Here is a 66,062-nt window from a genome sequence, read left to right on the forward strand (position 1 = left end):
AAGCCTCAAGGCCTATACCTAAGGCCCCACAAAGGCACCTATTTGGATTCATTCCGTTCTACGGTCTAGACTGTTTGAGTATAAGAACGAACTCTAATGGGAAGCCTCAAGGCCTACACCTAAGGCCCCACAAAGGCACCTATTTGGGTTCGCTCTACCTCTCGGACTCGGGTAATCAAAAGTATAATAGTTATAAGACGCCTGCAATCACGAGGCCAAATATGATGTGTTCGAGCACTAGTTTAGTTTGATAGGAAGCCTCAAGGCCTACACCTAAGGCCCCACAAAGGCACCTGTCACATCTAACACGGTTGCTCGAGTATATACATATTTACAACGGAAACACGACATCCATTCTACATCTGCCATACTAAAGATGGCAGTGGCACACCTGGGCACCTCAAAGTTAATCTTGATTGTGAGCCTCAAGGCCTACAACTAAGGCCCCACAAAGGCAACTTTCAAATTAACTCTGTCCTTCTCTTTCAGCCTTGCCCGACGAGCCTTGCCCGACGAGTATTGCCCGATAAAGACTTGCCCAACGAGACTTGCCCGACCAAGCCCGATAACGAAATAGAAGCCCGACAGCAGCCCTCAACCGGCGCCAACCTCCCGGGGAGCTGTGTGCTCGTCGACCAGGAACCATCCCCGACGGAAATTCCTAACGCGAACAATTACTATGTTTTATGGGTATTTAATCTAACATTTTGAACTGATTTTGCATTATTAGGATGGTAATTCGGATGATTACAGACATTTCATAGGTTGAACTGCTCTTCGTCGCACTGCAAATCCTAATGAAATTTCATGCTTAGTGACTTTCCTTTGCCTTCCTGCTGCTTCTTACATCAATGGACAAGTTGTTAGCGTTGATGGAGGATTTACAGTTAGCGGTTTCAAGTATACTCAATATTCGAGTTTTCATATCAATAATTCTTGTTTTTTGTTAGCCCCGTAGAAACTCAAGGTTCTGTAAGAATAAAGCTGACAGTAGAGAGAGAAGTTATTAAAGACTTTACTTTTATTACATTGAATGAATGTGTACATTTGTATTTATACATAAATACGTACACCAATGCTATGTCAGCATAACAATATAACTAACACTAACAAACCCTATCTTAACAGCTAAGCTAAGATTTAATCTAGTGCTATGTACTCATGATTAGTTGGTGGTCCTTCTTTATCCTTAATACACCCCCTCAAGCTAAAGTTAGGTGATCTAACTAAAAGCTTATGACTTAATATTGCAAATATATCAGTAGGCAAAGACTTTGAAAAAATATCTACAATCTAAAAAAGAGAAGCAACATAATGCACACTATCATGGCCACACAGAACCTTCTCTATGATGTAGTGATAATCTATCTCAACATGTTTAGTCCTTGCATGAAAAACAGGATTAAAGGCTAAGGCAATTGCACTTTTGTTATCACAAAAAATGGCAGGAGATTTCAACAAAGGAAAGGATATGCCTTGCAGAATCTTACACATCCAATTAATGTATGCAACTGTATTGGTAAGAGACCTATATTATGCCTTTGTAGAGGACCTTGCTACTGGTACTTTGCTTCTTTGCATTCCAGGAAATTAGATTAGGTCCAAGAAACACACAATATCCGTTAATGAATCTTCTATCAACATGACATCCTGCCCAATTTGCATCAGACCAAACAGTGAGATGTTGAGAACCTTTAGTAAACCATAAGCCTGAATCAAGAGCGCCCTTTTAAGTATCTTAGGACCCATATGACTACCTGCAAGTGAATGAATCTTAGAGAGTGCATGTATTGGCAGACTTGATTGACATCAAATGCCAAATCAATTCTAGTCCAGGTAAGATATTGAAGAGTCTCAATTGCTGATTTGTAGAAGGTACAATCAGTAAGTATGGTGCTTGTGTGGTCCAATTTGGCTAAACCAACTGGTGTAGCACATGGTTTAACACTAACCATATCAATCTTCTTGAGAAGATCAAAAGCATATTTGGATTGATTGAGAAATAAACCTTTGGCATATCTGTGAACTTCTATTCTTAGAAAATAATGAATGTCACCTAAATCCTTGACAGGAAATATAGTTTGTAGCTTAGAAACGATGGACTAACAAAATGAACTGAAACGGCTAGTGATGATGATATTTTCAACATAGACTAGGATGAAAGTTATTGAAGAATCTCTTTTGATAAAATCAGTGCTCTAAAAATCGGCCTAGGCACTACGCGATGGTCAGCCGCCCGGACTAAGTCAAGATCAAGAGGCAAATCAGGGAAGAAATTAGGCGGGCACCTATGGGGTCTAGGTGGGTGCTGGGAGGCCTAGGCGGTCTGGGCGTGGTTAAAAGTTGAAAAAAGTTGATTTTATGTTTGAATTTTATTTTTGTTTTGAATCTTCAGAAGAAGGAGTAGCCTCATTATTTATCTCTCATCCCCACGTGACAGAAGCAACTTTCTATCTTCTTTTGTACTTTGTTATCCAATGTGACCACCACCAAGCATCTATTTGTCTTCTTTTGTAATTGCCATCCAATGAGACTATTGCATCTTAAACGCCTAATTAATAAGGGGTTGTAGGAATTAGGAGGTGTGGTCCTTAACATGCCTTACATGTTTCTACCACTCAATTAATGCTTTGTACCTAAGTGTTTGACACCATTATTTCTTTTAAAATTCAATGTAAAACTTCTAAAAATATTTATAAAATGCTACAAACTTTTAATCACTTGAATTTTCATCTCATATCATCAAATTTACTAAGATACTAAAGTGAAAATTTTATTTTTTTGTGTGTTGTATGTTAAATAATAAATTTAATTAAAACAATAAACACAAATATTAGTATAGTTTTTTTTTAGTATTTTTTTATTTTTTTATTTTTTTTATTAAAGTATAAAGAAGCACTTCTTTATATGATTATACTATATTTACTTAATTCCACTCAGTCCGCCTAAGCCCCCACCTAGGCTTTGTCCGCCGTCCGACTAGCGCTTAACGTCTTTTACAACCTTGTGATAAAAAGACTAGTATCAGAGAAAAACTTAGATAAACCCAAAGAGAGAATAACACTCCCAAAAACTTCATACTAGGCCCTAGGTGCCTGTTTAAGTCCATAAAGTAATATTTTAAGCTTGTAAATGTGATGTGGCTTGGATGAATCAACAAAGCTAGGCGGCTGAATCATATAAACATCATCTTTCAATGTACCACACATAAATCCATTACTAACATCTTGTTGATGAACAAACCAGTCATATGTAACAACAATGGAAAAAAGGATTCTAATTGTAGTGGGCTTGGCAACAAGACTGAAAGCATCAGAGAAGTCAAGACCTTTTTGTTAATGAAACCTCTTAGCTACTAATCAAGCTTTATACCTTTCTATAAAACTATTAGGCTTATGCTTGATTTTGAATACCCACTTGCATCCTACCAAGTTGTAACTAGAATTGAAATGAACCAAATCCCATGTGCCATCCATTGGAGTTCTTTGAAGCTAGTAGGTATATAGTAGGTGTAGGTGGAATACTAGTGAGAGGATCAACAGTGGCAGGAAGTTGATGCTTTTTGGCTGTAAACACCTTTGGCTTATAAATGCCTACTTTAGCTCTTGTAATCATGGGATGAAAGTTTACAGGGCTACCGCAGGTTGTAAATATTGAGGAGGAGAGCTTGGCATAGATACTGTAATAGGTGAGAAAGACGGTGGAGTTTGTGGTGATTGAATTGTGGACGAGGAAAGAGAGGATGATTCTAAAGTTGAAGGCTGTGATGAAGGTAGTGGAATAGTAAGATCAAGGGGTGTAGTGTTGCTTGTGGTTGAAGTAAAAGATATGGAGCTATGAGGTGAAATAGAATCATGCTTGAAAGGAAAGAAATGCTTATCAAAAGTCACATGCCTAGAGATATATATTTTGTTGGTAACAGGACCAAGATATTTGTAGCAACTATGATTAAGACTATATCCCAAAAACATACAGAGTTTACTTTTGACATCCAACTTATTAATAGAATAGGGCTGTAACAAAAGGTAACAGCACAACCAAAGGTCTTCAAAGTATGATACTTGGGGGTGGCTTTGAAGAGTAATTCTAGTAGATGAAGACTAAGGCGCAATCAATTTATAAGGTACACTACAGTCTTAAAAGCCCTTACCCAAAATTTAGAAGGCAAACCACTCTAAGAAAGCAATGTCCTACCCATTTCAACAGCATGTCTATGCTTCATCTCTGCACATCCATTTTGCTCAGTGGTATGAGAACAACTCAATTGATGAGTAATGCCTTGATCATTAAGAAAACTCTGAAATGACTTACTATAAAAAGGGTGACTTTAGATGCGGTCCCTATTTATCAATGTTCTTTTATTGAAACCTTGTTAATTTTTAATTTTTGATTGGAGTCCCTGAAATTAATACAATAATGCAATTCTATGTAAGTTATTATAATTTTAAATTAAATTTGATATTTGTAGTTACTTATATTGTGACAGCCCGTTCCTGATTTTAAGAGTTTTAAAGTTTTAATAAAGGATTTTACAAAAATGCCCTTTAAGGCACGCACATTATTCGAGGTTAATCGTTATGTCATGCCATCTAAGATTTGTTTTCTTGACATATCCTCGTAGTACTCGTCGCTACGGACGCGTGGGCGCATACGGTGCGTGATTTGAAGTTATATCGAAGAATTTATTAACGTTTGAAATTTGGGCATTTTAGGAATTATAATTTAGTAAAATCTAGAATTTCTTTTATGAAAATGGACGGCCCAGATTTAATGAAGAATTAAATGGATGGTTAGGATGAGAGAAAGAAGGTTTGTGTGTGTGTGTGCGTAAGAAGAAGAAGAAGAAGAAGAAGAGATTGGGCAAATCTGCCCAACCAGAGGAAGAGAGAGCCGGAGCTCCGGGAGAGAAAGGAGAGAGTGCTGGCGAATGGGGAGAAGAGAAAGAGGAGACCGGCCAATCGGAACAGAGAAAGGAGGAAATGAGAGGGCAAGAAGCGGAGGAGAGAAGGAAGAAAAATGGGTCTTCACCCGCGACCCGTTTTGACCCGCGACACCCACACCCAAATTCCGACGATTTTCACTGGAATTCTAACAAATTGGATCAATGTACCACTTCCAATCAACACCTAGGCCTTCCCTCTTCATGTTTCACCCCAAAAATCATGAAATTTCGTGGTGATTTCGCGAAGAACACCCACACGGGTGCCGCGACTTTCTTGTTCAAAATTCTCCCAATTCCGAAGCAATTTCTTTCAATTGCCACCACCCATACACTTATCTTGAGGCCTAGAACAAAGCCCAAGTATTGGTTGGGACGGCAGAGTTGATTTGAAGACAAATTGGAACTCACCCAATTCTTGGGTTCCGCACGGATTTTGGTGAAATTGGAGCTCTTCCAGGCCAAATTGGCCTTGGCCTCAGGTATAAAGTTTACTCTACTCATTGAGATCTTCAATTATGGATTTTTTGAGAATTTTTGGAAATAGTTGGATTTTCCGACGAGCCGGGGCGGCCAACCGCCACCCGCGGCGGCCCGTGCGGCGGCGCGTGGCCAATGGCCCGCCAATGTCATTCTTAGCATGTGTTTAAGGTTCTAGGTTCAGTTTTGATAATTGATGGACGTAAATTGAGTAATTGAACCTAAGTTCGTTTCGATTCGTGGTTAGGCCAAAATGTGAATTGACGATCCGACCATTGGATCGTCACCAAACTTTGATACGTTGTAATACGTAATATTTGAGGATTATAGGAACTTACAGATCGGGAATCTGATTTACGGATCTTTCGAAATTGGAGTTGTAAGTTCATAAAATATAATGTTAACCGTCACTTGGTTTTGGAAATTGACGGAGATCCGACCGTTGGATGGTAATGAAATTTTAGGATGTTGTCCTAGAGGTATATTGTGGAGCTCTAGAAGTTATGGATTTGAAATCTTAATTGCAAATCTTCCGGATCGAACTACGTAGTGACGTGTTTTTTATAAGTTATATATTCTATCGATATGATTTCTGAGGTTGGATTTGATTATTGTTCTAGGTGCCGATCGTCATGACGCCTTGATGTGTTGTGCTAGGGAGTTGTTGGGCGAACTCCAGGTGAGTGGGCAGTATTTCTGTTTATACCTATATACTATTGATATTTTTCCCATAAATTGAGTTTAAATGAAAGTACGTTTTAAAATGCCATGCATGCATATTATGAGATATATGAATTGATATTTGATGCATATATATATATATATATATATATATATATGTGAATTGGTGCTGAGGACGCACATGTGAGTATCAGGTGAGTTTATGTTATTCATGTGAATTATTGATGATGTGAATTGTGTTGAGAGCTCATAACCTGCACCCCTGGTGTTAGTGCTTATAGTATTCACCACACCGCACGCTCACCTTGGATCCAAGTAGGTGCATGTCGCACAGACCATGAGAGGGTTCCGACATGCTAGTCGTACAGATCACTAGAGGTGGTTCCGACTAGTAGGTGACCTTAGATTATGTGCACAGATGATTGAAGAGAGAAGCACTAGAGCGTATTATTTTACCATTCTTGTCGTACAGACTACTTCAGGTAGTTCCGACTTATGTGCAGAGTAGCGTCGTACAGGTCACCATGGTGACTCCGGTTGGATTGGATATTGAGCTATAGAATTAACTGTACAGGACCAACTGCAGGGTCTTCGATTGATTCATTATGTCACCTGTTATATTGATGCATCCATATTCTATTTTTGACATTATAACATGGCATACTTTCTGGTTTTGATAAAGATTGATGATTTGAGATATTTGAAGGTATATACAAGTTTTACGGCGAGGGGTTAGAAATGTTTTAAATGAAATGTTTTCGAAAAACTTTGTTTTACTGACCCACTCAATTTTGTTTTGCGCCCCTCCAGGTTCTTGATAGCAGAGCTTTGGTGGCCACGAGGAATCCAACGGTGTTCTGACAGAATTCACAAAAGTATGACTCACCCTTGGGTGTTTCATCTTAGTAATTGTATTTTTTAAAGCTTCTGAACTATGTAAATGGTTACGTCACTCTCACGTGACGGCCAGCATGCCCTCCTTCGGGACGGGGTGTGTCATATATTAATGAGATTTTAAATAAAATCCATGATTTGATGGGTTGAAAATATTAAAAAATAAATTATACTTATATAAAAAAGTATAATTTATCTTAATGACATGATTTGTCTTTAAGATATATTATATTTAAATAAAACCCATTATTTGTCATTACTTATATTAATGAAATTTCACATAAAAAAAAATTGGTAATTTTTATACTATATAATTTACATACAAAAAGTTGATACATTTTATACAAAAAACGTGGTACGTTTTAGATGAAAAAATTGGTACATATTATATACAAAACAATGGGTACATTTTATATAATAAAACAATGGGTACATTTTAGAGTAAAAATATAAATACATCTTACATTAAAAAATGGGTACAGTTTACATAAAAAATGGTACTTACAAAAACAAAATTAATATATTTTACATATAACAAGGTGGAACATTTTTAAAGACAAATGGGTACATTATCAATAAATTATTGGTACGAAAAAAAAGGTTAAAAAATGTGTAAAAATAAAAGTTTGAAAAATATGGACACAAAAAGAAATTAACATATGTGTCACAGCCCGTCCCGAATAACGAATTTTTTGTTGATGTGAAATGACAATTTCGCCCTTGGACGTTAAAGTGCGTGGTGTGTGATTTGTTTTGAAATGGGATTAATTGAGTTTCCCTAAGTTTTTGGAACCACTTAGGAACTAAGAAACCTTGGTTATGACTGAATGTTGACTAGTTGTGAACCACACACATCACCTCTCCATTTTCTCTCTTCTTCTCGTGCTCTCTCTCTCATTTTTCGGACTCTCTCTCTCCTTCTTCTTGTACGGACAAACACTAAGGACCTCTCAAACCTCATTGATCGAGGAAGAAAATGGTACCATTGTGTTCGTGAAGCCCAGACGAGTCGATTGGTACCCATTTCAGGTAAGGATACCTTCGAAAACCCTAGTTTTTCATAACCCTCGATATGTGCACTGTTCATGCACACGTAATTATGGATGTTTTTGTGAATTTGAAGCTTGTAGGAAGCTTAGTGAGGTCCCAAGGAAGCTCGGAGTGCTTCATTTGAAGGTTTTGAACGTCGGGATCTTGTGGACGAAGTTTGGCCGGTTTTCTTGGAATTCTCCGGTGAGATTCCGTGACTTTTAGAGCTTTAAATTAGTATCATTGTGTTATACAAGTTAAGAGCTTCATTTTGGTATAAAATACGTGAAAAATGGTGCAAAAACGAGTGAGAAATGGGCAGTTGCAGGTCTGCCCAGAATCCGGTGCTGGTGACATAGTTCCGGCGTCTGGAGGTTGAAGGTGATGCGTGTGAGGCCATGCCCTCCCCGGCGCGTGAGCCATAAAAAAAATTTCTAAAAATATCACGATGTTCGTGAGGTTATGTAAATCACTGTGGTATATTCATATACCCAAATTGAGCAACGTATGAGAAGTTATTAGCTGGTTTTGCCTATGTGCTTTAAAATAACGTTTTTATAGTTAATTCGCATATAGGTGAAGCCTATCCCGAGGACGAGCGTATCCACGGGCGACTCGGGGGTTACGACCAGTCGACATATCAATGAGTGGGCTTTTGTTTTCAGTATATACTTAGATACATGATATATTTCCCAGAAATGCATTTTTTAAGGAAAGTATGCATTGAAATAATATGTCAAATGCTTTTATAATTTGATTATGCATTTCATGGTTGTATATATATATAGCATTTTTTAAGGAAAGTATGCGTTGAAATAATATGCCAAATGTTTTATAATTTGATTATGCATTTCATGGTTGTATATATATAAATGTGGTGTTGTGGAGGCACAGGTAAGTTCAGGTAAGTTATGTTTGATTATAGGAATCATCGATGATATGATATGTGATTGACTAATGTTGAGCTCATAAAACTGCACATAGGGTGTTTGTGATTTAGCAGAGATGTGAAGTACATGCCTGTTTATTTACGTCATCTCTCGCACTATATGCTCATATTGGATCCAACTTAAGTTCATAGTCTTGTCGTATAGACCTTCATTATGGTTCCGACTCGTAGGTGACTAGCGATTTATTGTCCGGCTATTATGAGAGAGTAAAATTGAGTATAACTATATTACACCCAATCTTGTCGTACATACCCCTTTTTAGTGGTTTCGACTTATGTGCAGTATATTGCCGTATAGGTCATTGTAGTGACTCCAGCTAGATTGACTTTTAAGCTATGAATTCAGCCGTACAGACCACCTCAGGGGTTCCGGCTAACATATCATATTTCCATGAAATCATTCTTACCTGGATTGTTTACTTTGTTATGATTTCATATATATATATATATATATATATATGCTTATATCTTAATTCTGGGAAAATCTTAGGGGTTAGTATGTTGATAAATGAAATGATTTTGTAAAACATTTGTTTTTGCCCACTCACGTTTTCTGTTTTGCGCCCCTCCAGGTTTTAAGTAAGCTTGTTGTTGGTGGCTTGAGGACGTCGGCAGTTTTGACTAATCCAAATAATAGTAGGACATTCCCGATACTGTATAATTAGTACTTGTCCTACTAGACTGCACCTAGACTTTTATGCTCTGATTAGGAGTGTTTACTGTTGTAAATAACTCTTATCACTTTCTGTTTAGTAGTGCACTCTAGTAATTTGGTTTTTAATTATTCGTATATTTCTTATCTTTATTGCTTTCGCACTATGCACATGGCTACATCACTCTCACGTGACGGCCAGCATGCCTTGATCTCAGTCGTGGTGTGTCAATATGGGTACAAACTAAAACTGAAAAGAAATTGGTACAATTTAAAAAAAGGGCTGCAAATTAAAATGGGTACAAACTAAATATAAAAATATATGATACAAAATTTAGCCATAAGTATATATATATACACACACACAATATCAAATGTAATGTTTCTAACACTAAATGAATATATTTAGAAATAAAATTTAATTATTTTGCATGTAAAATATTTAATTATGGAAATAATTAATGATGTTTATTAAAACCAATGGACCTTGATCAAAAATTGAAAATGAATAAGGTTTTAATCAATGGAGTTGAAAAAAGAGGGATGTGAACCTAATTTACCCCTGCATCAAATCTTAAGCACTGAATCTTACATTCAAAGAGAGTTTGAACCTTGGCAACAAAAGTCTTGAATACTGAATAGACATGACACTCCCCTACCCGAATACCTAGATGGAACCTTACATCGGGTCGTGATGGCCGACACTTCTAAGGTAACGTAAGCCAAAACATACGTAAAGGATGTGAAACTATAAGTTCAAGGTAAGGCCTACTAAACATTTTGCATAGTCTGCCTTGAAAAGTGATTAAAACCAACATGCATAAGGCGTAGTTCACAATTGTTTAACAACAGCACATCCCCGTACGGTCACAACTAATGGGTCCCAAATCCTCCATTACAAGCATGTTCATAGTTCAAAACATAAGTAATAATGTGCATGCGGAAACTAAGGTATTCAATAGAAAATTTAAATGTTTTATCCTTGCGCAGATGGATTTACAACAAAGGTCGTACAATAAGGATTTGTCACTCTACATTTTCGGGAGTATATCAGAGCGACCTAGTAATCCTCGACGTCAGCTCGATCACCGTCGGGTCGTTCAACCGATAATGACCTGGCTAATCAGCCTCCCAAGGAACATTTATATGTGTCAGAATTCCAATTGGGCGAGGGAGTGCATCCCATGCCCGTTACGTCATCATTTTACGGTCAAAATTGACCAAAAATTCAAAGGTCTCACATTACAAAAAATTTGTAAGTTGATGTATGACATTGTAATGTTGAAAAGGTAAATATGAGTTTGTTATGTGACCCAAAGTTAAGGTAGTAAATATAATTTACCCTTATCGTTTAGTTTTTTCTTGTCTTCGATCCTCTTATAACAAAAAAACAAAGATAAAAATGGTACACCGTACACAGTAACAAGAAATAAAACATGGGACACAAATCTATATAAAAGTAACTAGATAGTGTGGTGATTCAATGATAGAAAAACCACATTATTGTGTCACATTGTAACTCACCTTTCTAGGAGGTAATATTTTATTTTAAGGGGAAGGGCATATGGTACAAACGCATAGGAAAAGCTACATAGGGACATGAAGGGCGAGTGTCCTTGCCTTTCGCCTGAAATGAAGTCCAAGAGCGACGGTCCGCCCCTCTGCTTTCTGTTTGAATCCTTACTGATGTGCCTCTGAATTTTTTGTTATGAATTCTTTGATGGGTTGTTGAAGGGGGATTGGAATTTGTTAATTTATTTGAGAGACCGTTTGAGGGAAATTGAAAAGAATGTAAATATGAGTCAATGAGAACCTTACAGGTGGACTTGGAGTTAGACTTGGCAATTTCTTACACGACTCGTTAACACGACGCATAAACGACACGAAAAAAAAAAGGAATTCGGATCAACACGATAACTAATCGGGTTATTATTGGGTCACACGATAATAACTCATTAATAACGAGTTCTTAACAGGTTTACACGAGAATGACACGTCAGTAACCTATTTCGACACGATAAGAAAAAAGTTATTTTGATGATTTTAGGTCGGGTCATATTACCCATTTACTTTATTGGGTATTACACGACACGACCTGTTAAACTATCGGGTATAACACAAAAACAACATGAACACGAAAAACACGACACGAATGCCAGGTCTACTTGGAGTGTTCCAGAATTTTGGAGGGAACGGTTGGGTCAGGAAAGTGGGATTGAATTACATAGAATTTACATGGGTGCCATCGTTTTTGTTTGGTGAAATTGGCAAGTGAGTGGGTGGCATTTTGGAATGAGTAATGGTAGGGAAACTAAATTTATAAAGTAAATGAAATGTCACCAATAAAAAATAAATACGTTTATCAACGATTAAGTAATATTCCAATCACCAACTTCCTTGTTATTTAGTTTCACTAACATTACTCTTTTAGGAATTTGAGAATGTTTTGGGCGTGACAATGGAATGACGTGGGCAAAACTAAAGGGTGGTTTAGTGATGCGGTGGCCGGTTCGCTGATTACTTTTGAGGCATTGCTTTTTGCCAGATATATCGTCTGAGCTTTTGGGTTTGTTATATTGGGCTGGTCAGACATTGTGGGGTTGTAAGCATGGGCTAATGCTTCTTCATTAAGCCCCAAACAAATTTGAATTGGAAAGATGCAACTAATGTTGAATTAGGTTAAAGAATAAAATAAGAGTTTAATTATTTTTAATTCTATTAGTTGTTCTTATATTTTGATTTATATATGCGATTGAAATAGATATTATATAAAATTTCATGAACAAAAATATTGAGTTGGGTGGTTTGGCCACTGTTTTAAAGTCAACGCATAGCGATGTTTAGTCCCGCCTAAGTATTAGGCGCCAAATCACAGTCCTGACTAAAAATCGTTCTATGATGTTCTTGGTCAATAGTACCCCTTTTTGTCAAACAATTTTTAACTTCGCTACTGTACTTACGCTACGTACGTACATACCGGTTCACATGCCGAGGGGTCAGCTTCACAAAGCCAATTTATCGTATTTCAATTTTTCTGTTAATCAAGGTTAAAAAAAAACAAGAACTATAGTACTTTATTACAGAATCTAATCAAGAAATATGACCTTTTTGCAACAACAGTTATTACGGTTCAATGGCTCGTCCTTTGTAATAATAAGACAATCTTATTAGTTTGTAATCAACGTCCTCCCTACAGAGAAATTTTTAGTTGTAACGGAAATATAAATGGTATACCACATGTTTTAATAAGAATGGTAAGAAATTTTATTTTTTAAGTTATTAACTTTTTAACACATATATTCCACAATTTGTTTAATGACATGTAATATATTATCCCATATGCCGATCACATTGAAAAATTTCTTGTACCTACATGTTGAATATATCAAAGTCAAGAACAAATAGTTGACGTTCGATACGCTTCCGTGTTCCAATTACTTTGCATTAAATTTAACAATCCTTAATAACAAAAAGTTTGACTCAGCCAATTTTCCAAAAAAAAAAAAAAAAATTGACTCAGCCAATGGATGGCGACTACCACTGTTTTGGCCTTTCTTCTTATTAGTTTAATATTTTGGTTTCCAGCAAGAACGCAATATATATATCCACAGCCAGCTTTCACAGAATATCATCAGCACATCCACATTTAGCTATTTCATTCAATCTTCTTCAACCTTCAGTATTATACGTAGCTTTCTTATTACCTGTTAACCGATTACCACTTCAAGTGAACAGACATCTTTAGTTACAGATCAAGCAAAAATACATGGCAGGTTTCGACAGTCAAAGATGGTCTCTAAAGGGCACGACTGCTCTCGTCACCGGCGGAACCAAAGGCATCGGGTAATTAAAATTAGCTATTTCTTCTCTTATTTGTTTCTGCATCTGATAACTCAGATCAGTTTATTTCATGGGTGTATTATTCTAATTTTTCAAATGCAATTTTTTTCAGATATGCCATTGTGGAAGAGCTGGCAGGACTTGGAGCAACCGTGCATACCTGTGCCCGTAACGAAGTGCAGATTCTTGAGAGGCTTCAAGAATGGGAAAGTAAGGGATTCAAAGTAACTGGCTCGGTTTGTGACTTAACCTCTAAAGCACAAAGGGAGAACCTCGTCAAAACCGTCTCCTCTATTTTTGATGGCAAACTTAACATTCTTGTAAGTTCATTTACGACTAAATAAATAATAGTTTAAACCTTAATTAGCAGCTTAATTAATATGAAGAAGGTTTTGACATGGCTACATATGGTGCAACATGTAGGTAAATAGTGCTGCGACTTGCACACTTAGAGGAACTACAGATTACACTTTGGAAGATTTCTCAAGTATGATGGAAACCAATGTTGAATCTCCCTACCATCTTTCTCAACTTGCAAATCCTCTTTTGAAGGCCTCAGGAAATGCAAGTATTGTCTTTGTTGCCTCCATTGCCGGTGTAGTAGCTCTACCGAAACTCTCTGCCTATGCAGCAACAAAAAGTGAGCAACTAATTAATTTTACAAAATATAGAAGTTTATTTAACTGCAAGACCTCCAAACGTTAATTTCATTTCTATTTTATAGGTGCAGTCATCCAAATTTCAAAGAACTTGGCATGTGAATGGGCAAAAGACGGCATTCGTACTAATGCTGTGGCGCCATGGGCTGTCAACACCGGAGTTAAAGTTGAATCTGTAAATACATTCCCCTCTGCCTATATATATTCTTGAGTCTTTGTGCCTTACCAAATTTTATCTTTAATAATAATTTGGGCAACTAATCTAACAATTAAACTTGGTTTTGCATTCTCAGGATGGTCATGCTGATGATTTCCGACGCCTAATAGGTCGAACTCCCATCCGCCGTCTTGCACAGCCTAATGAAATTTCATCTCTCGTCACCTTCCTTTGCCTGCCAGCTGCTTCTTACATCAATGGACAAGTTATTAGTGTTGATGGAGGATTTACAGTTAGCGGTTTCTAGCGAACTCATCTCATAAATGCATAGGCTGCAAAATAAGCATCCTGTATATGTATCTGATCACACATTAGCCAACAGTCCCAACAGTTCCTTTATTATTTCCTCTGGATAATAATCAGTCTATCCAATTTATCGATTGTAATTCCACATTCATTTGTTAATAATAAGCTTCATGCAAATTGTCAAATCCAATAGTAATGTTAATGAAAAGCCTAATATGAGTGCTAACTTTGTAAGTTTTAAGAATAAACTTAACTTATACCTCGATTGGATACAGCTAAATGACCAACCTACTCTTGCTCCAGCTTAGTGATACGATCGAGGTTGCTCTTTCTTCACCGCTTATAAATATAGTCAGAGGCCTCCAAACTCAGAACCTTCGTCAAATTCAATCTCTACTATTAAATAAAACTTTGAGTGATTATTCAATCAACTTAATTGCTTTTCATCGCAGACCCAAATTCTTTCCAACAAAAGTCTCTTAGCTTTTCAACTATAATCTCAAAGCCTTCATTCGAAGCAAACACTGCCTATGATCCCTAAAATCTAAAAATTTTATAGCTTTGCCACCCCATGGTATGATTCGGTTGATGTGTCATCTCAACCCCCCACCAGTACAAAAAACTGTTTGTGCAACGCAGGTTGTGTTGCGCAAAGTAAAAAAATGTTGCCTGAAAATTAGCCCAACGACATCTTTGTCGCGCGCAAACCATCGCGCAAAGGTTGTGAAAGCAGGGTTTGCGGTACGAAGAAGTAACATGTGTCTCACAAAAGGCTTTTGCATGACGACAGTACCTATGTTGCGCAAAAGGTCTTTGCGCGACGACAGTACCTGCGTCGCGCAAAAGGTCTTTGTGAAACGAAGAAGTAACATGCGTCGTGCAAAAAGGTCTTTGCGCGACGACAATACTTGCGTTGCTCAAAAGGTCCTTGCACAACACATGTTACTTTTTCGTCGCACCCCTTTTTTTCTTTTTCTTTTTTGACAAAATATTTTTATTTAATTTTTTATAAATATTGTTTTAAATTATAAACAATAATTAATAAACCAAGAAAAAATATTTAATTATAAAATATATGAAAATGTACATACAAGATGTTTGAACATAAAAGAAAAAACTACAACAAGTAGTCGTCTGGGTTTGATGCATCAGGCTACTGGGTATCAGCTGGGCAAAATGGTTGGAAGGTCAAAGGTGGAGCAAGATCAAGTGCTGGCATCGGGATTTGGAGGTTGGACATCTGTAAGGCTCGTAAGATCATGCTCATCTTCTCGTCCTAGGTCGAAAACTGGTCTACAATCTAGGCTTCCCAGGCATCCCAGGCTACTTCATGGGCCGCAATCTTATCTTTTAGGGTATCCACTTCCTCTGTTAGGGCGATGACCTGTCATGTGATCAATCTGGAAGAGGAGGCACCCGTCTCACAAACCTGCGCCTTCCCCATACCCCGAACAACCTTGCCATGACGACGACCAAGCTTCTTATCTAAGATCTCAGCAGAACATCAATCACCTACAATTTATAATTGAACATTTGACAAGTAAACAAAGGAACCAACTTGCACCCAAATGGCAAGATGATAATCTTAAACACCTTAATTTTGAATGAGGTGCTTCACGTCTAGCATCTTGAATTTATTCACATTCAAATTTTCATTTCAATATATTAGAACCAGAGTATGGAAAGGGTACTGCCTGAAGAATGGCAACACGGACCACTTGGGAGCATGCAGCATTTGTGCGCATGTAATGCACAATATCCTAGAGTCAGAACCAAAAACATAGTATTCTAATTAAATGCATCAAAAAGTGACACGATGAGTGCTCTCATTAACTTCAGAAGCTCAAGTCTAAATGCAATCAACACAAACCTGACAGAAAGCTTAAACATGTAACAAACTAAACTTGATGAAAGGTCCAGGCCAATCATCATGGATCCTTTAAAACATATAGATACAATACAAGTAAAACTAACTGTCTTGCAACTTGCAAGGATATCTTGTTTACCGTACTCTACAAAAAAAACAGGAAACGGTGCACGAATCAAGAATCTATAAAACAAAGCAAGGGATTGGTTAAATAGTTACTTGTTTCAAGCTGGAAGTGCCATATCCACTGTATGAATATGACAAGAGTGGTTGAACAAGTGACCATTTCTCTTTGTCCAAAGCAATTGCAAGAGGTTCCAAAGTATCTGTAAATCGCATAAAAGAAAGATATGAAAGGAATAACACATTATCAAAACTTTCTTTAAGCACCTCACAACATTATGCAGTGAACTTGCGTTTATTATATGAAGAAAACCGATGTGAGTGAAAATCATACATATGATGCAATCTAGTCACACAAACAAGCATTGGTGATGGAAAACAAAATATCACTTCTCTTCAAAAGTATCACGTCCTGATCCCGACATACGTCCAGGATCGACACGTGACCTCGCTAAGTATCCGTATCTCTAACATACTCCACCTCTGGGATATGGGCAAAGCACAACTCAAGATCCAATTGCGTAATAATTTTTCGTATACTTTATGGATGCATCTAATATCCTCGTTAGACTGCCTACGTATCCTAAATAGAGATCAAGTTACTCGTAGTTCGTCATACACTACACTCGAACAATCATCACATATTCACTATATCTCCACACAATACCACAATTTAGGGCATGCATCATCTCAAGGAACAGTCAACGAAGCACAACATTAATCTCTAGCCATATTGGTCAACGAGCCTAATCATAATGACAACAATTACAACCAACATAATTCCACAATCACATCAATCAATAACACATACCATACATCGAAATGCAGGGCTAAAGCGACACAGTTCGGCCGAAGCCTACATTTTTGAAGCTGTCTCAATTGAATCAATCCAAGGAACCAATGAATCAAATGATGTGATTTTGGACCACTCAATGAAATCCATCAACATCGGGTTCCGAACCACTCAACGGAACCAAGACACCAAAGGGGATTCCGGACCACTCAACGGAATCCGGAATCCAAACCAGGATACGATTTCAAAAAAGTAAGGGGACCACACCAATTGAGGGCCCAATCTTGGTTTTTGTTTTTGTTTTTTTAGTTTAGAAATGGGTGAGCCCCATTTTCAATTCCAAAACATGATTTTAAGAGTTTATTTTTCAACCGTTTAGGATTTTAAGAGTTTATTTTCAACTGTTTGTTTGATTAAGAAAACATATACAAACAACAACTATTTTTTTGTGTTGTTGATTAGAAAAAAATGTTGTGCTTCGTGTTTAATTTTCTAGAATGAAAAATTCATAAAAAAAAATTTAAAAAAAATTGATGAAATTTAACATTGGTAGTTTAGAGATCTAAACCGAAAATATAACTAAATTGTGATAAGATAATCCAATCCAATGATTGTTATGAAATGAAAATCTTCGAAGAATGTGTCAATCAGAGAAATAAACCAATAGTTGTTATGAAATGAAATCTTATCTTGTCTGATTTCATAGAAACTGTTGATGCACAAAATCAGCGAAGACTTTGGTACAACAGAAAGTGTCAGGTTTTGTGACCTTCGCTTGGTTGCTTGGTTGCTTCAGTCACTAGTGAGGATAAGTACGTAAATGAATAGAGACAGAGAAGCAAACACAGGATGTACGTGGTTCACCCAGATTGGCTACGTCCACGGAGTAGAGGAGTTCTTATTAGTAGTGAAGGGCTTACACAAGTACAAAGGATCAAGCTCTCAATTTAGTGAGTTCTTGTCAATGATTTAACACAAAATGGCATTAGGCAATATTGTGGGGGAATGACCCCTATTTATAGAAAAACTTGTAGCTTTGTCACATTGACATGTGTCATGTTATGATTGGTTCTTGATGTTGACACGTGCTGCGCTCTGATTGGCTTCTAATCTTGACACGTGTCGAGTAGTGATTGGCCTCCTGGTCGGAGGGGAACTCTTCTGGGTCCTTGACAGTATAGCGTTGGCCGGTGCTCGGTAGTTTCGGGATTGGTCAAGTATGGTACAAACAGTGCTCCCCTAAGTTCCCGAGTGAGGGAAACTCCTCGGTTGGGGACTTGCAAGATCCAATCCCTTGAGTAATCACGAAACTTCTAAGTACCGAAGTATGGTCTGATCTTCATCTGCCCTTCTCTGGAAGTACTTTTCCTCCATCCGGGAATGGTGTATTTAGCTGATGTTGACGCACAAGGTAATGTATCAATTTCACTTGAAGCTTAGTTGTAGTTTCGGGCTTAGTCAAGTGTGATACAAACCCTATAGTAGGAGTCCCCCAAGTCGCCGAGCTAGGAGATCTGCCGAAAGAGGTGACAGACAAGGTAAGCAGTCAAACTTCCAAGTAAGCAACCCAGGATCAGAGGTTTGACTTCGGCTTCCGGTTGATTGTTCTCATTCTCCTTGTCTCTCATTCAACTGCCAGGATAAGGAGAAGCAAATGGATAAGAGATGATATGAGATACTTTTGCTTTTGAAGAAGTAACTTTCCACAGGCTTATTCTTGAACTGTGCTGGAGGGTTTTCTGGTGCCCTTCAGAGTATAAGGCCGACTCAAAAATTTGAGGGTCAAAACAAGTCCATCAAATCTAGAGTACGTTCAACCTTGATGATATGGGATACTTTTGCTGTTGACGGAATAATGAATGTGGTATGGAAAGGTGTCGTGCTGTAGTGATCTGTTTCAGCTCACCGTTGAACCTTCTGCTTCAATCTTTTGCATGGCAGAAGTGGTGTGCAACCTTTGCATTTAAATGGTCCTTCAGAACATTCCTTCATAGTGACTCATCCACGCTTGGCAGCTTCAGTGTAAAGAGCCAATATCTGATCAACTGTCATGAGGTATTTGCCGGTTGAATTCGTGACCTTGACAGCAGTTGAGGATGAGTACTCGAGAGCAATGCTAAGTAAGCAACCAGGCAAAGGCTCCAGGCAGTCAGTTCCAAATTGGAGGTTTGATTTCAGGTTCCGACTGACTGCTCTCTTTCTCCTTGTCCTGCAGGTGTGGACAAGGACAAAGACAAAGATAGGGAGAAAGCATGATATGGGATACTCTTGCTTTCGACCCTGATGATATGAGATACTCTTGTTCTTGGTGTGGCTTATTTGCTGAGGTATTATCGGGGGGAAATAAAGCTGAGTATTTCGAGAGGTTATGTTGAGGGTGCCTTTTCGAATGCGAGAAAGGGTTGAGCATTTTTGCAGGTTTGCCTGTCCGTTGAGGAGGGAGGTCAATGTATATAGGGATTTCCCAATAACAAGTAGTAATGTTATTCCTTTACCCTTCTTGGTCATAGCAATGTAGTGGGAGCTGCCAGCTTCACGTGTTTTAATTTTGTCAGAGCACTTTGAAAAAGTGGTATGTGGTATCTGGAAAGCTGATGTTACGTGTGAAGATTACAGACAAGCTGTATCTAAGGAAATCTGGCTCTCGAAGTTCTGAGAGTTGTGCCTCTTCGGTTTTCGAACAAGCAATCCCGTCGAGGATCTGACTCTCGAGATTCGGAAAGCGGTGCTACTCCGGTTTTTTAGAAAGTAATTATGTTGGGAGTCTTTTCTCGAATGTGAGTAAAGGTTGGACGTTCTTGCCAACCTGTCTTGCCGCAAAACCCGGAGGTCGACACACATAGGGACTTTCCAGTTGTCAAGCAGTGGTGCTGTTCCTTTACCCTTATGGGTAATAGTAGGGTAGCTGGAACTTCGAAATTCTCGTGCCTAAACTTTGTCAGAGATCTTTGACAAAGTTATATGTGGTACCCGAGGAGTTGATGGTGCATATGGAGAGCGGTGATTGAACAGTAAGATTCACGTGCTTTCTACTTCACCAGAAATCTTCGACAGATTGCCCGTAATTTCCGCAAAGCTGAGTGTGCATGTGACAGGTGCTGACGAGGCTGAAAAAGCAGGTGCTTCTTCGATTTCTGAGATCGGCCCTCGTGGTCTCTGAGCAGCCCAGCTTTTGAGAAAGCAAACGCCTCTTCGATTTCTGAGATCGGCCCTCGTGGTCTCTGAGCAGCCCAGCTTTTGAGAAAGCAAACGCCTTTTCGATTTCTGAAGCTCCGTCGAGTGCAGATTTTTATAGAGGCTGGCATTAAGTTCCACAGCACACTTGAATCTCTACCAGTAGAAGCTCATTTCTTGCACTTCTAAGATCTTGATTTGTCTGACCTCTTCCTTCTTTCGTTGTTTCGCACTATGTGCAAGGGGGGTGTCATTCTGTGTGCTGTGGCTTCCTTCGCTTCCCATGCTGGAGAGGGATGCCTGATCAAAAGAAAGTGTACGAATGATAGAAACCAGCTTGACACAGCTGAAGAGAGTAGGAATAAGTGTCGTTTCCCACAGACGGCGCCAAATGTTGATGCACAAAATCAGCGAAGACTTTGGTACAACAGAAAGTGTCAGGTTTTGTGACCTTCGCTTGGTTGCTTGGTTGCTTCAGTCACTAGTGAGGATAAGTACGTAAATGAATAGAGACAGAGAAGCAAACACAGGATGTACGTGGTTCACCCAGATTGGCTACGTCCACGGAGTAGAGGAGTTCTTATTAGTAGTGAAGGGCTTACACAAGTACAAAGGATCAAGCTCTCAATTTAGTGAGTTCTTGTCAATGATTTAACACAAAATGGCATTAGGCAATATTGTGGGGGAATGACCCCTATTTATAGAAAAACTTGTAGCTTTGTCACATTGACATGTGTCATGTTATGATTGGTTCTTGATGTTGACACGTGCTGCGCTCTGATTGGCTTCTAATCTTGACACGTGTCGAGTAGTGATTGGCCTCCTGGTCGGAGGGGAACTCTTCTGGGTCCTTGACAGTATAGCGTTGGCCGGTGCTCGGTAGTTTCGGGATTGGTCAAGTATGGTACAAACAGAAACAAACCAACATATGAGATTGAGAGAAGATAATCAAAACCAATGATTGTTATAAAACGAAATCTTATCTTGTCTGATTTCTTAGAAACAAACCAACGGATGAGATTCAGATAAGAGAACCTGCAACGGTGCATAAGTGATTAAATATAACTTTGTCAGAATTTGAATTTAATTAGGTTAAAAAGTTCATAAATTAAAATTTAAGATAACACGTCCAATAATCAAGTTTAGAGAAGTTACGACAATAATAAATTTACCACGTAATTAAATTACTACATAATAAAATATATAGCCCCATATAGAGCCCGAAAGATATATAGACCCTTTTTAGAGCCCCAAAGATTCCTCAGAACTCTAAATTGCCCTTCATTAGGATGCTCTTGGGCGTTTGTTGCGCCGGACTATCTCGGACTTGACTAGCTTCAAGGACTAAGCTGGACTGGCTTAGACTAGACTAAGCTGAACTAACTTAGTGAATCGTTTGGTGCAGTGTTGGACTAAGAAGCTGGATAATAACAAATTATAATATTATATTATTTAATTGTTGAGCAAAAATTGTACATAATATGTAAACAAATAATTCACTCGACACAATTTCACCCTCATTCAATTTTCCGAATAGGGTTTTATTAATTCGAGTTCGACCTATTCTAGGCTATGCGCCTATTAATTACAACCCTTCTTTTGGGAAAGGAATACCCTTTGATTCTAATTTGAATAAAATGTAATTTGAGGACTTTGGTGTTTGTTTGCTTTTGTGACTGCATCTAGGTCGAATCCTAGATTGCCTACGTACCCTCTTGAAGGATCAAGTCACTCGTAGTTCACGATGTTTGGGTTTTGATGCCTTGTGCAGTTTCAGCTCGTGCGGGCGAGGACTTTAAGCCATTGGAGCGTTTTGCTGCCTTGTGCAGTTTCAACTCATGCGGGCGAGAAGCATAATGCCTTATGCAGTTTCAGCTCATGCGGGCAAGGAGCATTTTGAAAATTTGATATGGCTTCATGCCATTTGAGACTTTTCTTCAGCTTTGTGCCATTTGAGACTTTGATACGGCTTCGTGCCCTTTGAAAACTTTTCTTCAGCTTCGTGCTATTTTGGTATTTGATAGCAGGAGTGAATTTAGTTTATATAAACCAGGGATACGTTTCGGTTTCACGGTTGCGTCTAAAATTTGATATTAGACTGCCTACGTATCCTTAACGGAATCAAACCGGCGTAGTTCGTTAATTTGAGACTTTTTCTTCGGCTTCGTGCCATTTGGAATTTAATACTTGATATGGCTTCGTGCCATTTGAAGTTTGACGGGGCTTTGTGGCATTTGTGTCTTGTAAATATTTGTGATGAACCCACTTTTACTTTGGTTTTTGACTTTGTCTCGGTGCCGTACATCTCAGACTTCTTGAATAAATTCAACTTTGATGGATGCCATGTTCATAAAGCCCATATGAGTAATATGGAAGAGCTACTCTTTTTTTTTTTAGTTCGTGGATAGCCTTCTCATTTAATTTGGGAGAATTGTATTGCAACAAGTACCAGAAAAATGACTAGTCATAATCATGACTAATGTTTGAAAGCCACGTGATTGGCTAAGGTTCTGGCAGTAGGTATTGGATACCTCTTTTTGTCGCCCACTTGCTCAAATATAATTTCATATGCCTAGCAAAACCAATTTGCTTTCAGTGCCCGGCATAAGCAAAGAAAATAAAGAAAACTTTGCTTTAAAAAAAATGTCATTCCTGCCAGTAGAAATGATATGTGGATGGTGGACCACAAAGTGTTAACCATGATGGTTCTCTGTCACTATGTGGACCTTGGTTTAGTCAGAGCTTTAAGTCATCTTCCCATTGTAACTTTTCCCTTCTTTATTATATATATTTGTGGTGTTTGGATCGGATCAAAAAGGCTCAAAAGATGGAAAAAGATATATGGCAGCCCTCTCCTTTTTATTATATATTTATTCTTCTTTTTGGATTTTTCGACCTCATGCAGTATGGGTCCTTGAACTCATTTAAACCCACCAAACTCTTGACAACAAACTTTACTTTCTCTCTTCTTTTTTTATGTGACTTTTCCAAGTCCAAAAAATTTCTCTTCCTTTCTACGTGACCAAGCTCCCACGTGAGGTGCAGCTTTAGCTTTCCCCTCTCTTGCGAAATGGCCCCAGAAATCCAGCTTTTCTTGACTCTAAATTCCGGTGGTTTTCCTCTAGAAGCAAAAAACAGCTCCGCAATACTTGGGCTCTTAATGATTTCGTAATGTTTTGAAACTCTTTTCAGGTTTATCAGCGGATGAATTCAGAAATGAATAGGGGTAAGATTGGTGAGGTTTGAACTCTTTTGAATTGCTCCAATTTTATCCTATTTTCCTCCTAAATCGCGGAGGCTTCTTATGTAGGTCACCAATTTCTTTTCTTTCTGCTGCCTCGGCTCTTCACCACTTGCTTGTCCTCTTTTGGTGGCTCGAATTCAAAGCAAAAGAGGAAGAAGACAACCAGCAGGTGACCCCCGTTTTCATTTATTTTTTTTTGTTTCTGAATTTCATTCGCAATGGGTTGAAGCCCTGAACTGTGACTGATTGGTTTAATTAATTCGTGCAGAAGTAACAACATCTCTTCGATTGGTTGTTTGGACAAACAAGTGTTAATTCATGGCTTCAAAGGTGGGAATCTGCACTTTTCAATTGCACTCTTAAATTCGTAGTAACGTACTCTTCATGTATGCTATACTTGATTGTTTTTTTTAGTGCGTTAACGTGAAGGTTGCCATATGAGTGAGCTTCCCCAATTAATTTAGAGATTTCAACAACAAGTTTTCCCTTCTCTGTAAACTAGGGACAGTTTGAACTCTTTTAAACACAACTTCACGTGGCACATCAAGCTTTTCCCTTCTTTGTAAACTAGGGATAGCTTGAACTCTTTTAAATCTAACTTCACGTGGCAGGGAAGCAAATATCTTTTATCTATTTAGATTAGCAAATTTTTCTTTCTTTGTCTTGTAGCATCTGTCAGTCTTGTTTTAATGCCTTTGGTCAACATTTGATAGCCACACTTTAAGCCCTTTGAAAGACACATTCTTCCTTTCTTTTGTCTGTATCAAAAGTCGAATTGAGGAACTCTTTTTTTTGTGGAATTGGACCAAGCATGAGTCGGTCAAGGGAGATTTTGGCTTCTTTTCCTTTGCAAACCATCTTTACCATTTTTTCCTTATCTTTCGAACTCTTGACATAAAAGACTTTGGTTGGAATTCTTGAACAATACGTCCTTTTCTTTTCCCTTTCTCTAGAGTAACCTTTGAAGTCAGAACATCAGGAATTAATCACTTTCTTGGAGCATATTGTTCCACTTTTGCTAACAAGCTCATGCACTGCCATGACAACAACGGTTCCTTGGCATGGACGTCGAACATGGATTTCTTTAGATTTGATTGGAATTTCACGGGGTGATTTAGGCCACCTCGAAGAAATTCATGGGATTCTGGGGATTATTTTTGCTACAGTTAGTGGGGAGTCGGGCTGCTCAAAGTCTTCACCTCCATCTATTTGGTACAAGAAGATACCAAACAACAAAAAAAACAAGACGGCTAAAAGAAAGATTAGGAAAAACAAATCCGTTGTTGTGGACCTCTGCATGTTCTTCCCCTTCCTTTTATTTTTTCCTTCTATTTGTTTCTCTATGGTGGTCTATGCTGCAACGCTTTTTATGTTGCTCTGTTTTTTTTTTTTTTTTGTTCTTCCTGCAACGAAACAAGAGAAAAAAAAACAATAATTTAAATAGAACTTGTTTCATACTTGGTGATGAATATTCTTCTTTGGTTCTTGACTCGAAAGCACGAACGATTGAATTCCTTCTCTTTTTGGCAGCACTTCGTTGCTCTGAGTAATTTCTCTCAATGTTTCTCTATTTTTCTGCAGGGTATCCCCTCTCTTTGTTCTGTCCCCCTTTTTTGTTGCAGCTGATGCCTATTTATAGGCATCATAGGAGAGTTCTAGAGCTTGTTACGTGGGGGGAAAGATGGAGGGCATGACTTCCTGCCACTCTCTCTTAACCTCTCTTAACTGACCCCACGTTTTTTTTCTTTGTTGCAGGAAAGGGGGAAACCTGTTTATTACTTCCCCCTTTTGTAGGAAATTTTCCTTATTTTACTTATTTATATTTTTTTATTTGTTTATGGATATTTAGTTTGTATGTAAAGCCCATTCTTAACTTTTTGGGCTGGTTTACATCTTTATTTTGCCTTGTAGTCTGACCCAATTTGTATGGACTCTATTTTTTTTATGTTGTATATTTTTGTTGTTCAACATTAATATATAAATTATTAATATTTTATTATGATCTCGGTGACCGGAGATGACGAGGAGTCTATCGGGAGTGGTTGTTGAGCATGACGAGGACGAAAGAGGATAGTCTTAGTTAGTCTCATGGTTATTGGGGGGTCTTGCTAAGACCCCTTAGTGAAGGGTTTTGTCCATGCTAATCCCCTTTAGTCTTATTAATGTTAGTCCTAGCATAAAACAAACACAGTATTGGACTAACAGCTAGTCCAGTCCAGTCCCACTTAGTGACGGGCAAACAAACGCCCCTGCTATTTTAGATGAAATAAATCAGCGCGCGCTCCTTTTTTATTTTTCCCAACGCAACCTTAATTCTATCCCTCAACCATTTCCTTTTCCCTCTCTTTTGATTGTAAAAAATAAATTATGATGCTATGCTTGCCCTAATTGGAGATTCAATCGAAAATTCTGGAGTTGTATCGGAGATTCCGAAGCACAATCGGAGTTCTTGTAAGCCACTACAACCATCTCCATCTTCTCTCTTTTCTAATTCCATAAGTCTTGCCAGGTGTTTCTAGGATTTCTGTCAAATTTGAAAGCGAATTATTATTTTAAATTTCGGATTTATTTCCTAATTGGGGAATGTATTGTTGTTAATATGTTTACATGAATTGATTATATACTTGAGGGGTTAAAGAAATCCCCTGCCTTCAAGTTGATTGTCAAGTGAATTCCCTGAAAATGACACGCCCCGACCCTGATATTCCCCGAATACCAGGACCGACACGTGCTGGCCGACACCCGGGGGTGACGAAAGCCATTAATTGATACAAAAGCTAAGAATAGGAAATAAATAAGGGTTAGAAATTTAAAATACAAAGAATTTATAATTTTAGGAACGTGCTCAGAGCATTCAACTAACATAATCTCTAAAAAGGATTAAGATAAAATTGGATGAATAAGGAAGTAGGTCCTACATCGAGAGGATCTGAAGATGCTGCTGCGGAAGTGTCTTCACGCCGGGATTAGGTGCCTTGATTCTAAATCCTGAATGGGGGCGCAAAACAAAGGTGAGTGGACCAAATTTATATATATAATAATAATAAAAAAGTTATCAATGTACTAACCCCCAAAGTTTATATATAATGAAAACTACTAGCATAATAAGTGATGGATTTAATAAAAATCCTAGCATGCCAAATATCTCAAAAATCACATTGCGGAAATCAAAACAATAAATGCATCATAAATCGTCTCGTAAACGCGGTGTGCTACTAGAAAGATCACTGAATAAATATAACTCCCGGCCCAATGTCTGCACCTCAGTCTCTGTGCCCGTAGCCAGAGATAACTCTCTCCCGGCCCATGCCTGTCTCCGTGTCCCTCAGCCTTTCGCTAGGGATTATTTCTCCCGGCCTACATGCCAACACCAGATCCTCGCCCCAGGCGGCATAGTGTCCACTAGGTACACACAAATAGTTACGTCTCTCTTAAATAACCACTTCATAGCATAGGTTACCGATCATCGTCTACACTATAAAGAGGGGTTCAAAAACATGTTCTAGCATCCTATCGTCATCTATCAGATAGTCTACCAGTTCATGGTTTTTATAGAAAATATGATGTATATTAAAATATAGCTCAATATAAGCTAACAATTATTTCCTCACCAAAACACGAGACGAAATCAATAAATTCAGTAAACAGGATTGATATAAATCAATTCACAAAATTCGTAGGCATGCTAATCATTTATGCAATTACTATTAAATCATGTAATTTTAGAAGGGGTCCACTCACAGTACTTAGTTGCCAAAAGCTGCGCCACTAGCGAAGACGGAAACGTCACAATAAATGCCCCTAAGCACATAAAGAGTCCAATAATTAAAACTATATAATAGCAATTGAATTTGGGAAAACGGACATTGGAACCGGATTCAGAACGTCGTTTTACCCTAAGAAGGGTCCCGGACGAAAACCCGAAAAGTCAACCCTAAAGTCAACGTTGACCGGGGGTCAACGGTCAAATTAGGTCAAACGGGTTTTAGACTTGAAATCCGGATTAGGGTTTAGGTTTAAATAAAATAGGGGATTTGGGATTGGATGGGTTTAGGGTTTTAAAGGATTTTAGGAACCTAGGGTTTTGGGTTAAAATGGTTTTAGGGTGAGAATTGGGGTTTGGGCTTTAGCCCAAACACACACATACTACAAATACACACACACACACACGGCATGCATGTGCATGCATAAACACATACACATACACACCTAACACACACACACACACACGGGCACAAAATCACAAGGCCTTAAGGCCTTAATAAAAATAAATAAAGAAAAACAGGGCTTTAAGCCCTTTTTAAAAACCACCGGCCCAAGGCCCTTTTTAGGGTTTTAAAACCAAATAATAAAACTTAAAACTAAAGGCTAGGGTTTTGGGCTTAAGACAACACGGGCCTAAGGCCCGAGGAAGAGGGAAAGGCCGGGTGGCCTGTTGCCAAGGAAGAAGAAGGCCGGAAATTCGGCCGGAAAACCACCCCACTTTAAACGGCCATAACTTTGTCACTACTCAATGAAATCAAGCGCGACAAAAGCTAAAGTTGTAGCCCTGGAAGAGACGAAGAGAATGATACCTCACACGATGTCTAAATCGCCGTGGTTTGGCCGTAAAATGCCTCGGAAGCCGTCGGACTCGCCGGAAACTGGGTAAGATTCAAATGAGTATAACGTCTTCAATACTCAACAAAATTGAGTGAAATAAAAAGGAAAGTTATAGTACTCGACGAGACGAAGAGATTGATACCTTACACGCCGGCCAACTCGACTTGGTTTGGCCGGAAATGGCCTCGAAAGCCGTCGGACTCGCCGGAGGTTATTTTCTTGGTTTCGCCGAGTTGCGCAGAGGCAAGAGGAAGAGGAAAGGGACGAGGTTTAGATGGTGATGTCCTCAGCAGATGGCGTGGCTGAGTGTGTTGCTTGGGGAAGAGGGAGTTGTAGCGAGGGAGAGAGATGAGGTCCGAGAAAGAGCTACGGGACAGGTGAGGGAGAAGAGAGAGACCGGTAAACATAAAAATAAAACAAGGTGGGCCCCATGGGCTCACCAATTAAGAACTAAAAACCATTTTTAAATAAAATGGGGGTAGGTTTTAACAGAAAAAGTAAGTATATGGCACTTGATTGTTGCGTGAACAGGGATGAAAATCTTTTGTGGTGGGCAAAGTGAAGAGAAAAGGAGTTGGGTTTAGAGACTAGTAGATAAAATTCATTGATTACTTGTTGAACCGGGATGAAGATCTTTGTATGTGCTGCAGTATGTGTAGTGGGAATGAGGAGTAATTTTTGGAGTGTTAGTGGTAAATGATGTGTTAATGGGTTGTTCTGTTAAAGGGGAGGGGCCCGTGCCCCACCGGCGACCATATAGCTTTGCCCCTGCATACACGCCATCAGTTCAAGGAATTGACACAATCCCTAGTTAACAAGAAGTTTGACTCAGCCCAATTGGAGGGCCACTATTACGCTGTTTGACAGTTTCTTGTGATATTCATTTAATCGTTTGGTTTCAATATAATTTGTTTTGGTCAAGCAAGACTTCTATACATACACACTGATTGCATAGAATATGAGCACAACACATTTTAGTTCATTCTTCTTCAGTCTTCAGTAATATACAGAGCTTTCTTCTTGCCTGTTAGCTAAAGAACATTTGGGGGTTATAAATATTCAGTTTGTGAAGCAAAATACATGGCAGGTTTCGACAGCCAAAGATGGTCTCTCAAGGGCATGACTGCCCTCGTCACCGGTGGAACAAAAGGCATCGGGTAATCAAATTACCTATTCTCTTCTCTTCAGTATTCACGATAGTTTCTCTTCAGTCTCCAGTTCCTATTAGAGAATAGGGCCTCTCAGATCGTAGATATAATTATGTGTGGGAGGTTCACTGTTAATATCGTATAAATCATCTGTGATAAGACCTCACACTTAATAATAGTTGGTTAGGTTAGGGACATTATTCGTCATGATGATGTTGAGCTATATCATTGGTATAAAAGTTTGGATTTGTATCCTCTCATGAGCCCAAGAAGAGAATCCTCCTAACCAAGGAGTGTGGGCCGTTGGATTTTTATCCAACGGCTACAAACAGAAGGATCCCTTTATAGTTATAATAATTATAGTCGTTAGATGAAAATCCAACGGCCCACACTTCTTGATCAGGAAGATCCTCTCTTTGGGCTCAGGAGAGGTTCCAAATCCTAAAAGTTTGTCAGTTCTCATATATATTTGTCTCTGTCTTAACTGGTTGCTAGTTAACTAACATTGTTGTTGGGTGTGCAATTGTATTAGATATGCCATTGTGGAGGAACTAGCAGGACTTGGAGCAACCGTGCACACCTGCGCTCGCAACCAGGCACAAATTCTTGAGAGGCTTCAAGAATGGGAAAGTAAGGGATTCAAAGTGACTGGCTCGGTTTGTGACTTAACCTCTAAAGCACAAAGGGAGAACCTCATCAAAACTGTCTCCTCTATTTTTGAAGGCAAACTTAACATCCTTGTAAGTTCATTTATGTCTAATACAACCTTAATTCACAACTTATTAATTAATATGAAAATATGACTTTAGCCCCTAAAATTTAATTTTCTCTACATAAAACCCGACATAAGATTTTTACTAAAATAAAACCCATTGACTAGATTTCATATCAATAAATTCATTAATTATGTTTGACTTCACATTTAAAATTTTTTGGATGCCTAAAATACCCTTATTTGGATGTCTAAAATACCCCTATTATGATATACATAATTAATGCACTGCAGATTGTAAGGGAGAATTAATGATTTTACATAATAATAATAATAATAATAATAATAATAATAATGTTATAAATTCATTGCCTAATATGTAATAACATAAAACATGTCTAATATATGTTATTATACATGCTTAATTAAGTCCATAAAATTATATTTTACATATTAATGTAGGTAAATTATTTCACACATATATTTTTTTTTTAAGTGCCTGATATATGTAAAATTCATGCAAAATAATTTACTTACATAACAAAAGAATGCTATTTGATTCATATAGTGCACCTACGTATACTATTAAAATTTAAAAATGTTAGATTGCTTAAAAAAAGCAAAATAATTTACCCAATATATGTAAAATACATGAAAAATAATTTACCTACATAACAAAAGAATGATATTTGATTCAAAATCAATTTACTTATAAAATAAAGCAATGTTATTTGGTTTGAAGTTAATTTACCTATTATTTGTACATATATCTTATAATAATAAAATGTGCCAAATATATGTAATAATATTTGAAAAATATTAATGTACCTACAAAATATATATTATTCGCTAATCATAAATATACATATAGGTAAATTTTATAATATATATATATATATATATATATATATATATAATAGGTCAATTACCTTTCTACTTGGTAGTTTTTTCAATTTTAGGTTTTATTTGGATGTTTAGAATTATGTGGGTTTTTATTCCAAAAATAAGAATTGCAATGGTCTATATCTAAAGATAATTAACTAATTACCATAAAATGGATTTTGACTGTGCTACGTATGGTGCAATATGTAGGTAAATAGTGCTGCAACTTGCACACTTAGAGGAACTACAGATTATACTTCGGAAGATTTCTCAAGTATGATGAAAACCAATGTTGAATCTCCATACCATCTTTCTCAACTTGCACATCCTCTCTTGAAGGCCTCAGGAAATGCAAGTATTGTCTTTGTTGCTTCCATTGCCGGTGTGGTAGCTCTACCGAAACTGTCTGCCTATGCAGCAACAAAAAGTAAGTAATTAATCTTCCAAAACTGTCTTCCTATTTTTTTTTCTAAGCTTCTCCAGCAATAACTGCCTCACATGAATAATGTGTCAAATCACTAGTGTTATTGATTGCAACCTCCAAACATCACTACCACTGCTATCTTATAGGCGCAGTCATCCAAATTTCGAAGAACTTGGCATGCGAATGGGCAAAAGACAACATTCGTACTAATGCTGTGGCACCATGGGCTGTCAACACCGGAGTTAAAGTTGAATCTGTAAATATCCAACCCCTTCTACCTATATATTGTTCAGTCCTTGTGTTTTACCAATTTATTTAATATGTTTTAGGCATATCTTATCTAACGATTAAATTTGATTTTGTATTGTCAGGATGGTCATTCTGATGATTTCAGGCGCCTAATAGGTCGAACTCCCATCCAACGCCTTGCACAGCCTAATGAAATATCATCTCTGATCACTTTCCTCTGCCTTCCTGCTGCTTCTTACATCAATGGACAAGTTATTAGTGTTGATGGAGGATTTACAGTTAGCGGCTTCTAGCGAACTGAACTCATCAATGCATAGGTTGCAAAATCTGGCATCCTATCTATCTGATCACATATCAACTACGAATTCCAACCATATTTCTTCAATTATTTCCTTTGGGCAATATCAGTCCCTCCAATTTGCTGACAGGTTCACACCTCTAAGCTAGTAGCAAGTCCCGGGGAAAAGTCAATGCAATGTTCATGGTTGTTAAAAAGTCTCTATAATTTAAGCGTTTACTTTGTAAATCGTAAGAATAAGCATAATATGAGTGGCCCCATACTTATGATTGATATAATTCCTTTGTCAACAATTGCGGTTTATAAGATTTTCCTTTTATTGAAGGATGTATTTTATTGAAAACCTCGAAAGGCAAAAAACCTAACCAAAAGCACAAATGGCCAGACAAGAATAAACATTAAACATGACAAGAGCCGATACGTACTATAATAAGATAGACCATCGTGTGACTAGATCATGACCAGGGAGGAAGGAGGTTGGGAAGCCCATGAGATATTGCATACCCTAGAGTTGGCCGAAAGAGAAACTGCATGTGCAGCTCGATTACTAGAGCGCAAAGCACAATTTGCTTAGAGTTAGTTAATCTCAATATTAACCTATACCATGGACAACAAGTTGACAAAGTCAATAGACGTACTTGAGTACTTTGGTGTCATCGTCATCAATGTCATGCTTTTTTCCTTGATGATAACTAATAAGCATGATTTTTTTAATCTATAAAAAATGTATATAATTATATTTATCTCTTTCATCACGTTATATGTGACTTGTCATGTAATATGACATATATAACACTTATTGTAGGGAAAAATGAATAATTGAATGGAAAATGAATGAATTAGACATTTTTTCCTAAGTCAAAGTTAAATTATCATTATCATTCAATTTTTTACTCATGCTAGAAAACGAAAAAAAATCTTACAATTGAGGCCAACTACAGCTCATGCTTTCCAACCTAACTTCTGGTTCAAGTTGGCCAAGTTGGCTCATTCTTTGACCGCAAACTAGCAGAATTCTTAGCAAAGATGTGATTTATGGGCTATCCTTTCTTTCATACAGGCATCTATTATTTTATAAGTTTCTTCCTCTTGATCAAATTAGTATACGCTTCCCTACGGCGAATTTTCAAGGTTAACATGTTGACAACAAAAATTAGGTTACGTAGTGCAAGTGTAGCTATTGGGGTTCATACGTGGAATAACATCCTCTGACACCATGAAGAAAGTTGGAATTCTACTATAAAACTAATTGGCTATATGGGAAATAGCCAGCATATTTACAAACACATACAAAATCTCTTCTTTCTCTAATGTGGAATTCATGCTCTCAATACCAATACCAATACCAAGTAAACAGAATTTCCGTGCCTAAACTAAAAGAAGCTATTTCTACCACATTTTTAATTACCTGATTTATTACTAGTTGAGATTGATTTGTAGTTACTCTATCTCTTAAGCAGACCACCAGATGATCAGCGTGGTGACCTATAGAACTTAGGGCGGGTTTGGTATTGATGTGCTTTGAAAAAAAGCTGTTGTGAGAATAAGCGGTTGTGAAATAAATCAGCAGAGTGTTTGATAAACTTTTTTGTAAAAGTACTTTTGGAAAAAAAGCAGTCTGATAATGAGTCTTTTCATTAAAGGAGTACTGTAGCTCCGTGTGCTTTGAAAAAAAACCAGTTTTCCAAAGCTGCAAATAGTAGCTTCAGCTTTTTCCTTTGATTTCAGCTTATTCTCATAGCAGCTTCCAAAATAAGTCATTTTTTTTTCAGTTTACAAAACACCTAAAACCCTCACAGCTTTTTTTCATGGGTGCTTTTTTTTTAAGCACCTCACTCTCAAACCACTCCTTAGCATTACGAATTCACGCTATTGCTAAATACATGATCAAATATATCGGAAGTCAAAGATGCCAAATATTTTGGATCTGGTGCCTTAGCCTTAGCCTTAACCTTAGCGTTTCACATTCGAAATCATGTCAGCCCCTCAAAGTCAATTTAATTTGTAAATAGAAAATCGACGAATTATACATTTTCAAAGTAAACCCTTTGACTGTTCTTAAAAAAAAAACAAAAAAACAAAAAGTAAACCCTTTGACCAACATTCCACGTAAGCAAACATCTTTTTTTTTCTTTTTTTTCTTTTTTTTAAGGTAATAGAGTTTGAGTGAAATTTTCATATCTATTATATATATCCCTCAACGACTAATATGCACACAATTACTCATTATTTATTGTATGCATTTGCTTTCCCTTTTTACAATATTTATTGTAAGAAAAATTTATCTACATATCATCTATGCGGTAGGTATCAAAACCTATGTATCAAAATTATCCATAAATTTGGTATCAAACGCATCCACATTATCTACAAATTCATTTTCAAACTCATTCATATTATCCATATAAAAGACTCAAATATAATAATTTTAAGCTAAAAATCTTTTTTTTTCTACATAAATAACATTAAATTAGAAAACTAATGTTTGACAAAAAAAAATTAAAATTAGAGAGTATAAAATAGGCATGAAACAAAATTAGAAATGAAAACCCTAGCTATTAATTGACTTTATCATCTCACAAAGATAAGTCACAAGAAAATATTACCAAACAAAAGTCAGTAATACGCATTGCTGAACTCTTATCAACGTATTGAATTGACAAAACCCTAATAATAAGTTGGACTCAGCCGAAGGATGACTACTACGTAATACCTACCGTATATTTTATCCAATTTTTTTTTTATCAATGATCCTTTCTTCTTTTTAATTAATTAAAATATTTTGGTTTCACTTTGGGTGTTCAGCAAGAATTAAAACATTAAAACTTTGGTTTCAATTTGGGTGTTCAGGAAGAATTAATATATTTAAAACTTTGGTTTCAATTTGGGCGTTCGGCAAGAGTTAATATACACTATATGTATATATATATATATGCAAAGATTTCATAGATTATCAGCACATCCACATTTTAGTTCATTCTTCTTGAGTTCAACCTTCTGCACTAAACTCAGCTTTCTTATTGCCTGTTAAGCAATCAACAGTTCAAGCAAAACATACCAATGGCCGGTTTCAACAGCCAAAGATGGTCTCTAAAGGGTATGACCGCCCTCGTCACTGGTGGAACTAAAGGCATCGGGTTAGCTAGCTCTCTGATCTCAGTCTCGCTCTCTATTTGTTTCGTTACTATTTAATAGATTCATATCAATTTCTCTTGCTGACATTGTTCTTATATATATAACTTGTGCATTAGATATGCCATAGTAGAAGAGCTAGCAGGACTTGGTGCAACCGTGCATACTTGTGCTCGTAACGAAGCACAGATTGTTGAGAGGCTTCAAGAATGGGAAGATAAGGGATTCAAAGTGACAGGCTCAGTTTGTGATCTCACCTGTAAAGCTCAAAGAGAAAACCTCATCAAAACCGTCTCCTGTATTTTCAATGGCAAGCTTAACATCCTTGTAAGTTTATTTATTGCCCTTACTTTTCTCTTTCTTTATGTGTTATGTGTCAAAATTTCCGAGTTGGGTCAATGGTGTACTATTGATCACATTAATATAGTTCCAGCTTAACCACTTGCACAGTCTGGCATGTGATGCACAAAAGGTGGTGGTGCAATTAAGAGCGAAATCATTCAGTATAATTGAGTCATAATTTTTTCTATCAAGTTTCCGATGTTTGGATTGCATTGTTCAACATTATCTGTGACTCTACATAATAATTATTATTAGACCTTAAGAGCTAACTATTTTTGCTTTGTTTTTCAATCTTGGTTTAAAATCTAATTTTCTAAGTGATATTTTATTTGGCACAGGTAAATAATGCTGCAATATGTACTCTCAGAAGTACTGCAGATTACACTTTGGAAGATTTTTCAGGCATGATGGGCACCAATGTTGAATCTCCCTACCATCTTTCTCAACTTGCATATCCTCTCTTGAAAGCCTCAGAAGATGCAAGTATTGTATTTGTCTCCTCTATTGCTGGTCTGAAAGCTCTACCCAGACTATCAGCCTATGCAGCAACCAAAGGTAATATATTGCTTCTTTTTGTTTTAGTTAAAATAAGATTGCAAATAGTTCTCACCTATACAAAGCCCTAAAAAAATTTCTGTTTTTTTCCAAATTTGCAGGAGCAGTGATACAGATTGCAAAAAATTTGGCATGTGAATGGGCAAAAGACAACATTCGTACAAACACTGTGGCACCATGGGCTGTCAACACTGGGGCTAAAGTCGAAAATGTATGTAGCACTCCCCTCCGGACAATTATTTTTCTGAGCTTAATTAACCTTGATTTGTAACAATTTAATTAAACTGCATTAGGTATATTGATCTGACACGTTTAAAACTTGATCATTTTAAATTATCAGGATGATCATGCTGAAGATTTCAGACGGCTGATAGGTCGAACTCCCATCCGTCGTCTTGCACAGCCTAATGAAATTTCATCTCTGGTGTCCTTCCTTTGCCTCCCTGCTGCTTCTTTCATCAATGGACAAGTGATTAGCGTTGATGGAGGATTCACAGTTAGTGGTTTCTAGCAAACTCAGTAGTAATATGCAGGGTTGCCAATTTTCAACCTACCATCAGTGTTATCCTTTTCCATTAATTTGAAGATGTATACATTTACATTTAATCAATTTCTTAATAAATCTTGTCCAAAAAGTATGTAAAATGTGTACATTGGCGTTTATGTTGTTTTTTTTTTAAGGATAATACATTTTAACGTCAGTTCAAGCTCAAGTACATATATTTGCCTCAACTGTTGAGATATTTCAAATGTGAACAATTTGGATATTTATGTAGGAAATAGCCAAAACATGAGCATGTGAACTTTTATTAAGTTTCTCATGGAATTTAGAGATAAGGGCTTAAATAAGATGATCCTTTCAATCTACCTAAAGGGTTTTCTAATTTGAAGGAGAGTAGTATTCCTGATTATTCGTAATTTAATCGAATTATACATACGGGTCACTGTATGATCAAATTCTATTGAGTCTGACTCATATTGATCATTTATCAAAGACTATAATAAAAAAAAGTACAGAACAAATACAGATTTCTATTGTAATAGAATAGATTGAATAAAATAATTTCTATTTTATACATAAACAATCTTTAATTAAAGGGAAATCCTTCTATTAAGACACTAAGACATGTCACAAATAACAATACGTAGATACCGCTACTATTTACAAGAGTGTAACATTGTCCTATTTTTATTGAATCGTTGTTTGTCACTATTAAATGAGCACGTTATTAGTATATATTGAAAGCTTCACTATTTTATCGTGCTGGTTTTATATATAATTACCTAGCATCAAAAATGAACACACTAGTCTGGCGAAGCCAGGAATTGATGGGAGGATGGGCGAAGTTAGGTAGTGTCTACGAATTGCTTCACGATAATTAGATGGATAATCAAGCATTCGATGTCTATGTCTAGGGTCTGCAGGAAGATTAACCAATATTTCATCTAACTCAGTGCCCTTACTTTGTTGTGAACTACTTGGAATACTTGAAGGAGGACTTCTTAATATTTGAAGGAGGAGGAGGACCGCTTGGAATATTTGAAGGAGAAAGACTACCCGAAATGTTTGAAGGAGTATTTAAGCATTCTTTCTTATAGTATCGTTTCATTACGTAACTGTAAAATGGAGAGGAAAAAAATTCTTACACTCTTAATCCTAGAGTAAACTATACTAATATGCATAATAATTAATCCAACTAACAATTCAATTAAGCTATACCAATAAGCGTACAAATTATTCAATTAATAAATATTCAATTCAACTAATCATCTGAATAATTGTATACATTATGTAATAATTCAATTAATTAATCAATAATCAAGAATTCAAATTTTAATTTTCACCCTAAAAAATAATTTTAATTTCATATCAATAATCATAGAATCGGATCAATAATCAATAACCATATTAGCGCAAAAATAGCATCACAAATTACAAAGACTAAATATGTCGCCAACGAGATTTCATACTAAAAAATGTGTCATGATAGATTTATTGTCAACTAGAGCAAAAACATCCGTCTATGATTGAAACCATCCAATATTGAAATTGAACTATTTGATCTGTGGACACTGGAGAGGAGACTAGTGTTGTGTTGGTCGGTGGCCTTCGGTGGGGTGGGGTGGGTGGGGATAAGGAATGGTTCTCTGTTTCAAATTTGAACCATTTTGTTTTTGTTTTTTCAAAAAAAAATGTCAAAACTATATATTAAAGAAGTGCACCAAACACACCGTTGTACTAAGGGGTGTTTTCAAACCTGAGCCCTATGTAAAACACATCGTTTTACTTAAATGATAAATAGTCTTCTTCTTCCTTCTTCTAATTTGCAGAACACCAGAACTCAGCAGCCCCGCTCCTCTTATATTGCACCCTGTGCCCAGACTGGGTGGTCCTTATAGCATATTATCTGGACTTTCGGGTGGTCCCGGGACCACCCAGGTCCCTTAATAGATCTGCCCCTGATTGAACCAGTGGGTTTTCTGGCGAGGGGAGGGGCAGACTGTAATATCCCAATAATTTATTATTAAAGAAGAGAAATATTTGGAAAAAAAAAATATATATGTTGTGCTTATTTATAAAAAAGGTTTTCATATGAAGATAGTAAACGTTATTTCGAGTTTGTATCATTTTTCGGATTAGTTTTCGGGACTTTAATGAAATTTTGATAGAATGTCCAAGCCTGACAAATGTTAGAACACCACATGACAGCCAACGAGTGGCAAGATTGCCAAGTGCTAGCTGCTGGAGACGCCAGCATTTGGATGACATGCTGGTGGTGTTATCATCATATGATGGCACATGTCAAATATGATAAATTAAAGAGAAATCATAAGTCTTTGTGTTGCCACTTGGAAAGCTACCATTGCACCAAAAGAGATAAATAAAAGGAGAAGAAGCGGTGGATCATTTCAGATGGAACTAAGGCTTTATATTTCTTCTTCTCTTCGCAGAAAGATGCAGAGAGGAAGGAAGCAAGGAGCTTCATCTCATTGTCCAAATCAAATACCGTTTTCCTCATAAATTTTGATTTGGAAGTCCGGATTTGATTCCGTTTTCGCTTACGAATTTATGGGGAAGAGTACTACAAATCTCAGGTACTAATTTATGGATTTACTACAGATTTTGGAAGTTGCCATTTTTGGATTTATTACTACACAGCGTAATATTTCGAATTCATGTGTTATTCGTGATGGCTTAAGCGTATTGGAAGCTTAATTGAATGAATTGAGATAAATTTGCCTATGGGTTAGTTGCTGTTAAACCCCATCCATGTTCAAGTTTGTGGATTTGGGGTATTGATATTATTCGACTAAATTAAAAGGAATGATGGCCTACTTTGAAGTAATTGAATCGTATAAATATGAGTATTTGAATTGAAGTTGGAAATATTTTGGACTGAAAGATGAGCAACATGAATTTGGAAACATGGTCGGCTGTACTGTTTCTGTTTCTGCAGTAGGGACCAACTTGAAAGATGAGTTTCAGATTTGGGGCCATTTTACAGTTCTCTGAACATTTAGTACAGTTTTGTAATTACCCGAAAGTTTGGGGTAAACTATAATTCTGGAACTTTTTTCGGACAGATTGTACTTGCTGTACAGGTTAGGGACATGAAGCTTATTTTTAAAGATTTGAGTACTTAAGTGAAATTATATAAATCTGAAGATCCAAATTGGAATAAGAGATGCTAAGCCTAACTTGGGAATTCCAAAATATAGGATTTTACATTTGGTGCTATATAATGGATTATATAGTGATATATTTTTATTGTTGGATTAGGAACTCCAGTTACCGCGACGGTTGTGTGTAATCGAGGTGTTGGTAAGGGAGACTGCTTGTTTGCTTTGGACTCCAGGTAGGGGAAATACGGCAGACCTTTACGGAGATTGACTTTATTAAATTTCGTGAAACATTATATTATTATTATCGATCTTCTTGGTTGATTAATGTGATCTGGCTTGCTAATTGGATAAATAATGCCTCTGCGTGTTTACTTGTTATTGGTTATGGAATTATTGATGAAATGCTATTGGTTGAGAATATACTGTGGTATATGTGAATCATTCATAATTGGTCGTGTGGTAGGAGTTTTGGTGTTGAGGAAGGAATTCTGGAAATGAGGGTAGTTGGAAATAATCTTTTGTGTAGTTGAGCCAAACTCTTAGCAGGTACCAGGTCTCAGGTGAGCCCACAGTGCACAGATTCTTTAAGGGTAATTCGGGACTGGCGACGAAGGGTTTTGGCAAGATGACTAACAAAAGGGGAAATTGGGATGATTGAGTTACATGGGGTTAATTTGTATATTAAAATATTCGAACCACCACTGCAGAGGTAAAATGCACGGTATGGGACGTGCAGGTCTGCGTGTTTTATTATATGAATTAACGGGTAGAGATGAAGAGTATTGTATTGCACTCATGCATTGTTGATGATAATGATTTGGTACTTGATTACATGATTTTATTACACTTAATTTAATATTGTCAATTTACTGTGATAAGGTTATGTCCCTACTGAGTTGTTGAAGCTCATCCCTCTATTGTTATGCAGGTTTACTAACTAAACTGTCAAAAGAGTAAACGTGATGAGATCAAATTAGATGTGAGGCTAGAATTGTATTTATTTATTTTTAGCTTTGTAAAGATTATGGATTTCTTTTTTATAAGAGGAGTTTATCTTTTCAACCCATGTCATTTCTTTTATTTATTTAGCTTTTAACTCGCGTTTCGGACTCGGGATCGAGTTTTTACTACCGACCCCAGGTCCGGGGCGTGACACAGACCTAGAAATCCAGTCCTGTTTTTCGACGAGGGGAGTGGCGGCCGCCACTCCTTGCCTTCATGTGGCTTCACCACTGCTAGTCTATAGAGAACGGGAAAAACCCTAAATATGCATGGACGACTTTGATTTGTTGATGCAAATAGATCCATTGGTAGGGATGGTAATGGCTTGAAGCTGGCTAGCCAAAATCAGATTATTATGAAAGTTGTTTATTAAACTGTTTGAAATTTGAATAAAAATGATACTAATATCATACAATCTGTTTTATTTCCGGCTTTGTGCTCCATTTCGGGAGAAATTTTTTGTTGTGACATGAACAAAAGGGGTACACCACGTGTTTTAATAGGAATTGTGGGAAATTTTATTTTTTTAGTTATTTGTTGTAGGCATAATTTACTGAACAATTATGGAGGCCTTAGAGAGAGAAGGGGTGCGGTACATAGAGAGAAGAAGAGAGATATGTGTAATTGTGGATGTGTTCTATTTCATCCCATTGTGCCTTTATTTGTAGTAGTAGTAGAATAAGTAAAAACCTTTCCTTTTAGGATTACAACATTTAATAGGTAATCTACTTCTAATAGGAATATAAAAGATATTCCAAGATATACTAGGATTTACACAATCACATTCCTAATCTAATAAGACTGCAATATTATTAACTTTTTAGCACATAAATTTCACCATTTGTTTAGTGACACGTGATGTACTACCCCGTGTACCGATCACATTGAAAAAAATTTCTCATCCCGCGCCCCCTTACCTGACTTCGTGCCCCAATCCGGTCCTCATTGGGTAAGGGGGTTCCCACCCTCTAACACAACTTGATTAGATCCCCGACGTTGTGGCACTTTTCTGACCGTCGGTTATAAATATTTGGATCCAACGTTAGATCTCTTTCCACGCAGCTTGCACCGTTATTATTCTAAATCGGAGCTATATTTCAAATCGGACAAAGATTAATATATATATATATATATATATATATATATATATATATATATATATATATGCGAACCAGCACAGGGCCCACCACACAGGTGGTGACCAACCAGACCTCCTCGACAACTCCCTCTTCGAGAATGTTCCAGCACACTGGTGGCTTAAAAAATGGTAATCTGCACTCGGGGTCCAAATCGCTCCACGTGGCATCGGACGTGGCGCAAGGTGCGTCCCGGTAAATGATACGCCTCGATCTCATGTCTCCCTCAGTCCTTTTGCTTTCTTCTCCGGTCTCGCTGTAACTTTCCCACTGAAGCTTTCGCTAGAGAGAGAAAGTAGAGAGAGAGAGAGAGAGAGAGAGAGAGATATTTTGTTCTCAGATTTGTTACACGAGAAAACGAGGTCGTTTTGGATCGGCGATGGACTGCAATGAAGGAGGAAGAGGAGGCTCGACGAAAACGGAGGAGCGGGGAGAAGCTCTGGTGTATATGTGGGGATATCTTCCCGGAGTATCGTCGGAGAAGTCTCCGACACTGTCTCTGACGCCGGTGCAGTTCCCGAATCGGATGGACGGTGGGGATTCGTGGAAGGACGTCTGCGGCGGCGGTTGTGGATTCGCCATGGCCATCTCAGGTTTGGTTCTCCAATTCTCAATCTTTAAAACAAGTGATTAATGCTTAATTGCATGTTCAGTTTGTAAATCCTTTTTTACAATTTGTTTGGATGATGGTTCTGATTAGAGTGTGGGAAGTTGATGACATGGGGGTCGACCGACGACGGGGGGCAGAGCTACGTCGTTTCAGGGAAGCACGGGGTAATGCAACGATCTTCTAATTGCTGAAATGTTTTCGAAATTCGAATTGTTTGGAATTAATTTTTGCGTTTATGTTGCTGCACGTTTGTTAAGGAGGCCCCGGAGCCTTATCGTCTCCCAAATGAGGCTTCAATACTCAAGGCTGCTGCCGGTTGGGCCCATTGCGTTTCTGTTACGGGTAGGTTTTTGCCCGGATTTCTGGTGACCGTTTGGATTGTGAAAATAATGGAATGAATATTCATAATTCAGTACTTAAATTTGTGTTTGAAATGAAATGATTTATGTGTAAATTGGTTAGTTGGCCGATGTGTGGATTACTAGTGTTTCTTAGCACTAGCTGCATTTAGGCAACACGTGTGAAACACTGCGGTAATTCTTTGATCTGAGTTTGATAACATGAAAAAATATGGATAATCTAGGGCCTGTTTGATGACTATTTCGTTTTTAATTTTTAGTCCATTTTTTGCACCTGAGATATGAAGAAAGTTAGGGAGAAAGGAGATATGAAGTAGGGTGGTGAGAGGGAGGGGAAGAAATAAAGAAGAATAAATGAAAACAAAATTTGTATAGCGAAAACAACTTAAAGTAGACTTTGGTATTTAGTTTTCAATTTGTATTCCTTTTCTTGTACATTTTTTCTATGTCTCTCACACTGTACTTCCTCCTCTCCTCTACATCATTCATTTCTCTCATGTATTTCCCCTCTATATCTACAAGAAAAATGAAAACTAAAAAAGCTAAAAACAAAATGGTTATCAAACGGGTCCCCTTGTTTAGGAGCAGAATGTGAACTAATTGTGGTTATTGGTCAATGTACATACTACAGTGAATGGTGAATTATACACTTGGGGTTGGAAAGAGTGTGTCCCCTCTGGGAATCTTATCGGTGATCTGGGTATGGTGGGACGCCTTCAAAGGGATACTACCGGTAATCAAAGTTCATTACTAGTTGAACAAGGTATTTCTGTAACCTGGGTATATCTGGAAAAACATGCACCTTCTAAATTGTACTAGATCAATGTGATTAAGACCTTATTATTTAATACAGTAAACTTGGTGCCTCAAGGCTTCAATCTGACTAGTGGGACAGTATCTAATCTTGGCAGCAAAAGGGCCGGAGAGGACATTGCAAAGCGAAGGAAGATTTCGTCTGCTAAACCTGAATCTGAAAGTTCAACAGGTAGTGAAGAATTCTTCACTCAGTCTCCTTGTCTTGTAACTCTGGGTCCTGGAGTGAGAATCACTACTGTTGCAGCTGGCGGACGCCACACTTTAGCATTAACAGGTAATAATGTTTCGGGTTTATATTTAAGACTCTCAGGGCAGTTGCTTTTCTTTGTGGTCACACCATATAGTTTTGTAGGTTTGTAGGATGTACGAAGCTATGGAAGATTTTTGATGTAACGCAAGACTCCTGATGCATCATAATTTTAACCGAAGTTTCAGATATGGGACAGGTGTGGGGTTGGGGCTATGGAGGCGAAGGACAGCTAGGTTTGGGTACCAGGGTAAAGATGGTTTCTTCTCCTCATGTCATACCCTGTATTGAGCCATCTACTTCTGGGAAGGATAGGTCTTCAGTGGTATCTCAAGGTTCAAAGGTTCCTGGAAGTTGTGTGAAGGAGATTGCTTGTGGAGGCCGGCACAGTGCAGTAATAACAGGTCAGCATTTAAGGGATCGTATAGAGCTTGTAACCAGAGAATGAAGAGCTGGTTAATAGACTGCGTTTGTAGGTTGTACGCGTTAATATAATCCTACTTATTTGCTTCCCATCCTTAATTACCTTTGGATCCATGCAAAATGCCGGATTGTTCTTGGTTGTTCTATGGGTCCTGTTAATTTGACGAAGACATCCACTTTTGTGTGACCAGTTCATTTGTATTCACTTCTTTACCTTTACAAATGATCTTTCAATTTACAGATGCTGGAGCACTGCTTACGTTTGGCTGGGGGCTCTATGGACAGGTGAGCTTGCTATGCTAGTCAAGGTCTAATGCCATGTTGTCCTGCACTGAGTAAATTGTTTGCTCTTCTTACACACTGTTATAATTAGGAGCTCTACTGATTACATTTTCAATTGAATCACATTTTCTTTTCTTCGTTCTTGTTATTTATCTGTGGCATTTCTTTTCTTTTCACGTTTTGATCCAGTGTGGGCAAGGGAATACAAATGATCAGTTAAGACCAAGTTATCTGAATTCATTATCCGGTACTAAAGTGAAAAACATCGCTGCCGGACTATGGCATACTCTATGTATATCTGATGATGGTCGTGTACATGCTTTTGGTGGGAATCAGTTTGGACAGTTGGGAACAGGTGGCGACGAGGCTGAGGTAAGCTCAACACTCTCTCCGTCTAGGTTCCTTTTTCAGCTTTCTGATCTTAACTTGGCCCATCTTGTTGCTGTATGCATGCATTTTATTTCCTCGTATAAATTAACTAAATCATGTTCTTGTTGCTTCAGACTCTACCTAAGATATTGGATTTTCCAGGTTTGGGAAGCAAACATGCAAAAGTAGCCTCCTGCGGCGCCCGACATAGTGTCATTCTAACAGGTAAGCAAATGAAACTCAAAAGCGTTGATACTCGCACTAATTGCTGATAATTCTCAAATCTTTTAATTTGATCATTCCCTTTGTTATTTCGGCTGCAGAAGACGGCCACTTATTTAGTTGGGGGTGGAACAAGTATGGCCAGGTATACTAATTAACATGATCAAAATCTTTGAGCCACAAACGTATATTCTTGAACGATCTTTTTTAACTTTTAACGAACTTTTCCATTCCCGGTTGTATGCAGCTTGGCCTGGGCGATTCCGTGGATAGGAACATTCCTTCTCAAGTTTCTATAGAAGGTTGCCTACCGAAAAATATTGCATGTGGCTGGTGGCATACGCTACTTCTAGCCGAAAGAGACCCATTTGATGATGACGATAGAAAAGGAATGACTTGTTAGGATGACCAACTTCAACTAGCCTGTGTTATTAGGTGCATACTTAGGCTTGTATCATGTGTACATTATTTCTATGCGCGCATTCGCGGAGCCGTACGGGCATGTGTTCCATTCTTTCTAGTTTTTAAGATGCTGGTTTTCATCAAATTGCATAGAAATCTTAGTTTGTACACAGACAATGAAGTACTTGTACTGATAATTTACAGTCTTCTGATGAGGATTGATGGTGATGTCTCCTAGGTCTCGTCGTCGTCATGTGGTTTCGAAGCACAATATTTGACGGCTTACCCGCTTTTCTTGGATGCAAATGGAGGCGCATCATATCCTGCTTGATATTGAACTTCTTCTGCGTTGCAGAAGATGCAGCAGCGGCCAAAACACATCCATTCTGTGAAAACCCAATGGAGCCTGGGCATATTCAAGCCAACATAACATTTAGAACAGCGACAATTACGGCCTTCTTTCAACTAAATTACGATTTTCGTCTTCCTAGTTTCCGAACAACTGTTGGTCTATGTAGTTTCCTTTTTCGCATTTGGTATCTGTAGTTACTAATTGCAACAATTCAAGGGCAAAATTCCACAACCCTTTCAACACAATTAGCACATCATAGACAAATGTGAGAGTAAATAGGGTGTTTTACACGAGTAAAACACCCCGCATTACCCGAAACGTGCTATTTTCGTTGAAAATTTTGACCAAATTGAGTAATTGTTCTTAAATTGCAACTAGTAAACCATGTTCTTAAAACTGCGAAAACTGAAACTACATGGACCAAAGTGGAACTTCACCGAAACTATATGATACGACCAAAACCATACTTCGGCCTTTTTGCTATATGGAATTATTGTAGAGACAGTATACCTCAACAACAAAGTGTGCCCACATGTTGCTTGAGCGAGTTTCCATGACACCCTTCAAGATAGTCAGTTCCAACCGTCGGATAGCTTGGGCTATGTCTAAGAAAAGTCCATGTTCATCACATAGCATCTGCAGTAGTTATAGAAGATTTGGATGAAACGTTTCTGCTATGAAGCTTTGCGTTCAGAAAATTAACAAAGACGAGGACACGCAACAGACCTCTATGAGAATGTGTCCCGAGTGTTCAAGATCTTCTACCACAATGGGGCAAATCTGGTGTTCGCTTCCAACTTCAAAAGCCCTGCTTGTCCCATTTTCACAGCCACTTGTGGCTTCGCTCATGTTATTGGAACGAGGTGCCTGAAAAAGCATCAAGGATTTGGTTAGAAACTTGTGATTAGTGCGTTTGTCTTCAACATCAACGCCACCAGCTGGATTCAGAACTATAAAATGGCTTTGCAGATTAAAAAAGCTTTACGAGTCCAGGATACTGTTACATAAGTGTTTTTTGTCTAAGAGAGTCATAGTGCTTGTGGTGGCAGCTATTCATTGATATATTCATTCTACTTATTTCATGCAAAGAGGTCAAGTTGTTCCAAAATTTCTAATTTATGGATGCTTTTGTTCTTCAACCTACAAAGTAGATCGAAAACTGTCTGGAAAATCAGATGGCAATTAATGGAAGCTCTGCAGCACGAAGGAGCGTTACTTGAAATAAACATTGCATACCTCTTGCTGTGTGTAGCACTTCAGTTTTTCAGCTTGATCAGTCATGTTTCTTAAAAACTGCATGTGTTTTATGGTTCGGTCTAAAAGGCCATCAATGCTGCACTGAATTCACCGCATACAAAGCACATTAAGCTAGAGAAAAATAATCAATTCTGTATTGCCTACAACAAATACAAAAAGGATATTCACCTTGGCACCATTTGGGACAAGTTCCCGCAGCTCCTTGACACGATCTTGAATCAGTTGTCTATCTCTTGGTCTTAGCTTCGGGCTATTGCCAATCTTGGTCTTCCTTGCAGTGCCACCGGATAACTTTTGTTCCCTTTTAGGCTTCACAGATTTGTACCCTTTGCCCTGCTGCTCTTCGTCAACCAAAGTGCTCATCATGTCTGTGAAAGAAGCTGGAGTAGCACCCCTGGCAAGTAAAGCAGATGACTGGTTCCATGTCACCGAACCACTTCCTATTGGGGCACACGCTTCAAATTTCAATTGTTTAAAAGAAGCAGGAAATTGACTTGATGAGGTGATAGATGATTTAATATTGTCTGATTGGCTGGATGAGGTTTCATCTTTGGCTGCAAACGCTTTCACGAGGTTCTCAGCATCACTTCCTTTGGAAAACCATGATGGCTCAATACGGCTAGCGAGATCTTTCTGCAAACTAGAGCTGCTACACGTATCATCAATGCCAATGGATGGATCCCATAAATTTTCGTCAGTCTGCCTCTGCGGAAGTGTTCCAAGTGCTTTGTGTAGTTCACAATTTTCAGGAAAGCTAAAGAAATTATTCACCATGTTGTAATTTGTATCTTTAGCATTAACGTCTTCGAACAGTTCAGCTACACCTCCAACAGGGTAAGAAGTGAAATCGCTCATGGATTCTCCAAACACTTCCAAATTGTAACCACCAAATTGAGAATAGGCTAGGAGTTCTTCCTCCAGACAAGACAACCCAAACATCTGACTTTCCATCATACCCAGCAAGCTGGTATCTATCGACTGACTGAGTGGACTTGATTCTCCACTGTGATAAATTGGTGGAACACCAGTCACACTTTCGTCTCTACTCTTTAGAACTTCTGGCTGATCTGTTCCGGTCTCTAGAAGTGAATCTTCAGCAGTTGGCAAAAAGTGCCCCAATGTCGACAATAGGTTATTATATCTGATGTTATCAACATCTTCTGACTTTTCAACTTTCAGTGGGTTAATGGTAACACCTGATGGCTCAAATGTGGTCTCCATTAAATTTGATGATTGTGACCATGACGATTGAGCTTGACGGTAAGGTACAGTTTTCCCCACACCATTGTGAATGTCATTGAATCTATCTTTCACAAAAGCAACCACTGTTGGATCTTCAGCAACCTGAAATCTTGATAAAAAGAGAAAGGGATAAATAAGAAGAATACAAATCGATGTACATGGGACACAGACAGAGAATTCAGACTGAGAAGCACATGCTCCCTAAGATCTGGAAAGGGGAAAGGACATAAACTTGTAAGCTATAAGCTACGACACTATAATGACAAGGGTTACATGACATAAATTGCTTATCTAGAATGAGTTCAGAATGAGCACGAACCGTCTCCAATGAGCCAAGTTGCAAAACTCCATATGGAAGCACAGGTACAAGTAAAATTGTCTGAATGAGAAATCAAATATGTACTCAGATTTCCATCCATCACAAACATGCGAAACTTGAGGAATTAAAGTCACAAGTGTGGGCTAGTATGTGCTGACATACAAGTTACCTTGATACCCGATGAAAACTGAAGAATCCATTCATCTGGACACTGAGAAAATATATTCTTATTTAGATATACTGTTCACTACTAGAAGAAATTTTACCAACTGTATACGAAGATCGCTAAGAATTTACATCAGCTTGTTAGAATAAGATTTACCTCAGGAACTAACTTAGAGCCAGACTCTCTGGTGCACAGATTGTCAAGGAATACCCAGCTATAGTTTCCTGTACATGCCACCTCACCAACAACCCTGAGAAATTATTCAAATCCACAGTGAACCATTTTTCATTCCCTACGATTTTGAGAAACTTAAAATTAAACACATTGTGCGGCTTGCTGATATCTTTCAAGAACAAAACATTTGCAAATAGCGCCAGTTTTTATAAGTGGTGGTCATTAATGTGTGTAGACAAAGAGTTTACGCGAACAACAACTGTAAGACTAATGGAAATTTTGCACCTCCGCTGAAATTTCTTTGGTTACTTATATATTTGCATATATTTCTTGTAAAACACATGTACAGACTTTTTTGGAGAGTCAACGGAGGCACACAACAAGACTAGAGTCAAGAACAAGATTGTACCCTTTTCCAAATGTGTGCTGAAGATATGACATGTCAGCCACTGCTAGTCCAATTGGATATCCTGTAGATCCACCATCATGTATACTTGTTGCAAAACCTTTAAAAAGCATCTGATTTGCGTTGCTGAAATAAATATCATCCGATGCATGTTCCACAGCTTCTCTTGGCTTTGGGTGATGACAGTACCCATCCTCCCACAACAAAATCCTTAGACAACAAGAAGACCAGTATCATAAAGAAGATCGTCACTATAGATTTGATATAGGTGAGATACACAATAACCCCGGCACAGAAAGTCCATTAGGATGTCAATCCTAAATTCCTAATAACATACAAATGTTGAAACCTCTCTATGCATTTATAAATATGTTTCGTATCTTAACGTGATTCGAATCAAACAGAATGCATATAGTACACCAAGGAAGCAGCAAGATCATCATCAAAACTAAAATCGCAAAAGCATTTTGACTAACTAATTAATTACTTTCCGAATTCTAAAGACGGATAAACAGATTAAAATTTTCTACTATAATTCATAGCGAAAACGGGATAAAAGAAGAGAAAAGAAGCTTACAAATCACTCTGGTGCTTGAGCTTCCAAAACACCGCATAATTCCAAGGCGAATTGCTGCAGAGGTTATTCAGCAACTGCCTCAGAGCAGTAGTCCCCATTATCTTCTCAACTTCCTCAAAAGTCTCTCAAATACAACAACTAGTAACAAAATCAATCAATCACTTCTAGAAAAAGCACGCAAAAACAAACAAACACCTTATCTAGCTGCCCCGATACGAAGCCCGACCCGCCTGTTTAATCCGCAATCCAGCTCTTCGTTTAATCGGTGGACCGGTCGAAAACAATTCCATCACTAAACACTAACCCGCTCGCTCTCTCTCTCAGCTACTAACCAGCGTAATCAAAAAGCACTTAAACGAAAAAGCAATTAAACAAATCGATAATCGATAAGAAGCTCTGCCTCTACTCGTTCGACCGATTCAAATAAGCAGTTCATAACTCTGTTTCGATTAATTCGAATTAAAATCGCTGCCACACATACAAACAAACACACAATTCTTAGGATCCTTTCATGAAAATTCGATCAGCTACTGCAAGAAAACTGAGAAAGCAGTTACCTCTAGAAACGAAGATGCTGATCGAGTTCGTATTCGGTGGCTTCCATTTCTCTCTGTGTATTGAGTGTTTGGTTGGGCCTTCTTCTTCTTTGTCGCGCTCCCGAAGTGCAGAAGCTCCGAATGTCCAAACGCAACATAAACGAAACAACAACGGCTTGTATGCTTTTCTTATACAATATGCAGCCACCGGTGAAACGGTCACGTTTTTTTATATTTTTTTTATTTTTTATTTATTTTTATGGCGGATTTCAAACGTGTCCAAAGTCGGATTCTATAACTCGGTTGGAGGGAGAGGGAGTGGGTTTGGGGACCCACAAATTTGTTTTTCTATGGGATGTGGGGGCCACTGTCTGCTAGTCCTGTTAATGGTTATTAACGACCTTTTGTTTTACAGGGTCGTATTTCGTGATAAAATGAGAATTCTTTTTTTATTTTCTTTGTAGGGATTGTGGGAATCTTTTAATTATATTGGTTCATCATATATCGTGCAGTCAGAAATTATTTTAAATTTTTTTATTTAAAATTAAATATAAATAAGACCTGATGAAAAATGACTGCACAATGTACAATAAATAGATGTGATTTGAGAATCCTCGAAATCCTTACAAAGAGGATCATCATTCTTCATGATATTGCACGATAGTATATTAAGTATGATACTTATATACAGAAATCAGACAGTCTGAGTAGTTTGATTGAGTGTGTGATACTTATATATAAAAAACAAACCGTCTGAGTTTGGTACCTATAATATTGTTGCTACTACACTAGTCTGACTTCAATGACTGTGAGAGTCATACTGTAGAACATACTAAATATAAGTATTACACTCATAAGTTCAATATATTAAACTCATGAATTCAATATATTGATATCAGACTTAAATCTTTCGGTCCATTATAGGAATGTGATTTTTATATGAGCTCAATATTGAGAGACCAGTGGAGTGTTCACAAGGGGTACTATAGAACATGTACGAGCCCCTCAATACTTGGTCAAGTGGCCTAACTCATATATGCTATTAACTATATCACATAAAAAAAATAAGCGGTGGCCATACAGGAGGAATGGGTTAATCTGAGCCTGGTTGGAATTGTGGAACAGTATTGAGGCTAGCCTTGAGGTTGGTTTAGATGGGGAGGAGAGAAAGGAGGAAAGAGAATGAAAGGGATAATAGCAATGGTGTTAACACCAATCCTACTATGGCGATGACCATTGTTATTGTAGTGGCATAGATGAAGTGAAATGCAAGCAAAGCTGTAAATGCGTAAAATCTAAACGTAGAGCTCGATCGGGTGACTATTTCGAAGAAGGAGATGAAAGTCTAGAAACTTATCTAGATTTGGCATCTATAAGCGGTATTTAAATCAATCATGCATTGTCATTTCTTTAACTTTGCACATAGTCATCTATAATTGACTTGAAGTGGCAGCGAACTAAACGTTCATATTGCATAAAAGTTCTACTCGAAGGGGAGAAGCAGCGTAAGTAGTTAAAAATAAAAGGTTAACTACATTTTACACCCTCCACTTTAAAGTGATTGTTAAAATGGGTCACGAAGTTTCAAATTTCTCCCACTTCACGATTACGTTTTAAAATTGTATCAATTTGTCTTTCATTATTTGATTGCATGATCCTCAGTTGATTGATGATGTGGGACCCTTTTCTAGGTTATGTAGAAGCCACAATTATATATACCATTGTGACCAGACATTGTGGTAAGTTCTATATGGAATATGATTGAAGAGAAGTTGAAGATCCACGATGATAAGTTTGATGACTAGTTTTGGTTCATGTGTTGTAACTATGTCTTTCACATCAACTCATAAGTAGATCATATGTTTGTGGAAAAAGTTGAAGTTCTATTATAAAACCAATGGGCAATATGGGAAGTAGTCCAACTTTACTTACAAGCCTATGCAAGGTCTATCCTCTCATCAATATGGGATTCATTACCAACACGCTCACTCACGTGTGGCGAATTTTCAATCCTAACACGTAGACAACACAGTCTAGTTCAAGGAATTCGAGATCTTTTTCTGGTGCGTTGGTCAACGGGAATAAGGGGTATGGGCTGGGTTTCATTCGCTGATCAGAAAGCTAAAGAAGAGTTGGGTTGGAGAACAAAAGGAAGGAATGACATATCAGTTCTCTAGCTAAGATGTATACCCGATAAAATAAGTGGACCGGGTAAATTAGTTTGGTGCTTATTTAATACGAGAGGGTACCAAATGACCTACTCCGTACTATTAGTTATATCCGATCTATTATACGAGCTACGAAACGAGGCTTTCTAAGCACATACAAGGTTCCTTCTTTCATCAATGTGGGATTCATTTTTAACCATTTGTCACACCATCAATTTAATGATAAAATTTTAAAATCTCATGATGCAAATGTGAGAAAATTAAAACTTAATAACCTGTTTTAAAAATACCTCCAAACTTAGTAAAACGCAGTTAGCCTTTGACCAACTACAAGGCGACACGTTTGTGCGATTTACAATATGTGACGCCTTCCACAATTATTAGTTTATTAATTAACTAAAGCAACTTGCAAGTGGAAGTCACGTAAGTTAAGCTAGATTAATTTACGAGATTTGGCATTTTTTGATAAACGTTGACATAAACATACTTATTAATAAGCTTACATATACTGACAGACTTTGAGCATATATATATATACACACACACACACGATAAGTAGTTCAAGTTTTCTAAAGTTTATACCTTTAGAAATATACACCTATTTGATATGTTGACCTTAATTACCTGAGATAAGCACACCAATAGATTGAAAGCACCTATGTATGAAACCAAATTAAGTAGGGCAACTTCAATTATGCTTACTTTTAAATAATAGGTTTGTTATTCACACACCCATATTCTTACTTCTCCCAACGATCGAAATTAAAAGATATGTGTGAGAAGTAAAAATTGATGTACGGATAGCAGTACCCGATAATATTGAGAGGTTCTTAGGTGCCTTGGCATGCCAGTTGACTTAATTACATTAGGAATATGCTATTAATTATGTGATTCTTTTATTTTAAATTTTGGTTAGAAAATACGGGCGTACAAGTGCAATATTAAGACAATGTGTTTTTTCCTTTCTTTTTTCTCAAGAATATGAAAATCTTAACCTAACGGACCATTGCTCCATAGCTATCTAACATCTGTCAACAAACTCTTAATTTTTTTTTTTGTATTTATCTTCTGTTGATGCACAAAATCAGCGAGGACTTTGGTACAACAGAAAGTGTTAAGTTTGTGACATTCCCTAGATTGCTCTAGTCACTAGTGTGGATAAGTATGTAAATGGATAGAGACAGGGAAGCAAACACAAGATGTACGTGGTTCACCCAGATTGGCTACGTCCATGGAGTATAGGAGTTCTCATTAATTGTGAAGGGTTTACACAAGTACATAGGTTCAAGCTCTCCTTTTGTGAGTACTAGTGAATGATTTAGTACAAATGACATTAGGAAATATTGTGAGAGAATGATCTCTTTTTATAGAAGAGAGTTTCTAGTTTCATTCTGACATTGACATGTGTCATGTTGTGATTGGCTTCTGATGTTGACACATGTCGCGCTATGATTGGCTTTTGATGTCGACACATGTCGCGCTGTGATTGGCTTCCTGGTTGGAGGGAAACTCTTCTGGGTACTTGACGGTATAACGTTGACCGGTGCTCAGTAGTTTCGGGATTGGTCAAGTATGGTACAAACAGTGCTCCCCTAAGTTCCCGAGTGAGGAAAGCTCCTTGGTTAGGGACTTGCAAGATCCAAGCCATTGAGTAATCACGAAACTTCTAAGTACCAAAGTGTGGTATCATTTTCACTTGCCTTATCTGTCTCATATGTAGATGTGGCATCTTCTCTGGAAGTACTTTTCCTCCATTCAGGGGTGGTATCTTTAACCGATGAAGATGCACAAGGTAATATATCAATTTCACTTGAAGCTTACTTGTAGTTTCGGGCTTGGTCAAGTGCGATACAAACTCTATAGTAGGAGTCCCCCAAGTCGCTGAGCTAGGAGATTTGCTGAATGCGGTGTCTTGCTAGTAGCCAAGTATGGTACAAACATCTTCTTTAGTATTTAATTATATAATTTATTGATCTTTTTACTCTTATTCATTTATTTTCCTTAATTTATGTTGTTTGTACCATACTTCACCACTCTCGAAACTACCAAGCACGGGTCAATTCCATACATTCAATGACCCACTGAATAGTTCATGTGGAGGCACCCCTACCAAAGCACACAAGTTCCTCTCCAATCAAGAGACAATCACAACACAACATTTGTCAACATTAGAATAAACTCCTAGAGTCCCACATCGATCGCAAATGGGAGCGGAAGACTCTCCTCAACTATAAACAGGGACCATTCTCCTACAATTAAACCCGGATGTCATTATTGTACTTAAACTTGTCATTAGAACTGACTAATGATGATTATGCTTGAACTTATGTTTTGTGTAAACTCTTCACTATTAATGAGAACTCGATCTACCCCGTGAACGTAGCCAAACTTAGGGTAAACCGCGTACATCTTGTGTTTGCTTCCTTGTCTCTATTTCTTTACATATTATCATCACTAGGTGATCGGAGCAACTGAGCAAAGGTCACAAACTTGACATTTTACGTTGTTCTAAAGTCTCGCTGATTTTGTGCATTAACACATGTTTTATTTAGTCAATCTAATTAAGTCCAGAAATCAAAAGAAGTACGCATGGAAGAAAAGTAATATGTGAAAATCACTTCTTTAAGCTTAGGCAAAGCACTTCTGAATTTGGTTGGTTGAAGTGGGTTTTTGAAGTTTATGAAATACTAATCATGCTAATTCGTGTCGTCGAAGCTCAAACAATTGCCACATAATTGGACCGACCATATATTTCTTAAGGTCAAGTTAGTAAGATTAGTTGAAATCAGCTATGTGAAATATATATAATAAGTACAATTATTTGTTTCGTGTTTTCCACGGAAAAACAATGTCAATGAATTAAGGCCACACTGCTTAAAATGGAAGATGGTTATTTCTGGAATAAAAATAGAGGAACAATTGGTGCTTAGTCTTTTAGATCATTTGGTCAACAAAGATGACCTAAAACTTGAATTCGTTATGCTTTAACCATCATTCTACTCCCTTCACAAAATTATTAACTCATACTTTCTTAAGCATGCTAACTTAAACTTACATACAATTTCCTTTAAGAAAATATGAATGGTTAATAAGGCTTTTTTCAACAGATTAAAGAATGAATTGTGATGCCTATATATGACTTAAAATAATGGCATTAAAAAACAAATAAAATGTGGAAGTAGACTGATCAAGAGTTATTTTGGTTAAATGAAAGCAGCATTCGTCATGCATGGATGGATAAATTATGATGAACAGATTAAAGTCGTGCATATGTGTTTTGATCTAACCTATTATTAAAAATGAAAAACCGTTATTATGTTAATTAATTGGAAGTGATGACCCCATACAAATTTGCAAAAGAAGAGCAAAGAAGTAAACTAATTCGGCAAACAAATGAATTACAGTCTTACTAGTGTGAGATTTACACTAAAATCTACTTAATTAGTTCTATTCATCTTTGTAATCATGTTGTTTTCGGTTAGCTTGGCTATCAACAAAAGTACTTAAGAACTGCTCAATAATTTGCGCTTAATCACGCTTTATTAAGATTTTTTAACTTGTCTACATAATATTTCTTATTTAATGAATGAATATCGTACTCTTAAAAAAATATGTTGGTTACTACGTTTCTGAGTGAAAATATTCATATAATTTGAAGCCGAAATGTAAGAAAAAATCCTACAACTGATAAGAGTTTTTTTTTTTTCTTTCTCTCACAACCTATAGCTAGCCTGACGATTTAAAAAATATAGCCGACATGGTTGAATTTGCAGAACAGCAAGGATTGGTGGTGGAGGTCGAATAAGAACAACTTCTAGTTATTTTATGTAATTAATTATGTATTATCTTACATCAAGCAGAGGCATCTTCTGGGACAATATTGTTGATATATTTAGGGTTTTAATTAACCAATTGTCGAAGACTCGAAGCTGATAATTCATAACTGAAGTCCCCACAAACAAAGCTTTGAAGTCCCAACGCGTCGTTTTTGGGATGAGATGTCGCTAGGGTTTATTATTTAGAAAAACCAAGGAAGTGCTAGTTGTGAATTGATTAGTTAGGATTTATTCACGCAAGGCATTAAGAAATTAAGGAGTGTTTTTTTCCTTCTTTGTTTTACTAGAAAGAGAGAAAGAGTGTTATTTTCTTTGTTTTACAAAAGTTTGGACGCATGCATGGATGCAATCAAGTAGGTTTAATTCATAATTTGTTGCAACTTGTAACTCAACATATATATATATATATATATATATATATATATATATATATATATAGGTGTGGGGCTCACTCCACATCGAATTTCAACAATCAGAACTGTCTATTTTGTAAGTCTTGATTCATAGATCATCCTTGCAAAAATTCAATTCAATCTGAAGCCATTTGCTTATTTAATTATCAAGATAAAATTTCATTGTTTATTATACAACAAAGTATTCGTTAATTTCTTTGAACCCAATTAGATGTCTTAAACATTTCCAATTTGGCTAATATTTTGCAAGGATGATCTATGAGGTGCAACTTAAAAAATAGACGGTTCGGATCGTTGAAGTTTGATGTAGTGTAGACCCCACAACTAATCCCTATTTTTATAAAAAAAAAATAGGGATCCCTTCCTTTAAAGATTTCATACATACATACATATATATATATATAAAAGTTCAATGTAGTGTAGACCCCACAACTAATCCCTATTTTTATAAAAAAAAAAATAGGGATCCCTTCCTTTAAAGATTTCATACATATATATATATATATAGATTGCTTAAGGGGAGGGATCCCCATTTTTTTTTAAAATGGGGACACGCTCCCCACCGTTGGATTTAACATTAATGAAATTGTGTGGCCTGTGTTTTAATCTCAACCACACAATTTCATTAAAACCAATCTAACGGTGGAGAGCGTGTCCTCATTTTTTTGAAAAAATGGGGATCCTCCCCTTAAGCAATTTGTGTGTGTGTGTATATATATATATATATATATATATATATATATATTGCAAAAGAAAAATAATAATTGTAAACCAAACAAGGGTTCAACTATAATGTGATAACTCATTTAGTTGTATGAGTTTTATTCAAGTTTAACCATTATCAAGATTCATTAAATTTTTAAATGCAAGATCCGACCGTCAATTTTTCATATTTCTTAGTAATACATACTATGAAAAAAAAATTGGAAGAACGAAAGAGAAGGGGAAGTTATACATTTTTTTTTTGTCAAATGGAAGTTTTATACTCTTATAGCCGACAATGAAAATAACACATAGTAAAGTTTTGTTTTTTGTTAAAAGCATATATTAAAGTTGAAAAAAAAATAAAAAAAGAGCAGAGGTAGGTTATTGGTCCGGCGGCAATAGAATTATTGTAGAATGCCAAATACATACACGTGAGTGGGGTCTTACTCACTCACAACTTGCAAAAGTAACCAAGTTGGGATTATCGTTGTTATTAGTATTTTTATCATCCCGTGACATGATGTATTTATATAGATTTATTTGTTTGAGTCGCTATATATAAACATAAAAAATTAACTATTTCTTCAAATCATGATGTAAAAGAAACTTACGATCATTATGTCCCTTACAACAAGTATCATGCTGCATGGCATATTCTCTCATTTGAGCGGCTGTAAACATTCAAGATTAAATGTTTCTTCAAAATCTTGACGAAGAGGAAACGCATGATCATTATGTCATAGCAAACGATTTGTTGTGGTTGCCACTGCAACACTGCCTACTGCCTCTTTGTGTATGCATTAATTGCTTTGTGTAAGAAATACTATGATTAATCATTCATAAGCTTGAGTGATTTTTAAGTGTAAGTCATTATAAAATTCACACTTAACTATAGTCGAAAATCATTTGCGTATGATTAACCTTACCATTCTTGTAACTTGTAAGTTGCAACTGAATCACCTCAAATAATAACACCCTACCATTAAGTTAAGAGAGAGGATTGGCTCTTTAATATTGAGGAGAAGTTCCTCCTCAAGATACTTTATAATATTTACAAAATTTCATAGTTATGATCGGCATTGTTTATATCAGGACTTGTCCTGAGATTTCAAGAGTTTTGTGTGAAATTTTAATTGAGACTTCTAAGAAAAAAATAATTATATGAATTAAAGGTAATTGCCAAATCAAAGAGATGCAATGAGTAAAAGGGTGAAAAATAAGTAGGGCATGTGGCCCTTTTCACAAAATAAAGTGCTGTACGGATATGAGTGTTACTCAAGGCACAGACCAAAAGCAGCATTAGTGCACAAAGCTAGGCAAAAGCATACGTAAGCATTTCCAGTGGTGTGTTTTTTGTAGGTTCTTCTTCAGATAAAAGCGCGCCAGAGATGGGCCATCCTTCCATATATGTGGGCCTGGGGATTTGGCCCGCCGTTGACGATAAACAGTCTATTTCAGGAATGATAGCAGAGTCTGACGCTATAAAACACAGGACGCTTTGTCGGCAGTCGTTTGTTCAATCAATTCATTTTGTCGCCTCATTCATTTGATCTTCAAATTAAGCTCTAGAAGTTACTTATTACTACAAATTAATAATTATTATTTTTTACTTGTAAATAAAATGTTTTAGATTCGATTGTAGCTAAAGGTGAATTTGAACTAAATTATTACGGCTAATCCATTATAAGACTTAACCCACTTCTTCCAACATATCAGCGTAGACCTTCACCAGTGTGAGTAAAAAGGCTAAAAACTGAACAGCATTACACTAATGTTAAAATGTCAAACGTTTAATTACACAATTTTCTTTTGGCTTTTTAGCCAAAATGATCCATGAGATTTGCATAACACATCACTTTGGTCCTTGAGATTGTCCACTATCAATTATTTTGGTCATTCCGTTAAAAACTCTGTTAAGTGTCTCGGAGCTCTTGGCCGAAAGTTTGGACAATTTTCAAAGCTTCGTAACTCAATCGTTTCTTAACCAAATTCGACCCATAATATATCAAAATGCATATAGGAAAGTGTAGAACAAGATTATAGTTATTTGGAAGCCCAATGGTTGCCAGAGATAGCCGGAAAATCACCTGAAAGGTGACTGGTCCGCGGAAAAACTAGAAAATTCACCGGAAATTGGGTAAACTTTAAATGTTGATAACTTCTTCAATACTCAACGAAATCGAGTGATTCAAAAACAAAAATCATACTTCTCAACAAGACGAAGAGAATTCTATCATTCTCGATCGCTAAATTGTTGTGGTTTGGCCGGAAACAGCTAGAAAGTGGCTGTCTTGGTCTCGAGTTAGCCACTTTCGAACCGTTTTTCTTCCAAACCATGGCGAATTATCCATCTAAAAAGATTCCATTATCTTTGCCTCGTCGAGAAGTATAATTTTCGTTTTTGAATTTCTTGATTTCGTTGAAAAGTTATGAACGTTTAAAGTTTACCCAGTTTCTGACGAGTTTTCCAATTTTCCCACGTACCAGTCAACTTTCAGCCTATTTTCCGGCCATCTTCGGCAACTATTGGGCTTCCAAATAGGTATAATCTTGTTCTAAACTTTTCTATCTTCATTTTGATATATTATGGGTCGAATTTGGTTAAGAAACGATTGAGTTACAAAGCTTTGAAAATTGTTCAAACTTTCGGTCAAGAGCTCCGGAACACTTAACGGAGGTTTTAACGGAATGACCAAAATAATGGATGGTGGACAATCTCAAGGACCATTTCTATTGATTTTCAATCCCAGGGACCAAAATGATGTGTTATGCAAATTTCATGGACCATTTTGGCTAAAAACCTTTTTCTTTTTTTTTTTTCAAAAAAAAAAAATAAAGTTGTACACCAAAAAACACACAAGCAATCTAACATATATATCTGCTCTGTAAGGAGAAGACCCTGGGCTTATCTTTTGGAATATATGCATTCCAAGATAGAGAAACCTAATTCCTCTTTACAAATGAAGGTCCATAGCTAGAGACACAGTTTCCATATGTATAATCAAATTCATCGGAAGCCAGGGGTTATATCCCAATGCAAAATAAAACTTTATTGTGCTTAATTCTAAAAGTTAAAGGGGCTGCGATTGTTACTCAGTATCGTCACATGGTGCTTGCGAATTTTCTGTTTAAAATAATTCCTAGGATTCTTACTAATCGAGTCGGACCTACTGTCAATCGTATTATTTCTCGTCAGCAAGCGGCATTTCTAAAAGATAGACGTATTTTTAATTGCATTGGCTTAGTTTTTCAGGGTTCAATTTTATGGGCAAAAAGGGTTTTTGACAGTAACGTGCACATAAAAGTGGATATTGCTAGGCTTTTTATACCTTAAAATTGGGAATTTCTTCTTTGTGTGCTTTCAAATTTTGGATTTTCTCGTGTTTTTATAGATTGGGTTCATATCTTATTATAGTCAGCTCGTCTTTCAATTCCAGTAAATGGCACCACACATGATTTTTCTCTTGTTCACAAGGTGTTCATCAGGAGGATTCTATTTCTCCATTCCTTTTTTGTCTTGTGGAAGACGCTTCTACAAGAGGTTTAACCTTACTTTACTCCACTGGACAAATTACTGTAATTGCGGCTCGAAGGGTTGTTGCCCTCTTACTCATGTGTTCTATGCATATGACCTTTTTATTTTTTGTCGTCGAAATGCTCAATCTCTTCGCTCTCTTCAAAATTTCTTGAATAAGTATGCCCATCTTATGGGCAATTTGTTAATGCTAACAAGAGCACTTTTTACCTCAGGTGCACCTCTTATCATCGCAAAGCTCATGTGGAGATACATCTTGGTTTTCGTTTAGGTATGTCTCTTTTTCTTATTTGGGTGTTTCGATTTTTCTTGGTAAACCATAGAGAATTCATTTTCTAGCTTTGGTTGATAAGACAATGGCTCATCTTTCGGGTTGGAAAGGTAAACTTTTCTTAATGGTAGGACGAGTTCAATTAGTGCAGTATGTTTGTCAAAATTTTGTTTCTGCATAATTTCTCTGTTTATCAGTGGCCAACCAGACTTTTGAAGCATCTTTCTGCTTGTGCACGAAATTTTATCTAGTTAGGTGACTTAGGGGTGGTTTGGGAGTGAGGTGCTTAAAAAAAAAGCACCCATGAAAAAAAGCTGTGAGGGTTTTAGGTATTTGGTAAACTAAAAAAAAAGGGCTTATTTTGGAAGTTGCTGTGAGAATAAGCTGAAATCAAAGAAAAAAGCTGAAGCAACTATTTGCAGCTTTGGAAAACTGGCTATTTTTCAAAGCACACAGAGCTACAGTGCTCCTTTAATGAAAAGACCCACTATCAGACTGTTTTTTTTTTTTTTTTTTCCAAAAGCACTTTTACAAAAAAGTTTACCAAACACTCTGCTGATTTATTTCACAGCCGCTTATTCTCACGGCATAGCCGCTTATTCTCACAACAGTTTTTTTTCAAAGCACAGCAATACCAAACCAACCCTTAACTTCTCATAAATTAGTAACAATATCATGAAATATGGTTTGTGGCCCAAAAGGTGAATGTGGGCTTAGTCTTTGTGATTTAGCTACTTTGAACTTGATGGCTTTGCTTAGTTTTAGTTGGGAGGCCTTATAGTTTTCTTCTTCGTAGGTCTCTTTTGCTCGTCAACGGTTTCCTCTTGCATCTTACAAAAAACAAGATGTGTACCTGTGTTCCTTTGTGTGGCATGATTTGTAGCGTGTTCTTCCTTTTTTTTTTGAATAATTGCTCAATTATTAGGCAAGAAAGGTTAGTTTCCTTTTCGTTTGACACATGGTTGGATGAGCACATTATTAATCATTCGTGAACTTTGATTATTTCTCCTACGGTACTTCTTTGGTTTCAAATGTCGTTCAAGCTCAATGCTGGAATTTGCCAGAATATATATTTTATAGATCTTTTTCCTTTAGCGGTGGATAAGGTATTACGCCTTCCTCTGCTGTTGGCTACGAAGGATGACAAGCTAATTTGGGAGCCCTCTTCTTTAAGACAATTTTCCTTTGCTTTTGGTTATGAGGTTTTTTGCAGTAAACATAATGTTTGTGATTAGGGAAAGGCGGCTTTCCATACCTCCACGGTTATCTATTTTGGCTTGACGGCTTTTTCATGATAAAATTTCCACCAAGGTCGCACTTCAATGACGAGGTTTTTTTCTGGCATCCATTTGCCGTTTATGTCGTGCTTCTGAGGAATTTGTTGCTCACCTTTTCTTTCGGTGTTAGGTATCTAAGAAAATTTGGTGCTCACACATTTATCAAGAAGAGAATGTGGTTGCCGACAAATTTACTAATATGGGCTTGTATTCTTCAACCTTGGTTTGGCATGACTCCCCGTCTATGGTTCCGTACATTCATATTCTCTTGATTTGCTTGGTTTTTCGATTTTCATATAATGTGCATCTTGGTTTGTAGGTTTGTCCTCCTTCATGATGTGAGTTTTTATTTTCCTAACATATTGCTTTTGGTGCTTTGCGACTTGTTTTGCAGGTTTAGACCTTCTAGGTTTTTCTTTTGACGAGTTTAGGTTTTACATCCTCCCTCTTTTCTTGTACTTTTATTTGTTTTGTTGAGAGATGTCAAGTTTATGTCCATCCTCTTTTCTTATATTTTTCACTTAATATTTTTTCTTGTATTATAAGGATAAGGTTATATCCCCTCGGACTAAGTGCAACTGTTTTTGGCTAATTCTATAAAATTACATACCGTTGAGGTTTCCTGAAAAAAAAAAAAAAAACAGCAGTCTCCCTAGCCTGAATCCAGGGTTTTATATTATAATTAACGACCATTTTTTCCAAAACCGTTTTCTCAATTCTTGCATCTCTCTTGTGCTTTCCACCATTTCTATGAGGTGGCTAGGTATGCAGTTTTTTATGTAGATTAAAGCTACCTTCTTTATTCTTTACAAAAAGCTGCATTATATATACATGTACTCTTTTGGGGACCATATGGGAAAAGAGGAAAAGATAAGAATTGCTGGACTATAGAACCCTAAAGAATCAAGATACATTGGGCATGGCAGTGGGGATAATACTTTATACTCAGATGAACGAAACAAAATGATTTGCATTTATGCATCATACCCTGAATATGACAATTCTACTGCTTTCCTTATTAAGACGGCAATCAGCACGCGTGCATTCCCCACTGGAAAAAAAACTCCCCATGCTACACTTCACCTATATTTTCATGTTTTTGTTTCTTCAACAAAGTAAAGGTTTTTTACATTATCTTAATTTACGAGAAAGGAATTCAAACACATATGTAAAGAGGCGGACACGTTATATATACCCTGTTTAACTAGCCTAAGACACATGCTGCATATATATTTTGCCCTTGGGGTTTTAAGCAAGAAGCTCAGAACTTTTGGCTTTGATAGAAATACAGTGGAAGGGGTGAGTAGGACCTTTCAAATTAATCCAAATGTGATCAAGGAACTGGGAAAAGTAGTGACAAACATGAAGTTTCTGTTTCGATTAATTAGTGGCCAGAGCATGTGCAAGGGATCACACTAGTAAGGGATGGGAGATATATAGGGTGATGATGACTGATAAGGTTCTATAGGTTTGGGTGGTGCATGAGTGAATTAACTTTACCACATAGGATGAGGTTGCAGTTTCAATGTCAAGAAATATAAGCAAGTAATACGATCAATTGGGCATTGAACCCTCATAACATATACAAAGAAGAAAGGAAACGAAAGTTGAAGCCTAAGTACGTTGAGGCCCAAGAAAACTTGCAACGTGCATACCAAAGCCTAAGTACGTTGAGGCCCAAGAAAACTTGCAACCGGCATGCCTATTGGAGATCAGAGATGGACCTAAAGACACTGTTTTGAATTCTGATTTGGGAGATAAACATTACTAACTGGTGACACCACGTGACAAGCATCATAAAGCTGAGTTAATTTTTGAACATGCGGCAAACATCCAATGGACGGGTAATGCTATTCGGATTATGCATTGAATTCAAGAGAAAATCTCTCTTAATTCAATTCCTATTATTTGATGTCGTTGGAAAAAAAAAGTATTTCTGATACTATTTAGGAAAAAATAACTTTCTAGAAAGCTCTTATGATGCGTTTGTTGTACCGGACTATCTCAAACTGGATTAGCTTTAGGGACTAAGTTAGACTGGCTTAGACTAGACCAAGGTTATAAAAAACACTAGGCGTTAGTCAGGCGGCGGGCTGGCGCCTAGAGTTTAGGCGGGGTCTAGGCAGGCGCCTAGGCAGATTTAGGTAAATTTCTTATATATTTTGTAAATAAGTGTATACTAACACTTACAAAAAATTATACTTATATGAAATCCCTAAATAAAATAGTAAAAGAATAATAAAATACGTATCTAACAAGTCCAAAAAATCAATAGCACTTGATGCTATGAACTGACAGCCTGACAATCTATGTTTTTTTAATGAGAAAATAATTAATAGCACTTGATGCTATGGATGGACTGATAGCCTTTTTCTTTCAGAAAAGTCAAGAAGCTAACTGTCTAAACTTGAAGGGACAGAAAAAAAAAAATTAAATAGTTTGAAAGTGATCACGTGGGTGTGGAAGGAAGAGAGAGAAACTAATTTTCTCTCATCTTCTTCCTCTTTGCAAGAACATGGACCAAAAGCTCATGAAGTCCAGAAAAACCAAAACACAGCTAATCTGCATTCATTATTTCTCAAGTTCGAACACATAAAAAATTGAAATTCCTAGATCGCCTAGGCCACCCAGTCGCCTGCCTAGGTCGCCCAAGGGCTGCTCAGGCCACCTTGGCGCCTGCCTAATCCCTATCTCGATTTTGCTCCCGATTTTGCATTAATCCCGACGGTTGGCCACCGCCTAGCACCTAGGCGGCCGTCTAGGCCGATTTTTAAAACACTAGATTAGACTAAGCTGGACTAACTTAAGTGAAGCGTTTAATGCAGCGTCGAACTAAGAAGCAGAATAATTAATAAATTATAATATTATATTATATAATTTGTATCAATTAATATTTTATGTATTTTATTATTAATGTCCTTTTCTTTTTTAATTCTCTTCCTCTTTCTGGAAACGTCCACCATTTTTCTACTTCCCACCCCTCTCCCTCGTTTTCTCCCCTTTTTTCTCCGGCACAACGTCTCCCTCCCTTCTCTCTTTTTTTCTCCCTTTTTTCTCCCTGTTTTCTTCATCAAATGAGGAAGCTGTGCATTTTGCACCTAATTTGGATCGAAAGACCAACAAGTATTTCTTCTTGTTCCTCGAAGCAGAGATAGCTCCCTTTTTGACAAAAATCCCAAATCAAAGTAATAGATTTTGGGTTTAT

The 66,062-nt window shown here is 37.2% G+C and overlaps 5 protein-coding genes, 3 long non-coding RNA genes and 1 pseudogene across 15 annotated transcripts; 7 read left to right on the forward strand and 2 right to left on the reverse strand.

Annotated features, from left to right (window-relative positions):
- The window catches only part of LOC126618187 (tropinone reductase homolog At2g29290-like), a 7,540-nt pseudogene extending 6,512 nt beyond the window's left edge, over positions 1-1,028 (forward strand).
- A 4,346-nt stretch (positions 1,029-5,374) lies between these two features.
- LOC126618540 (uncharacterized) lies at positions 5,375-7,095 on the forward strand. The gene is made up of 3 exons (XR_007621750.1): positions 5,375-5,421; positions 6,040-6,098; positions 6,911-7,095. It is a non-coding gene; the product is annotated as an uncharacterized LOC126618540 (long non-coding RNA).
- Positions 7,096-13,233: 6,138 nt separating this feature from the next.
- LOC126618541 (tropinone reductase homolog At2g29340-like) lies at positions 13,234-14,776 on the forward strand. The gene is made up of 5 exons (XM_050286641.1): positions 13,234-13,467; positions 13,577-13,784; positions 13,888-14,104; positions 14,189-14,298; positions 14,417-14,776. The coding sequence occupies exons 1-5, from the start codon at positions 13,391-13,393 to the stop codon at positions 14,585-14,587; spliced, it is 783 nt and encodes a 260-aa protein (XP_050142598.1). The 5' UTR covers positions 13,234-13,390; the 3' UTR covers positions 14,588-14,776.
- Positions 14,777-26,588: 11,812 nt separating this feature from the next.
- Positions 26,589-29,027, reverse strand: LOC126618542 (uncharacterized). Its single transcript, XR_007621751.1, has 4 exons — positions 28,532-29,027; positions 28,362-28,430; positions 27,529-27,588; positions 26,589-26,775 (listed from the first exon to the last, which is right to left on the reverse strand). It is a non-coding gene; the product is annotated as an uncharacterized LOC126618542 (long non-coding RNA).
- A 281-nt stretch (positions 29,028-29,308) lies between these two features.
- Positions 29,309-32,426, forward strand: LOC126618543 (tropinone reductase homolog At2g29360-like). 2 transcript variants are annotated; one of them, XM_050286642.1, is made up of 5 exons: positions 29,309-29,546; positions 30,070-30,277; positions 31,342-31,558; positions 31,654-31,811; positions 31,927-32,426. In XM_050286642.1, the coding sequence occupies exons 1-5, from the start codon at positions 29,470-29,472 to the stop codon at positions 32,095-32,097; spliced, it is 831 nt and encodes a 276-aa protein (XP_050142599.1). In that variant the 5' UTR covers positions 29,309-29,469; the 3' UTR covers positions 32,098-32,426. The 2 variants fall into 2 exon arrangements, with proteins under 2 accessions (XP_050142599.1, XP_050142600.1); XM_050286643.1 differs by having other exon boundaries at positions 29,315-29,546; positions 31,702-31,811.
- A 2,501-nt stretch (positions 32,427-34,927) lies between these two features.
- LOC126618544 (tropinone reductase homolog At2g29290-like) lies at positions 34,928-36,847 on the forward strand. The gene is made up of 5 exons (XM_050286645.1): positions 34,928-35,239; positions 35,354-35,561; positions 35,915-36,131; positions 36,233-36,342; positions 36,472-36,847. The coding sequence occupies exons 1-5, from the start codon at positions 35,163-35,165 to the stop codon at positions 36,640-36,642; spliced, it is 783 nt and encodes a 260-aa protein (XP_050142602.1). The 5' UTR covers positions 34,928-35,162; the 3' UTR covers positions 36,643-36,847.
- Positions 36,848-38,909: 2,062 nt separating this feature from the next.
- Positions 38,910-40,817, forward strand: LOC126618545 (uncharacterized). 2 transcript variants are annotated; one of them, XR_007621753.1, is made up of 3 exons: positions 39,000-39,227; positions 39,913-39,988; positions 40,684-40,817. It is a non-coding gene; the product is annotated as an uncharacterized LOC126618545 (long non-coding RNA). The 2 variants fall into 2 exon arrangements; XR_007621752.1 differs by having other exon boundaries at positions 38,910-39,227; positions 39,913-40,817.
- A 1,221-nt stretch (positions 40,818-42,038) lies between these two features.
- LOC126618547 (ultraviolet-B receptor UVR8-like) lies at positions 42,039-45,838 on the forward strand. 6 transcript variants are annotated; one of them, XR_007621754.1, is made up of 11 exons: positions 42,039-42,486; positions 42,594-42,667; positions 42,761-42,845; positions 43,494-43,625; positions 43,716-43,952; positions 44,108-44,329; positions 44,590-44,633; positions 44,820-45,002; positions 45,162-45,224; positions 45,323-45,366; positions 45,469-45,609. XR_007621754.1 is itself a non-coding variant. In XM_050286648.1 (11 exons), exons 1-11 carry the CDS (start codon positions 42,273-42,275, stop codon positions 45,622-45,624), a joined length of 1,479 nt encoding a protein of 492 aa, XP_050142605.1. In that variant the 5' UTR covers positions 42,042-42,272; the 3' UTR covers positions 45,625-45,838. The 6 variants fall into 6 exon arrangements, 5 of the variants coding, with proteins under 5 accessions (XP_050142605.1, XP_050142604.1, XP_050142606.1 ...); XM_050286648.1 differs by having other exon boundaries at positions 42,042-42,486; positions 42,764-42,845; positions 45,134-45,224; positions 45,469-45,838; XM_050286647.1 differs by having other exon boundaries at positions 42,044-42,486; positions 45,134-45,224; positions 45,469-45,838.
- Positions 45,733-50,834, reverse strand: LOC126618546 (transcription factor EMB1444-like). The gene is made up of 11 exons (XM_050286646.1): positions 50,674-50,834; positions 50,117-50,254; positions 49,543-49,749; positions 49,116-49,209; positions 48,963-49,004; positions 48,794-48,853; positions 47,401-48,576; positions 47,212-47,313; positions 46,702-46,842; positions 46,486-46,611; positions 45,733-46,029 (listed from the first exon to the last, which is right to left on the reverse strand). The coding sequence occupies exons 2-11, from the start codon at positions 50,212-50,214 to the stop codon at positions 45,940-45,942; spliced, it is 2,136 nt and encodes a 711-aa protein (XP_050142603.1). The 5' UTR covers positions 50,215-50,254; positions 50,674-50,834; the 3' UTR covers positions 45,733-45,939.
- Between the last annotated feature and the right edge of the window lie 15,228 nt (positions 50,835-66,062).

The sequence above is a fragment of the Malus sylvestris genome, chromosome 4 (assembly GCF_916048215.2).
Source record: "Malus sylvestris chromosome 4, drMalSylv7.2, whole genome shotgun sequence".
Lineage (NCBI taxonomy): Eukaryota > Viridiplantae > Streptophyta > Magnoliopsida > Rosales > Rosaceae > Malus > Malus sylvestris.

Excerpts from the sequence above, each read along its gene's own strand:
- LOC126618543 (XM_050286642.1), top strand. The coding sequence starts at position 29,470 with ATGGCAGGTTTCGACAGCCAAAGATGGTCTCTCAAGGGCATGACTGCC. Across the intron at positions 29,547-30,069 it reads GGTGGAACAAAAGGCATCGG|ATATGCCATTGTGGAGGAAC; the intron begins GTAATCAAATTA and ends CAATTGTATTAG. Across the intron at positions 30,278-31,341 it reads AAGGCAAACTTAACATCCTT|GTAAATAGTGCTGCAACTTG; the intron begins GTAAGTTCATTT and ends TGCAATATGTAG.
- LOC126618547 (XM_050286647.1), top strand. The coding sequence starts at position 42,273 with ATGGACTGCAATGAAGGAGGAAGAGGAGGCTCGACGAAAACGGAGGAG. Across the intron at positions 42,846-43,493 it reads CCATTGCGTTTCTGTTACGG|TGAATGGTGAATTATACACT; the intron begins GTAGGTTTTTGC and ends TACATACTACAG. Across the intron at positions 45,003-45,133 it reads CAGGTGGCGACGAGGCTGAG|ACTCTACCTAAGATATTGGA; the intron begins GTAAGCTCAACA and ends TTGTTGCTTCAG.
- LOC126618541 (XM_050286641.1), top strand. The coding sequence starts at position 13,391 with ATGGCAGGTTTCGACAGTCAAAGATGGTCTCTAAAGGGCACGACTGCT. Across the intron at positions 13,468-13,576 it reads GGCGGAACCAAAGGCATCGG|ATATGCCATTGTGGAAGAGC; the intron begins GTAATTAAAATT and ends AATTTTTTTCAG. Across the intron at positions 14,105-14,188 it reads TGCCTATGCAGCAACAAAAA|GTGCAGTCATCCAAATTTCA; the intron begins GTGAGCAACTAA and ends TCTATTTTATAG.
- LOC126618544 (XM_050286645.1), top strand. The coding sequence starts at position 35,163 with ATGGCCGGTTTCAACAGCCAAAGATGGTCTCTAAAGGGTATGACCGCC. Across the intron at positions 36,132-36,232 it reads AGCCTATGCAGCAACCAAAG|GAGCAGTGATACAGATTGCA; the intron begins GTAATATATTGC and ends CCAAATTTGCAG. Across the intron at positions 36,343-36,471 it reads CTGGGGCTAAAGTCGAAAAT|GATGATCATGCTGAAGATTT; the intron begins GTATGTAGCACT and ends TTAAATTATCAG.
- LOC126618546 (XM_050286646.1), bottom strand. The coding sequence starts at position 50,214 with ATGGGGACTACTGCTCTGAGGCAGTTGCTGAATAACCTCTGCAGCAAT. Across the intron at positions 49,210-49,542 it reads CAGCACACATTTGGAAAAGG|GGTTGTTGGTGAGGTGGCAT; the intron begins GTACAATCTTGT and ends ATAATTTCTCAG. Across the intron at positions 47,314-47,400 it reads TTGTCCCAAATGGTGCCAAG|TGCAGCATTGATGGCCTTTT; the intron begins GTGAATATCCTT and ends CGGTGAATTCAG.